This window comes from Pararge aegeria, chromosome Z, assembly GCF_905163445.1.
Source record: "Pararge aegeria chromosome Z, ilParAegt1.1, whole genome shotgun sequence".
Lineage (NCBI taxonomy): Eukaryota > Metazoa > Arthropoda > Insecta > Lepidoptera > Nymphalidae > Pararge > Pararge aegeria.
In genome coordinates, this window is record NC_053208.1 from 6,544,323 (window position 1) to 6,605,270 (window position 60,948).

General features: G+C 34.3%; 4 protein-coding genes across 10 annotated transcripts; 1 reads left to right on the plus strand and 3 right to left on the minus strand.

Moving 5' to 3' along the window:
* Positions 1-702: 702 nt before the first annotated feature.
* On the minus strand, positions 703-8,437 carry LOC120636690. The gene is made up of 3 exons (XM_039908260.1): positions 8,414-8,437; positions 2,582-2,655; positions 703-1,063 (listed from the first exon to the last, which is right to left on the minus strand). Exons 1-3 carry the CDS (start codon positions 8,435-8,437, stop codon positions 703-705), a joined length of 459 nt encoding a protein of 152 aa, XP_039764194.1.
* Positions 8,438-12,704: 4,267 nt separating this feature from the next.
* On the minus strand, positions 12,705-13,349 carry LOC120636430 (60S ribosomal protein L10a-like). The gene has a single exon (XM_039907905.1). The coding sequence runs from the start codon at positions 13,347-13,349 to the stop codon at positions 12,705-12,707; it is 645 nt and encodes a 214-aa protein (XP_039763839.1).
* Positions 13,350-21,017: 7,668 nt separating this feature from the next.
* LOC120636696 (palmitoyltransferase ZDHHC3) lies at positions 21,018-53,629 on the minus strand. 5 transcript variants are annotated; one of them, XM_039908283.1, is made up of 7 exons: positions 53,423-53,629; positions 50,072-50,222; positions 44,171-44,362; positions 43,039-43,260; positions 41,841-42,053; positions 39,836-39,867; positions 21,018-21,212 (listed from the first exon to the last, which is right to left on the minus strand). In XM_039908283.1, the coding sequence occupies exons 2-7, from the start codon at positions 50,210-50,212 to the stop codon at positions 21,137-21,139; spliced, it is 876 nt and encodes a 291-aa protein (XP_039764217.1). In that variant the 5' UTR covers positions 50,213-50,222; positions 53,423-53,629; the 3' UTR covers positions 21,018-21,136. The 5 variants fall into 5 exon arrangements, with proteins under 5 accessions (XP_039764217.1, XP_039764216.1, XP_039764215.1 ...); XM_039908282.1 differs by having other exon boundaries at positions 39,803-39,867; XM_039908281.1 differs by having other exon boundaries at positions 39,788-39,867.
* A 325-nt stretch (positions 53,630-53,954) lies between these two features.
* Positions 53,955-60,720, plus strand: LOC120636157 (transmembrane protein 208). Of its 3 annotated transcripts, none has more exons than XM_039907490.1 (5): positions 53,955-54,164; positions 55,146-55,269; positions 56,013-56,165; positions 56,875-57,011; positions 57,797-60,720. In XM_039907490.1, the coding sequence occupies exons 2-5, from the start codon at positions 55,228-55,230 to the stop codon at positions 58,020-58,022; spliced, it is 558 nt and encodes a 185-aa protein (XP_039763424.1). In that variant the 5' UTR covers positions 53,955-54,164; positions 55,146-55,227; the 3' UTR covers positions 58,023-60,720. The 3 variants fall into 3 exon arrangements, with proteins under 3 accessions (XP_039763424.1, XP_039763425.1, XP_039763426.1); XM_039907491.1 differs by having other exon boundaries at positions 55,149-55,269; XM_039907492.1 differs by lacking the exon at positions 55,146-55,269.
* The last annotated feature ends 228 nt before the right edge of the window (positions 60,721-60,948 follow it).

The following is a 60,948-nucleotide window of genomic DNA, read 5'->3' on the forward strand; positions in this document are numbered from 1 at the left end:
ACAGAGGTAGAAAAGTTGTTGCGCTTTGAAAGTAGCATGTTTAAACTATATCAGAATTACCTCGCGTTCTGTTCTGTTTGACTTTGTTATACTATTCCCCACCAAAATGACGTGTCATCCATATTATAACAATGTGACTGGTTGTTTGTGGTTAAAACGTCACTAAAACGTCAACAATGTTATGCCATAAAAGGAATTATCTGGAATGATGTAAAAAATTCGGTATTAAAACTTTTTAGGTAAATTAACTAAAGAACAGTTTCTTTAAAATAGGAATGGTTGTATGTATACCATCACATGAGCTTGCTTTATTTAAAAAATGTAAATTAAAAATCCACCATTCCACACTGAGCAGCGTATAAAGAAAAGCTTTAGTATCTCTTCTACAAGAGAGAAGGTGAACTAACAGTAGAAAATTTATGAACGTCCGTTTTCTATATTGAATCTATCTGTAATCTGTTGATAAGTTGCTTGGCAAAGTTGCTATTTGTTGAAAAGTGTATAGATTTTTTTGACAATAACTAGGTTATAAACATATAGATTAGATACACTGAATATAGAAAAACAACATAAGATGATGATACTGAAATATTAAAACAATTAAAATTACGTTTTGAGTCATCACTTAAATTTTCGTTAATGTAACCTAGCTACGTCTTTTACTTATATTATCATTGGTGTCTTACTATAGCTTATTGTGCTTTACTGTTGGGAATTTGTTTTTGGCGACTCCGCGACCTGAAGTTGTTGTGGCACGGAGTAAGTCTGAGGGTACGACTGGGCGACATAAGGGCCCGGGCCTACTTGCTCTTGTAGTTTCTCCGCCTCTTCAGGGGCCACGGGGCACATACAGGGCACGAGTTGCACATGTTGTAGGGACACTGGGGTTAAACTGGCTCCCGCAGGTACGCTTATAGGTATGGGCGCCATGTTTTGTTGGATCATCTCAGGCTGCGGGTACTGCTGTGGTATCTGGTACAGCTTTCTCGATTCGTAGGGGTACATGTATTGGTATCGGTAAGGTGAAACGGGTTGTACCCAGTTTCTTGACGAGGTTTGACTTCTGCAACAATTGATATGGTATTTAAGCATCCATGGAAATTACGAGATAATCTTAGACTTTAATGTATACAACAACAATGGATAATATAATAAAACCTTTAAAAACCGTCAATTGTATAAAGTTAACCTAACAAATAAAAATTGACCACCCTAACTAACTAATGAAACATAAACTATAAAAAACATTAGATCCCATTTAAACGTGTATGTTTGCGCGTATGGAGGTGTGTGGTCGTGAGGTTTATCGATTGAAAGCATTAAAAATTAGCAAAACATGTAATGTATAAATATGTATACAATAATAATAATAAACGTACATTACAAAAGTAGGTTACACAATTGTATTACATCTCTATAGGAAGTGTAATTACAGAATCAATGCTCACATAATTCGCATACAATTAAAACGCAAGCAAACGAAACAAACACAAAATTCGCAGTAGCATTTATACATAACAGTAAAAAAAATGTTATAAATATAAGGAAACTATTCTAATTAATATAAATGTATTTTCATATCGACCATCGTCGCGGTAAGACATGATTGAAGCAGACGTATTATTTGAAGCCCTCAATCAGTAAAATCGAACGTACGGGCCCCACTTTATTTTAGTATTTCATCATTAACAATTGCCTTTAGTCCTTTAGCCTTTAGTCTTTTAGTCCTTTTAGGCCATTAGTCTAGAAGTGGCTAGACTAAAGGCCTCTCCCAACGGAAAGGTTTGCTCATAATCACCATTCTAGGCAGGCGGGTTTGACGGCCGATTGGCGCAGTGGGCAGCGACCCTGTTTTCTGAGTCCAAAGAAGTGGGTTCGATTCCCACAACTGGACAATGTTTGTATGATGAACATGAATGTTTTTCAGTGTCTGGGTGTTTGTCTATATTTTATAAGTATTTATGTATATTATTAATAAAATTATCAGTTATACCATAACACAAGCTACGCTTACTTTGGGACTAGATGGGTGTGTATGGTCGTAGTAGGTACATTTATTTATTTATTTATTATCGCAGTAGATGGTAGTAGTACCACAGAGGAAGCTACTGCCCTTTCTCCGTTACATTCCCTTAGTCCCCTCGTACAAAACACGCGAAACGAGGAGGGGTGGTGACAACGGTATTCTGATCTGCCATCACCACAGGGCTAGTACGTTAGTATTTAATCTAAGCAATTTAATATAATAAATAATACTTTGAATTACACTGGAATAGGAGTTAGGGCTACTGTAGCCTTAGGGCACTGGGCTAACAGTACACTGGAGATAGCGAGACAGAACATTTTAATTTATAGCTAACGTAAATTCAAGAAGTAGGTTGTAGCTGATCTGCTGTGCATTTGTGACAAAGACTATTTCCCTTGGGAACGCTACACTTGTCCTTATCGTAAATAAAACTCCAGGATTCGAGCTACGCAATAACTTGAAAAACGCTAGTTGAGCCAAATAAAGGAAATAAACAAACAGGTAATTCTCAAGTAATAGTTATAAGAATTTCAAGAAAAATCTATTCATTCTTACCCGGAGTCTGAGCCCCATTTGAGGAAGAACGCCTCCGAAGGTGCGCTGACAGCAAAGCTGACGAGGATGAAAATCTGTAAAAATGTTACAAAATAAAAAATATTCTTAATTGTAACACACAAAAAGATAGAGTTTTAGAGCGTAGACCCATCGCGCTGATCCCAATGCAGGTTAGTGGTATTTAACGACTACTATCACAAGTGATTGTATCCGGGAACTGGGACCCACGCGACTGCCAGTGGCGTGCATAGAGGGTATGCACAGGGTATGTAGATGGTATAAAATAAAAAAAAACTCCAGTACTAGTTATAAATAACTTAAGAATAGGCATTGTAAGAGTTTATAAAATTGATAAAGCGAATTTTCTAACGACGCGTTGGTACCTACTGAGAATTTGTGACCCGAAAACCCTAGACTAACGGATTGATCCAGGGTTCCAGGTAAATCCAAAACTAAACACGTTAACCACTTCCCCAACACGACATTTTATATACTATTCTACATAACTAAGGGTAGTTCTGTAGAACTGTTCTGAACTGAACTGTCTGTTCTGTTAAATAAACTGTCAAGTCATGAAAATTGTGCTTCCCTTTTCCACGAAGAACATAGTGAAATGGACGTTAATTTAATAATTGATTTGCGCTCGCAGCGTTTGAAATGCCAATAACTAAAATCGAAAACGAAAGGTCGAAGTTGAGCCGAAGCAGTGTATTTCTAATCAATTCTCTCCAACACTGAAAAAGCAAAGCAACCAAGTATAAATGCTACTTTCCTTTCTCAGTGTGGGAGAATTGAAGACGTGCATACGTTACCCGCACCTATATAATGACGATGATGTGCTATCGGCAAATATATTTTTTTTTAATTCCCTTGCAATTTATTCGAATCATAGTCTTATCGTCGATTATGAAATCTTACGTTCAAGTATATCGGAAAGGAATTGTATAAGGTTACTTTTAAATGTTTCAATTTTATCCCTTACAATTAGTAACGAATATTTTCGTTACATTTAAACTAATTCCTAAACCTGGATTTGTACAGGTGTATGGAGTCTGTTTTTTACTCCATGTTAATTGATTCAATGTCAATTTTTATCTATGTGCTGCTTCAATGTTGTAAATACCGATTCTTCATACGCTTGCTGTTATTAGGTACTAAAACATACTCTTAAAAGAAGCATTGACATACTGAGAAAGGCTGGACAGTACGTGCGTGCAAAGTGCACAACATACAAGTTAAATCAATTATTTGTTGCTAGTGAGCCATGTCATAGGAGACATTTTTATTTAATTTGCTTAATTAACATGTTGTCTTAATCGTTGAAATATGCTAAAAGGTGTAATACAACCGCAACTGAGTTTAAAGTAGTGTATTTTGAATTAGCCGTATATATCCAACCTAATAATGGGTATTTATATTATTTTTTTTATTAAATTATATGTATTTTGTTATTTTCAATAATATTTACAGAACCTATAAGAATATTAATTCAAGTTCTGCAAATGACATTAATTCACCTATAAGTATATACTTATATGTTAAAGTAAATTAAAAAGAAAATGTCTTGTACCGTACCATGTCCAAGTTAATGACGTTTATTCAAGCATTTTACCCAAATTATTATTTATGTTTTAGCATTCATGAAACACTATTTTAAGATGAAAAAATATATACACAACATTGAATCAAAATGAAAATAGTAGAACGAACGCAGTACTCTGCCAGGATCGAAAAAATGTAACTTCAGTACTACTTTAGATAAAAGTACCTGTATAACATAGCATTACTAAATATATAATTGAGACTACCGTAATTAAAAGCACTTTTTTAATGATAAATATCATGCGACCCAAGAAATAAAACGGAATGTTTTTATTAAATACATATACGAATAACGAGCATTTCCCCTTTTCTCTAAATTCATAACAACTCTCCTAAAACTCTCAAAATTTGTTCTAATGTGAAATGCAAAACATTTTGACAGTTTTTAACCATAAAGCGAGTAGCATATTGTGTGCCTTTTTGTACGTTCACGAAAGCATCATTCAAACGTTCGGAAAGCCATATCTTGACATACGTATCTCTGAAAAGTAGATAAATACCGTGATTATTTACACATAACCGCAGGGTGCTGCCCCTAAAGCAATCTTTATAGTTATGCGATGATAAATGACCGCTCATAACTTAAAACATCATCATTAATGAATCGTTTCGTAATTATTCTAACAGACAAACACACTAATGCATCATGTCCATCAGGATCTCGTTAAATCTATCTCGCGGGAACACTGTTAAAAAAACCATAATGAAATACTTACTTGCACGACTATTAATGAAAAACTATCCCTATCCCTACTTCCCTACTTCCATATCCCTACTAATATTATAAATCTCAATGTAAGTTTGTTTGTTACGCTTTCACGAAAAAACTACTTAACTGATCCCCATGAAACTTTGTACACATATTCTTGGAAGTGTTAGAAGTAATATAGGATACTTTTTATCCCGACATTAAGCTCGGTTCCTTTGGGAGAGGGGATGAAAGTGTTTGACGGTTTTACACGATAACTCCGACAAATTATAACTGATTTAAATAATTATTTTTGTACTATGGAGATTATAATATGTGTTTAATTTGGCCAAAACTTTGTGCAGATCTGATGAATGTAGTTTGAGATAGAGGACAGAACTCATCAGCGGACAGCAGCAAACCCCTCATTTAAGGCTTAGCGATACTGAATACCTGAATGCCAATTAAATGCCACATCAAAATCAAAATCAATCGCAGACGAAGTCGCTGGCAACAGCTAGTCAGCAAATGAAATGAAAAGCTTTTATATATTGAAGGCTGATTGGCGCAGTTTGCAGCGACTCCGCTTTCTGAGTCCAATTGTGGGCTCATTCCCCATAAGTGGAAAATGTTTTTGTGATGAACATGAATGATTTTTAGTGTCTAGGTTTTTTTTTTGTATATTATAAGTATTTATGAATATGCTTCATAGAAATATTCATCATCATCATCAATAGGCAATAATAGTCCAATGCTGGACTAAAGGCCTTTTCCGACGGGAGGATGCATCACGCTAAACAGACGGGTTGGTGATGCAGTAGCTGATTGTAGTAGCATAGAGAAAGCTGCTGCCATCCGCCAATGTATTCCCGTAGTCGCCTCGTACGACGCCGACAGAAAGAGAAGACCTAGTGGTCTTCTCTTCTCTTCTCTTCTCTTGTTACACACCAGTGTAACACCTAGTGTGAAGGTCTAACATACAGCACACCCCATATGCCTTGAAGGTGAGTAGGTATACAACGTGTAGCAGAATTACGTAATAATATTGAAGAATGTATATGTGTATTTCATAATGAAACACCCTATGAAGATAATAAATCAAAATAAGCATATGTATTATTTCATACAAGCGAATTCAAAACATTCTACTCGTAAGTGTTTACTTACGACAACCCTATTGAAGATAAACGACCGACACGCGCAGAAAGTAACAGGAGTCACATGGTTTTAATTTTGAATGCGATGTTAGGACTGTATCGGATTTTTTTCAATAAGAACTATGGCAGTTGTGTACAAAGAAACTATTAGGTTTTCGGTGAAGTATTATTTACACGGTTTTCATTTACACGTTGTATATTATAGGCAACGGGGAAAGCGAAATCCGGAAGCTCCAGATCTTTGCGGTGTGCATTAAAAACGAGAAAGCAAAGCGTTTTGTACGTGTCAGAAGAATCAAATACGTAACCGTGTAACTGTACAATGCCTTGTGATTCAGTGGTAAGCGATTAGATGACAAACTTTGGAGTTCAAAGTATACAGTGTAGATCCACCCACTTTGCTCTAATGTATTTGCGGGCTGAGAAAGCTACGTAAGTGATAAAAAAAGACGTTATGTAGTGATTATTTAACAACTGCCTCATAGACATAGTGCGAGAAAGAAAGTATACTGCGCTACACATCATGAACACTTACAAAAACTACATAAAACGACACATTGAAGTTAAGTTGTACGATTGGCAGCATTATCGCTAAAAAGCGGCAGGCAATTAAATTGCAGAGGACATAATAAGTGGCGGGATGGTTATTATTTTGCATTATATTTTAGGTTCGAATACCGGAAACAAAATAAAGGTGTTTAATGTTGTATTTTTTCTGTTAAATAAAAGAGTATATGAGCCCGGAGTTAGAAAATTGGCGGTGCCATTCCCCATGCCTCGTTGCATTCTGGTAATGAGAATTTCTTAAAAAAATTTAAAGAGCGTGAACCGAACATAACATCTCGTGATCCGTAGTCGAAAATCCAACGACGCAATTTACAAAGTACCTACCACTAACGGTTTTATGTTAAGGTTACGCCTCTTTTTAAGCTTGTAACCTAAAGCTCTAAACTTCTCTCCTATGAATGATAATTACCGTGCTCTCCAGGGCATGGCAGAAACGTAAAGGCCCTCATCACTACAGAAAGTCTGCCAGTTAATGGTACCAAAATCGGGTTATATAAAAACTGATAACGTGTTCACTAGTTTTTTTATGTAGGCAACTATACGCAACGAATATTGGAGGTGTAAAGAAATTTGTTCCTATAAAATGTGATAGTGATCAGAATTCCATAGAAGAAATATCGCAGTGTCTCACACAGTTTTGTTAACGTATTAATAGTTCAATATCGAAAGGGACGGCGGCTGGTACAATAAAAAACTCTAGTGATGTACCTACTAGTATATGTAACGTAACTTCGACTATTGACTCGACTAGTGCAGTTTCCAACACCAGTTTTTTAGATTGCTATGATGATTTATCGAATGGTTTCTTTAGTTGCGAAGGATATTATTAAATGCAAAATTATACTATAAAGAAAATATTTAAGTACAAATAAAGACTGTAGTGTCTTGTCCTTTGTGGGAAAACAAATTATTACGTTTAGATATTTTAGTTCTTATTATTTAGTTTAGTTTAACGAATTGAAAAATGATACAACCTAACTGTTGTATCATTTTTGTTGATGACTGCAATCATGTTTTTACACATTCGTAAGTACATTGTTCATATACAAGTTTTCTCGACTTTGATAGGACATCCCTAAATTTACTTTTACAGCAACGCAATGACTTGCCTCAGCCGGCATCCCATTTAGCGGCTATAAAGCCGTGTTAATTGAAATTTTGAACAACAATGGATAATCGTTAATGGAAAAGTAAACACTGAAGATCGATAAGTCTACAATACAAGTGGGATTGATTTGTTATTCGGAGATGTTAGTCGGGTCGTGTCAATGGGATTTGATGTTTATTTAGTTTGATTTGATTAGAGATGATAAAAAGTCACGTTGGTGAACTTTGATTTTCAATGACAGTGTTCATCGGCTCGTTTTTTTATATAAATTAACAAAAAGGCTAAATTTTTTTTGGAAAATAAAAACATGTTCAGCTTTTATTTCCTTAGGCTTACTTCTAAGTAGATACCTACTTAGAAGTAAGCCTAAGCAATAAAAATATGAAAATAAAACTTCTGACTTCCATATGTTGGTTTAAATTAAAAAGAAAAGTCGGCCTACTTGATTTAAACATACTTGATTGGATTTTTTTTGAGAAATCCGAATAATATTTTTGATACACTATAAAATAATTATGAAATAAATAAAACCATAAAAATAATACATGTAGGTTTAATACATGTAGGTAGGTTAACGCAAATACAGATAATATAAAATCAAAATCCAAAAAGGTTAGTATACACAGGATAAAAATAAAATCGCAAAAAAATAAAATAATAAAGCACCATAATCCTTAAGAAACATCTTTATAAAATAAGCACCAACTCACCGCTGTGTTTCTATGTAGGAACATATTGCACTATTTTTTATAATTACTAAAAAAAAAACTAGGTCACGCGTAGCTCTAGTGACACCTATCTCGTAACTAAAGTCTACGAAAATGGGAATATTAAATAATCCAAAAAGTCTCCACTAATATCGGAACGAAGATGCGCGCACCCAAACCGACCGCAGAATGACCGATCCCAGGGGACCAACCGTTTTTTATACACGATTTCAGAAACATTCCGTCCCTAAAAATCCGGTCCCCGGCATGTAGTATTATAATAATCTTATTAAGTTATCTACACTCCTATCTTTACTTAGAACGTACCGTTATATTCGCTCGAATTTAAAAAGGAGTTTTGTAGACAGTGACCACTTAAGATAATTTCACACTTTTTTATGGGGTCAGTTAAGTGTTTGGACATAGGGTGATTCGAAATGAAGGGAAAGGTTTGACCGGCGCTCGGTCTGATGCCCTCGTAATGGCTTGGGAAGGATGCGGCGCGCAGTCGTGTCGAATCGAGACGGCTCTATTACCAGCCGCCTTGCTTCGACGGATCCGTGACTCGTCGTGTTTCCCGACGCGTGAAATCCTAAATGGGTGCAGCGTCAACATTTACAATACGACAACAAAAAGTTACTTCGTTACCGTGGCCGCTTAATTACCTCTGATTGATATTTTACTGAGGGGCTTCATTATGTTTTTTCGACCGCTTCCGCTGGATTCCGCTTGAGTGAAACCCTGGATGCCAAAATAACGAAATGTGTCTAATAACGCATTTTTTATTGAATTTCTAACGAGAAAGCTAGATATATTGCCCTTTCAACTTAACTTGACGCGTAAGTGATTGGTAGCATTTTCTCTTTCTTTCTTTTTTTAGTTTAATCTATTGCTATTTTCGCGATTTTTTCACAATATAATAAAAGTTAGCGGCAACTCACTTTTTACTTTACGCCCTATTTTGGGAAAATAGAAAGCTGAAAACTTCAGCGGTACGAAGTAATATTTTTTTTTAAGAATGTTATTTTTTAATACCTATTATCCTACTCCGGCCTAAGAGGAATCCAAAAAATCAAATATCATAAAAATTGGTCCTGCCGTTCGTGAGTTATAAATGGTGTAACTAACACAACTTTCTTATGTATATATATATATATAGATATCTACCTAAATTTTTTTGGGCATTTTTGGCTTATAACGACCTACGTGTACAATACAATAATGGCTTCAGAGTATTGTTACCGCGCTTCTGCAGTGCATCACAAATGTTTGCGGAGAATATTTCGAAAATATTAACCAATAAATGGGAAAAGCCCTTTATGGAGCACTGGGTTGGTACACACTCAAACACCAAGTGCTCAAGAGGGTACTTACCTTAGTTAGGAGATTCCTAATTATTTATTATTTATTATTTATAGGTTTGCCCAATTTCAGTTTATAATATAGTTAATAAGATAATTTATATCAATCTGAATTAAACGTTATTATTGTTATTATAAAAATTTATAAAAAAAAATCTTCCACCCCCCGCTTGCTTGTTTGCGTAGAGTGAGGAACCTCCTCACAATACGCGCCGTTTCAAGGACTACTGCCTTCTAAATGCGAATCCTACAACCAAGCGAAAGTTTCTTAAGATGTTGGTCGAACATTTCGCGAGAAGACCATTGATTGAAACGACGATCGGAAAAATAACGGTCGACTCAACATTATTATTATTATTATTAGCAATTTTATTTAGTTGAACTCACCCTGAGTTCAACTAAATAAAAGCCTTTGTTTAACCCCTCGCTACATTCAGTATTCTACATGCAATCCCACATTCAATTGAGATGTATCCCGGCGTATTATGAAGCCCCTTATCATCACCCCCTTGTTGAAGAATGAATGAATACATTTTTATCGTACACCAAAGAAAAAAGTAGAACAAAGATATAAATACAGTAGAGAGAGTACAATTTGGTCAACGATCTACCATACAACTAAACACCTATATAATTATTGTATGTACAACAAAGATAAAGGATTTTATTATAACTGTTATTATATATATATCTATAAGTAGGTCAGGTAGATTATAAAATGTAACAATGAGAACATATCTGTTTGCTCAAAATAAACTTTATTAAGAATTTCGGTTAAAGACTAAATTTGTCGGGTAGCATATTGGTATTGCAAATTTTAATGGTTTATAATACATTTGATTACCAAACGAAGCAGTTATAGTGCGTGATACATAGCTTTTAGCAAATACAATCTAAGTGCCAATGAATATTTAGGACATCTCTAAATTGAGGGCCCTTTATTTGCAATTAATAGTCCCGAATGCAACACATTATCGATTTCTAATATGAGATTCCTGGGAACAAGTACCTACTTATTTTTTATCGCCGATGAGTATATTAGCAATACCTTTTACCAATTAGTAAAATTACTATAAGACAGTATTATGATTTGATACATTTTTAATTCGGCATTATTGAGTTTCTAACAGGTACAAAGGTTTAATATTTCAGGGTTCCCTATAGGCAACCGATAAACGATTTTCTCTTACACATTTCTTGTAGTTTTTGGCATTATACCTATACATTGAAGGATTCCATATCTACCTACCGTATTCCATACTTTCCAGTTTAGATTTAAATTACTTTTGAATTATGGGATCACGATGCAAGGTTGAATTATCGGTAAAATTTGTTTGGGATTGTACCTACCTCTTACCATATCAAACTGTCGCGTCTGTTTTTTAATCATTTGAGATAAGCCTCAAATGATTAAAAAATGAAAATGGAAATGAAAATATTTTTTTTTGTTAAAAAATTCGTCGGTTTCAATAGTAGGCATTGGCAATCCTGAGGTATGTTTGAAAAAACCCTCTGAGTCCCCGCTTTCTTCGTATAAGTATAATGTATCTAACATCACAATGAAGACAAAATACTATCAAAATTCCAGTAATACTACGTCCCAGTAATTGTGTTAGGTTGAGTATGGTGCTTATTTGAGTGCACTCTTTTTTTTTGTTATTACTTGTGATAATAATCTTTAATGCCCACCAAGGGATATGTACGTATTGGAGCAGCCTGGTATTTTATTTAATAACTATCTGTCTCATCAGACTCATGCTGATGCAGTTGTTCTATATGTACATTATGGCTATATATCCCGTAGACTCGCCCGTACCCCAAACAGGGTGTTGTCTGCTCTATCGATTTCCGATATCCGCCCTCTCCCCTGCCTTCCCACGCAGGTCAGTTATGAAAGCTAGGTCGGTACCGTGATTTTCAATTAGTTATTTATGATATGATAGGTAGGTATATGATACATTACCAACTTTACTTTGCTGCTATAAATGATTACCTGTTCGACTAAATAAATAGCCTATGATATGGAGCGTCAAAATTGCATACATGCGGCACACAATAGGTGCACAGTATACGTGGCATCGGGTGGCCATCTTGTTCATTAACAAAGCTTAACAACACATTACGGAAATTGTTACCCCAGTGATATAATAACAAAAATTAATATACCAGGCTAGGACCATTGAAAACTCTTAAATTCAACCATAGTTGCAGTTAGCTGTCTTGCTACTATACTGGAAATTATATTTTTGCATTGACTTGATAACCTTTCAATTTTACGAAGTTATTTAAGTATATACATTAATACCTACATGGAACTAATGAATTTATTATGAATATGTTTATACATATGCATAAACATATAAACTTTTCAAGACTGAGTATTTATTATTTATTCTCTTAAGATCAGTGTTTAATCGAAACACTGATTTTATTAGAACAAATCTGCGTTTTGTTGTAAATAAAATGTACATATCGATTATTTTAAAGATTTATTTAAGACATATATTGATATAATGTTAGTATATAAACAGTGGGTACCTACATTACAAACAATCGCAACATCGAATGCAAAATTATACAAAAATTTTACAAAAACCTTATAATGAAACAAATATAATTTATACCTATCGCGTTGCATAAATAAATTAAAATGTACAAACAATTCTTTAATATAACTTAGTTAAAATTACAAAGTGCACAATAAAAATTTTCAAAAAATTATGACACAGCTTATGATAAAAAAAAAACATTTCTTGTAATAAACCAGACGACAATTATAATAACATTGAATTTAACACAATGAAGACAATAAAATATCGATCTAATCTATCGGATACATTCACAATACTTATATTATGATGAAGAATTAGAAGGTATGGGGGTTTTTGGGCGATTTAAATTCTTGGATGAAGATAGTATTTAAATATGAAGAATTAGTACAATTTTAAGGGTTCTCCCATTGCAGATTTAATATGCAGGGAGCGCACATTATGCCAACTTTTCTTTAAGAGAGAAACCAAGAAGTCGACAGACAAGCTCAGTTGGTTGGCAAGCTCCTCCGGAGTCATATTATCATGGCCGATTGCAATCGAGAGGCGGAAGTTCTTCCTCATCTGATTTTGTTCCCGAACCGCTTCAATCTTGTCGTTGATGGTATCCTGGTAGGAGAGCACACTGGAGAACTTTGCAGTCGTATTCGGACCGAGATCCAACAAAAGCGGGATCAGTTTCATGATTGGCTGCGAGGCGAGGAAACTGCTATACTTCTTGGCTAGGCTCTTGGCAAGCCTCCTGGTCCTGTAAATATTCTTCAGGGCTTCTAAATCCATGTTGGGCAAAGCCACGGTCTTCGCCGTGTCCCCGTTCTGCTGGTCACCAGACTCGATCGCCTGCACTTTTTGCCTCTTCACACACTTAGGCCTGGAGGAGCCACCGAAGCGACTGTCCTTGTTTGGGGCAGAGTTCTTCAGAACGACTTGGAGTTCGATTATTTCAAACATGTTACTCCTTTCGTCCTTAGATGTCACGAGGACGGCCTTCACGCATTCATTTATCGTATCACGCGATATCTTCGTCATTTTGCTTCGAATAACACTGTACCGATGGGTATATTGCTCTAGCCAACGAACGGAGACAGAATGGGCTCTAGATAGGTAGGGCATATCTTTTTTCTTGTTTTATGATTGCGCGCGCATCGTCACTAGCATTATTGATTCGAGCCCCGGCCCGGCCAAACTCCAAAGAGTACTCCCACACCTGTCTAGTCTACAATCTCTGGAATTTGAGTTAATATAGTCGACTATCTCGGGATTATAGGTAATATTATTTTTATATGGCTATGCTTAGGTATATTACATCTTCCATCAGCCCCACCAGTCGAAATTTTAGAATCAAAAATAGGATTTTTTTAATTTGGCAATATTAAATTCTTAACAGTAGTTAAAATTATAATATAATTAATATAATTCACAAACTACTTTATAAAATTTCTGTAGGCAAACATACTGCATATAATAAATCTGCTTATTAAACCCTGAATGTAACAGTCATAGTTATGTTTTTTTACAATCTGAAAATACTTTAAAGCTATACAAATACCTCTCGACAAGCAAATCCTTCAACTTACATTTGTAATTGAAAGGGGTAATCGGTTATATACCTCAGCGCCCATATTTCGAAAAGATTTTGAGGTTTTTTGTGTTCATTACTTGATCTCTGATATTCACGCATATCGCACTCGTTATTTCGGTACTTTTACTACAACTTCTGGGCCTCTATGACATTTATCTGCCAGATCTTCGAGAATGTTCAGTTCAAATACTTGAATAAAAAAATTAGTAAATAAATATACTACGACGATACACGTATCGCTATAGCCCTAAAGCTAAGCGGAGCTTGTATTATTATTGTTACAAACATGACTGATGATTGTTGAATTTTTTTATGAATAACTAGCTGTTGCCCGCGACTTCGTCTGCGTTTGATTTTGTTTTTAGATGTGACATTCAATTTAGTTGTATTTCTAAAAATTAAAATTTTCAGTATACCTAAGCCTTAAATTAGGGGCTGCTGTCCGCTGAGGAGGTTTGTCCTCGATCTCCAACGTCATTCATCAGATCTACACAAAGTTTAGGCAAAATTAAACACATATTATAACCTCTATAGTACAAAAATATTTATTTAAATCGGTTATAATTTGTCGGAGTTATAGTGTAAAATCGTCAAACACTTTCATTTCACTACAAGAAGGTAAACAGTTTATTAAATATACACTCACTTAATGCTTACCAGCTTAAAAAGACTCTAACTGAGTGGCTTGGAAAACTAACATATGAAGACACTGAGGCATTACTCGAAGCAAACAAGTAAAATCCCAATCGCAACACAAACACTCACACACACACACACACACACACACACACACACACACAAACACTCACACACACACACACACACACACACACACACACACAGAAACACACACACTCTCTCCCGGTTATTGATTTGATTTTATATATATAAGAATATATACACAGATAATACATATTATATACATTTTACGGAAGGCGGGACACCCTGGCACAAGTAAAATAATTACTTAAAAGGATGTCCCAACAACGGATAAATGTTAAATGTAAAACGTATTTTTTGAATAAAAATTTTTTCATTTTCATTTTTTTTTTCATTTTTTTCATCCCTTCTCCCAAAGGAACCGAGCTTAATGTCGAGATAAAAAGTATCCCATATTACTCCTAACACTTCCAAGAATATGTGTACAAAGTTTCATGAGGATCGGTTTAGTAGTTTTTTTTTTGAAAGCGTAACAAACAAACTTACATTGACATTTATAATATTAGTAGGGAAGTAGGGATAGGGATAGGGATACGAATAGGGATAGGGATATACATAAATAGTATAATCTTATACTACTTAATATATATGAAGCTGAAGACTTTGTTTGTTAGTTTGTTTTGTTCTTGAACGCGATGTTCTTAGGAACTATTGGTCCGATTTGAAAAATTATTTCAGTGTTGGATAGCCCATTTATCTAGGAACGCTATAGGCTATATCATTACGCCAAGACCAGTAGGAGCCCAGCACTAATGAAGAATCTTTCAAAGTCGGGGTTTTTTTTCCTTTAGAGAATTTCGATGAAATCATGTATCCCAAAGTCGTTCCCCTTTAAAAGTTCTAAAAAAAACTACGAGACAGCAAATGTCTATCATTTAAGGTTGACTTATAAGCAGACAAAGTCGCGAGGGACCGCTAATATACAGATAAACACCCAGACACTGAAAATCATTTATGTTCATGACACAAACATTTTCTGTGGCATAGCATTTTCCGAACGTATGAACCGATTTTAATTTTGTTTTTTTTTTTTCAAAGGTGAATTAGTAGGCTATGTTTTAGGAAAATCGTGCCAAGATGGCTGCCGCCATAAAATGGCGGATCACATATTTTTTCACAACTCCGATACGGGTATCAAATTAAAGGCTTGACTAGTAGAATAATGTACACAGTGTTTTGAAAGTCAGGGGTTCTTAAAATTTTTAATTTATATATTATATTAGGTATAAAAATATAGATAGTGCTTAGTATCGTAAACGTATAGGCCACTGTGCCCTTACTTCGAAATTCCTGTTAACTGACAATATAGCTAACAGATAACAAATAAGGGCCATTAACGACAGTGGCTATGATACATATCGACTATCAAAAATAACGGATGACCCCAAACTAAGAGCTAGTGACCACCACAACGTGTCATTTAGAACCTACAGGTTTAGGTTAACAACAAAAATCTAATATCCTGAAAAACTAAAATTCAAGACTATCACACTCATTCCTATTTCTTAGGCGTGTTTCGTCACCAATAAAAATTATAATTTAATCAAGGTCTAAGCGGTAATTGCCCAGTGGGTAGGAGTAACCTCTAACTTTCCTAAGTTATGTGCGTTTTAAGCAATTAATATATCACTGTGATGACCTATAACTCTGAAACATGGTCGTTAACTATGGGCCTCATAAGAGGCTCAGAGTCACTCAGCGGGCTATAAAGAGAGCTATGCTCGGAGTATCTCTATGCGATCGAATCAGTAATGTGGAGATTCGTAGAAGAACCAGAGTTACCGACATAGCTCAACGAGTCGCGAAGCTCAAGTGGCAATGGGCCAGGCACATAGTTCGGAGAAAGGATGGACGTTGGGGTCCCAAGGTGCTGGAATGGCAGCCCCGAACTGGTAACCGCAGCGTTGATCGACCCCCAACGAGGTGGACAGACGACATTAAGCGCGTCACAGGGAGCAGCTGGATCCATGCGGCACAGAACCGTGGAATTTGGAACTCCCTACAAAAGACCTATGTCCAGCAGTGGACGTCTATCGGTTGATGTAATGATGATAATGATGATGAATATATCACTTGCTTCAACGGTGAAGGAAAAAGTGTCTACTAATCTACCCTGGGCCAGTGTGGTGGAATACGGCCTTAACAAGGGGTTAGGAACTGTGCCTCGCTGCGGTGGTTTCGAGGACGTTTTAGATTCTATTTAGTTTTAAATAGTTTATTTTAAAGCACTTTATTAAATAAAAATATTACCTATAAAAAAAAAAAAATTATAAGTATTTATGTATATTATTCATACATATATTCATCAGTCATCTTAGTACCCATAGCACAAGCTACGCTTACTTTGGGACTAGATGGCAATGTGTGTATTGTTGTAGTATATTTATTATATTTATTTATATTTGCACAATCCATGGCACAGTGTAACTATGTGCCTTATTTCATAGAAATCTGTTAAGCCTTATTGGTATCTACACAGTATTGTCCGCGACTTCGTCCGTTATGTTTTTGTTTTGGTTTTTAAGTTAAAATGTGTAAGTATATTGTTGTAGAAAAAAAATCAGGTATTGTTTTTAAAAAAAACTTTCTATCTCTAAAAATAACTGCTATTATTTGCAATTTTCATAAGTATCTCAATTTTTTAAATAAATATATTAAAGCCTATGTTACTTCGTGATAGTTAAGTTTTCCTTTGGCGAAATGGTTAAAATCGGTCCAGTACTTTCGGAGCCTACTGGGTACAAAGAAACAAAAAATCTTTCTTCTTTCTACGGCCTTAACAACTCTTTTTGGGTGGAGACCTGTGCCCTATAGTGGGCCGGTAATGGGTTGATATGATGATGATGACATAGTTACTTTAGGTAAAGTACTAGTGTTATGTATATCCATTGATGGGCTAGCGACGCTACGATCTCCCGCAGTCCGCTGTAGTCATACAAGTGGGAGGTCCGGGTTCAATCAACAACGGTAGCAAAGAGGGATAATTTCTGAATGTTTTACTGGTCTGGTGGGAGGTTTTGACCAAGGTAATTTACCATACCGACAAAGCCAAGCTATTGAGTTTCCGTGCGTAACCTACCCTAACAGAATGGTCGTTCGCTATCACCTTAGGCATCATCTCTTACCACCTGGGGAGTACGCCATCAAAGTATCAAGTAGTAGACAAGTATAATCATGTATGAAGGAAAGACTTCATCCGCGGAATAATGCTTAAAATTTTCGCTTAATGTTACATTTCTAATATATTATTTAAAATAAAAACAACTATATTATGTAGGTAATATATTTACATACAACAAGTTTGGGTGCAGCCATTTTTCAAATTAAATAATTTTATGAATTTCAAAAACATAAGCAAAAACTGCGTCTATGCGTGTGTATGTTTGTTCGTGTGTATGTGTGAGTGTGTCTGTCTGTGGCATCGTAGCAGCCGAACGGATTAACCGATATTGATTTTGTTTATTATCTGTGAATGGTGAATTAGTCGGGTGTTTTCTTAGCTATTTTTATTATTAGTTTGATGAAAATCGGTCAAAGATGGCCGCGCTAAAAAGTAGTAGGTTTACATACATTTTCACAACTCCCTCAATATGGGTATTAAATGAAGGGGCTGGACTAGTGGTAGTAATACTATACATAATACACGATGACAAACTTCAAATCCAAACTTGAATGTATAGCCTCTGTTTCTTTCTGATATAAATTTTTTTATTAGTAAAGAAATTGTTAAAATCGGTCGTGTCGTTTCAGAGCCCATTCGGTACAAACAAAAAAATCTTTCTTCGATATAATAATTTAGTAATAAGATACCCCTTATTTATTTAGATCATTATCATTCTGACCGATAGATGCTCTCTGCTGAACATATCCTTTTTGTAAGGACTTTAATATTCCACGTTCCTGTTCAGCATTTATCCAGCGACTCCATGGGACTTGTTAGCTGTCGTATGTCCATCTAGTTTCCTAATAAAATAATTTTTGCTATACAAATACTGACCGGTTCTTTCACTTTGGAATATCTTTATAACCGATAAACTCGAAACTAGCCATCCGGGCACCAAAGAGCCCTTTTATTGGCCGTTTACAGTTATGATGACATTCCTTACCTTCATAATAAGACAAACAACCTAATAATCAACATATGAGCCTACTTACGCCCATACTTTACATGGGAAAACGATTAAATTTTCAACGGTTCAAACAAATGTTACAAAATTTACATTAAAAGTCGAAGCTGCATAGCTTAGCTAAGACAGCGTCGCGTCGTCGCGTCGCGTCAATAAAAATCTGTACCTTGTTGGACCACACAGAATTATATGTCCATACCAGAAGTGGGTACATATATGAATACTTTTACCTGTATGTACCTAATGGGCATGTACTTCATACATGCGCAAAGCACTGCTGGACCGTATTTTTTTATTTAACTCATATCATTATTTTGGTCTGGTGGGAAACTTCGGTTAAGCGATTTAGCGTTCGGGTACGATGCCGGATAGAAACCGACTTTTGGTCATCATCATCATATCAACCGATAGACGTCCAATGCTGGACATAGGTCTTTTGTAGGGAGTTCCAAATTCCACGGTTTTGTGCCGCTTGAATCCAGCGGCTACCTGCGACGCGCCTAATGTTGTCCGTCCACCTCTACGGGGCGACCAACGCTGCGTTTACCAGTGCGGGGCTGCCATTCCAGCACCTTGGGACCCCAACGTCCATCCCTCCTCCGAACTATGTGCCCCGCCCATTGCCACTTCAGCCTTGCGACTCGTTGAGCTATGTCGGTAAATCTGGTTCGTCTACGGATCTCCACTTTTCTGACTTTTAGTGTTATTTCAAAAATTCAAAATTCATTTATTTCAAGTACGCACAAGCACTTTTGAAACGTCAAGTCTGTTTGTGTGTAGTGACTCTACTACCGACTCGAAAGGCAGATTCTACCGCGAAGAAGCCGACAAGAAATTTAGCAATTGCTCTTTTCCAATGTCAACAATTTACATTTTACATTTTAAAATTCATTTTTCTATCTTGTGAGAGATGAAAGCGGAGCCGGATGCTTCCAAGCAACCTTGTCATTAAAAGATTCATCAATTGTATAGTAACGTCGCTAAAAATGTGTTTAAACATTTTCTTTAAACTTATGCATTGGTAGGTCCAAAATTACCTTAGGAATCATATTACAAAAGCGTATACTCTATCCCACAAATGACTTCTGTACCTTTACGCAGACGATATGCAGATGTCACTTATTTATGACCATTTCTATAGGTCGACTTTTTATATCCACTTTTTGTTTATTTAGACAAATATGTTGTCTTACAAATACTATATTGTTATAAATATATTGTGATGCTACCGTAAGTATACCTATTTCTTTAAATTTTGCACGGAGGGCTTCACGTGATTTAAGTTTATATATTGACCGAATCGGTTTCTACGCGACATCGTACCGGAACGCACGCTTAGCGGCACGTCTTTGTCGATAGGGTGGTAAACAGCCACGGCCGAAGCCTCCCACGAGACCAGATCAAATCAGAAATTATAAATTCCCAATTTTACCATGCTGGGAATCGACCCCGGTTTCTCCAGCTCACTGCTACGGCGGGGTGGTCGTCAAAAGGATGTTGCATGAAGCAGTAGCAAAGCGATCGATGATTTTTCCATTTCACGCCATCTTCTTGATAAACTTGGTGCACCTACTGCTAATAGATAAATAACTCATCATCGTCATCATCATTTCAACACATTACCGGCCCACTACAAGCCATGAGTCGTCTCCTACAATAAGGGATTAATCCCGTAGCCCACCATGCTGGCCCAGTGCGGATTGGTGGACCTCACACACCTTCAAGAACATTATGGAGTAATCTCAGGCATTCAGGTTTCCTCATGATGTTTTCCTTCACCGTTAAAGTAATTAAAATATTCGTTAAGTATATTTTAGTTCCTCGTATTAAAACAGCAGATAGCTCCTAAAAGTTTATTTTCAAAAGGATTTTTCTTTTTCTTTGGGAAGGAGCTTCAAATACATGTATTATATTTGAAGCTCCATATATAATTATATTATTTATTCTTGCAAAATTATTTTATACCAACTGTAGCTATAGAAATAGTGTATGAAACATTTAAGAAAAGAAAACTGTAAATTTGATGAAACCCTTTAAGTAAATGCCCTTCAATTGAGTGGAACTTTCTTAAGTTAATTTTAATTTCAAAAAATCTAACTAAATGGAGATTTGTATTCAATTAAACAATAAAACGTTAAAATTATTAAACCAGAATTATATTTCCGAAAAACAAACGGCTCATTCATAATCTTCGTCAAAGTTAAAACGTCTCATACCGTCGAACCTAAATCCGTAAGCTGCAGCATTTTTTACATCTACTAGCGCCGGATTACGGTGTTTATAGAAACTGCCATGCCCGTGCGCAGGTCGCGACGAACCGTTCGGCACGCCTTGCGCCTTACGCGGGTAGAAAGCCTCAAACTGACCGCTAGATGGCAGCACGTTCTTCAATTCACCATCCTCGGGATCGTACGGACACACAGATGCCGCCACAACAAACAAACACGCAACGCGCAGCCACATCTAGAACAAAACTAATCTGTAACACTTTCTAAAAAGCAAAAAAAATAACAAATAGGTACAAGAAGTAACGTACCGTGACGGTTGAAGATGCAAATGAAGTGAGCTAAGTTAATGCCTTAATGTTGATCGTTGCGTAAGAATGTGACAGGTCGATTCGTCGGTCGATCACCTTGACGGCACAACCGGCTAAATCCTAACCGCACGGTCTGACCTGCCGCGATGTTCTACTACGCAACACTTTCCCTTTACGTCACTCAATTATCAAGTAAAAACAAGCACACCATGTGAATTCTATAGCGGCAACTGGCAAACAGTTCCACAAACTCATGAGTAAACCTGGTTCCAATATGATTGCGTAATATGCAATTTTTAGTATGTATTTAAAGCGGACTAACTGCATTCTTCCTAAGATTAGTGTTATGATGTTTTGGTGAATTTATTTATCGTTACTGATGTAATAATGCCTAAAGTTTACCTTTTTATCAGTAGGTACATGAATATACTTTCAACAACGCAGATTTCAAATAACTTATAAAGGATTTTTTTTTGTCACCTCTTGTTGAGAGGTGGAAGAAATAACTATATATATTAACGTTATATATAAATAACCTCATTTAGTAAACCAATTTTGGTTAAATATCTGGGATGACGTTTACTGTAAACAATAAGCATTATACTGGACAGGTAGACCGTGAAAATCGAGTATAATAGCCCGCGACGTTTTTTTTTCAAATTTCTTGAAAACCCTTAGTTATTTTTTCGGGATTAACATCATGCGAAGTATCCAGGATGCCAGTTATTTAAATGCACAATTAAGAACGGTTTAGCTTTAAACGAGTAACATAAACTACGTTTTTAAATCTCACTGGAATGTTACACTGGTGCTTGTTAGGGACAAAAGTATAATATGTGCATCAACAGGCCGCCAACGCACGATCATTGCAGTTGTTGAGTCGAACATAGATATACAAGTCTATTAACAAACCCACCAATATTTGCGTTTGGAAAATTAGATATTCCATTTTAAACTACTAATATAAGGTCAACGAACCATTAGGCATCAACTAGCATATTCCCTTCAGTAGCCCAATATGGAACATTTAAATGATTTTAACATTTAAAGTGATTATATTCAATCGTCTTTTAGTTATTACTGCGATATATTAAAAAGAGAACGTCGGGAAATAACACCTTTATTACACAGTTTTGCACATTAAGCTCAATTACTTTAAACTTACTCACCTAGTTATCGTCTTAATAACTTTAAATTTTTAGGTAGCGATCTTATGGCATGTGTAAGGTAATGTTACATATAATAAGTGCGCGCATTTCAACCAATGTAATAAAAACAAATACAGCAGATTACACGAGTCTGAAATAATCAAATTAGAATTGTATTTATTTTTAAATCATATCAACATAAATACAACGTACAATAATAAACTAATATATAAATCTTGCATGGCATAAATTAATAATGTGTAATCAAAGCAAAGGATGATTCACCAGCCTTGACCTATAAGACCAAATTGCGTTTGTAATCCATCAATAAAAAATCAGCTTCCGTATTTTTCTGTTTGTAAAACCTAAAAATACCTAATCACCCATTAGGTGATTTAGTTTCTTTTCATTACTTCACTAGGAGAGTTTTTAATACCAGACTAAGCTTTTGTATAAGCTAGTAAAGGTTCAGCTAGTTTGATAATTTATTCGGATACACGCTAGTGAACTGCAAAAGATACTCATCCAAAAATTTACTATAAGTTAAACGAATTTCTTGTAATAGAAGTTACATCTAACCGAGACCATAATCTCATCTTGTATGTATTATTTAATTATCCTGCACCTATTTTCTTTTTTAAAAATATTATTTTTGTATTTTTTTTAATCTATTATTATTTTTATATAACGAATGAATTCTAGCATTCAATAATTAATAATTTCTCAATAATTTTAATGTTAAAACTCACTCAGCACCCCAACTGGGTTTTCATGTAAATGGAAAGTTGCTAAAATGAATAAACAAACAATAAATTAAGGGCTGGTTTATAATTCAAAGACTGATTTAATTTAAGTGTATGTATTTCTTGCTTAAGTAAGCATCCACGAAACAAAATTAAGTTATTAATAGTACTTATCGTTATACTAAATAGTACAATAGATAAAATATACATTTGCTTATAAATATTTTTTTACATAATATAAATGTCTAGATAATTTGTTGCTCAGACCAATATACTTATATCTAAACCATTGCATAAAATCAAACGCTTGTGACCAATTAATACGTTCTAACGCCTCACTGCCGATATAGAGCACAGATAAAAATAATAAATAAACCAAGAAAATGCACTGGAAAAACTCCATTAAGAATCACATAATACGCATACTTAAATTTTGTCTACGCTCAAAGACATTTCCTGAGTATAGAGATCGAGATCGTGCTAAGAAAATAATCTATGACTTCGAAATAGACCTATTATATCACTTTTATATGTATCAAATGTTACAAAGCAGATTTTTATGTCGCAAAAAGATAGTTTACATCTTGTAGACGGGCACAGTTCACCTTGTATAGCGAAAAAGCAAACTCGAACCGTTGCCGCGAAGTGAAAAAGAAATAACCTATGTTGCTTATAGACAGTTTTATAGCTAAACTGATCTTGATAAAATACGGACGTAATATAATTTTTAGCCCAGAAAAGCAAAATTTTCAAATTAAAAACAGGATTTTCAATGAAAGAACGTCACATTCAGTATGTGTAGTCTGTGGAGTACCCTTTCCTTAATTTTATGTTGTTAAGTTATCTACAAGTCGACATATTAATACTATTTTGATATTTCAAAATGGGCGTCATAAAACCCAAGATAGCTTATGGAGAAACATAAATAAAGTATATAAGTAGTTACTTGATAATATTTGGTACTCTTGTCAGGTGCTATATATTTGATTCATACCGACTCGGTCATAACGTGTTTTATACCTTCCGGATATTGGTTGGTCATTTTCACACTATAACACTATTATATTATATACTGCTTATTCAGCAAACTGATAAGGGACTGACTTATTAAATCGGTTGTAAATCAACTTACATCCCTTTCACAAGGTTATTTTTTGAAAAGGTCAAAAACTATGATTGGACCTGCCCATTAAGTTTAGTTGAGATAAACAATCGTCACAAAACGGCAGCGAGCGTACAACGAATGTCATTACAATCCTTAACTCTAATATAATGATATATAATTTAAGGTGATGCTCGATTTCATCATGGAACAACACTTACAAAACTACATTTTACGACTACGATTCTACTGGAATATAACCTACTAACAATAATCACCGTCCGCAGCTTCTTAATGTCCCAATTTTGGGCACAGATCTCCCTTCCTCGTAGGATAAACGGATTTAGAGCTTAGGATTGATGATGATCGCGACCATAATACTTAATTATGCCGAAAATTCAGGTAGATCTTAATTTTGGGGCACCATCACACTCAGCCGATACATTGTGGCTAGCGCATATGGTGAAAGGACGCCTTACAAGAATCGTCCTGACATCACATTAGGGGTTATGCTAGCGAGTCGAGGCGCATCGAAGCGTCAACCAAAAATATTTGTATGAGATTTTGACAGATATCTCTTTAACGCAATGCACAAATTTCCATCGAGGTAGGTATGAATAAGACGCTACCGTAACGACGTAACCGCACAAATGCTCGATTTCTTTAACCCCATAAAAGTGAAAGAATTTGTGCGTTTTAGAGATAGGTGTCATGAAGCCTTTTAAATATCGATGCGTTTCTTCTGTATGCGAGCATGCCCCGACACTTTATACATTTATTAAGCAACGCACCCAAAATTGTCCTGAAACCGCTTTTTTATAAAGCAACGCACATTACATGCAGTTACACGACACAATGTTATTATTTTATTGTGGAGCAACTAGCATTACAATATGGTGAAAGGTCGTCTAGGAAAAATCGTCCTGACAATATTTTAGTACATTTTGTAAGGAGCAACGCACCAAGCATCAGGCCGAAGCGCAAATAATGTTATAAAATTCAATTTTTATTTTATATAATTTTTTGCTTGTTTTGTTCATAAATTACATAAATTAAAAAAAAACTCACATAGTCGCTCTTATGTTAGAAATCTTGTAATATATGATAAATGAATTTCATTAAGATGCACTACGGCCCGCCGCGCCTCCTCGTACTCTTACATTTGCCTACTCGACAAAATTAACTGGATTAAATTAATTTCGGCCCATGTGTTAACGAAACGTAAATACTGCGCTTGATGTAGGCGAGTACTTAAGTTTTAAATGATTAAAGATCCAAATATTAATACCCGTGATAATAAACCACTATAATACAATTTATTAATATCTACCCAACACAAAAACGTTTTTTTTTTTTTTTACAAGTTCTAATATTTCCCAACTTTGCTCTAATCATTAAGGTTGGATGCTTCCAAAATTATTTTTGTTCCCAGCCTTAGCTCAGACTAAGTGAGGAGTCACAAAGTCAGTATTTATAAAGCTATTGGTGCTTAGCAAAGCATTGCTCACAAAATCGGAAAACTAAGGATAACCCAAAATAAGAGAAACTTTATTGATTTAACCTCTTACATTACAAGTGTCCTTTATAATTTAAGCGCCCTTAAAATGTAAACTTATTATTAATTTGACCCCCTCGAAGAGGTTGTATTTCGTTAGTCTAAGAAGTGTTCGCTTGATTTGTATGTACCTATATCTAATGCTACGAGACTGCAATCTTTCGTGACAGTAATAGACTTATTAAACTTCAGGTATTTTCTTTGTTATATCCTAACATGCCCGCTGCGGAAGTCCACAATACACAAGGAACAATATATCTGCATGGTCATTAAAAAGCCTCAAAAATTCAACACTTATCTATAAAAAACTCAGGTATGCGGCGCAAAAGCTGCCTAGACTCCTTTTTTTTTCAATGCGGTTTCAAAGCAAATTTGCATTTGCAAATGGTGTCTGGGAATACGGCGCGGGAAGTATATATAGATTTGATTCGAATAGTCTGTAGAGTCTTTAACTTAAGCTTTGTAAAATATTTGCAATAGTCTTTGTTTAAGCTGAATAAAAACCGTAAACTGAACTGACTATATATTACGGATTAAAGCACATCATTCCTTGTGTAATTCTAATTTAATATTCATATAAATCCTTAGGACTTCCTCAGGCCTCCAGCATTGTCTTTGCAGTGAGAAGAATTAAGAATTGTCTTAGAGTTTGTGAATAATGCCCGTTGTCACTATACCTAGGTATAGCCTAAATCGAATGCCTAATGATTTAGGAAATGTCTTTGGAAAAAAAAAGTTTCACCAACTATTAAGTTATAACTGTTGGTGAACGGTCGATGCATGCTAGGAGTTTCCTTAGATTAGACGTTACTCATTTAGACATTAGTCTGTCGTTAGTGAAAAAAGGCAAAAGACTCTTTAAAGTTACTTCTGTATTCTACAAATGAGTTTGACAGCAATTTTGACACTTATTACCAAAAGTGATAAGTATTATACTATATAAAGACAATAATTTACCGAGGCTACTCAAACATAGCTATATTATAAATGCGTCGAATTATTATTTAACAATCATTATTTATTATAACATTGTGCCTAATTAGCTACAGATATGAAAAATTATTGTTTGCAGATACCTATTTAGCAAAAATCACAAACTGCTTCTTCTATCATATACAAACGGGTCTTAATCAACTAATCTATTCTACTATTACTTAAATTTGATACGACCAGTACAATAAATCCCAACGGTTCCTGATTTGAAACTCAGCGATTGGACAATATTCAACCATATTAATAGGGTATTAGAAACTGTTTCCTTTTGAAATAAATCCAAAAGAATAAGTGGCGGACTTATGTAGGTTAAAATATTCTTTATTTTTTAATTTATATATATCGGTTATACGTGGCTTTGTTTTTTGACCACTGATATGATCCGAAAATTGATGGATCTGATTTCAGTGAGTATTTTAAAAAATCTGCTGTTTTTAGGCTTCTCTTACATTGGCATCTAAAGCTAGACAGCTCGGGAGTTGTAACTTTCAGCATTGCAAGACACCACTGACAATAATGGTAAAAGCCGATTATAGAGCAAATTAAGCCAAAAAGTCGGATAAAAGTAAGCTCGGCCAAAGTAAGCTAAGCTACACGAAGCTAAAATGACTCCACCCACTGGAGAAATGCTGAGTGAAGATGTTTTTATGTCATACCCTTTTCGATAAAGAACATAAATTATCCATATTTTGATAGTTTTAATACCCTATTGCGATCACAATTATATAAGCATCAGATCTGCTTATTAGAGCAGTATTGTTCGAGTAAAGATATGGACACGCCGATTTTTAGTGGGTACAATATCACAGTATAATGCGATGATTACATTTTCTTTTAATAGATTTAACCTTTTTTTTTCACCACAGTCACTTGCGGCCCGTGGACCGCAATGCGTTTCACAACAACTTACTTAGTAACGACTACCCTAATACATAAAACATTATTGCTCAATAATAATAATTTATTATTTATTACTTTTGATATTTTGTCAGTGACATTGGCGATGTTTGTAATGCTTTCCTATTTGGTAACATTTCTGCTCTATTGTTAATAATAGAGAGCAAAAATGTTATGTCTGTAGTTAACATGGTCATGCTAAAAGGATTTGTCGATGGTAGAAGTTCAACAAATTTTAACTTTAATTTTGATGCGTACACGCTGAAATTATGGGCACCAATGAAACCATCCGTTGGCTTCCGTTATTTTGGTTCTGTACGCTGCATAAGACACTGAGTATCTTTTTTATAACAAGTCAAGGTCAAGTTCGCGCTTTACTCAACAAAATTCGACTTTAATATGCCATAGACAATCAGGGCTCGATACGTTTACATAAACGATATCTGAATCGTACGTATAAGAACATACTGTCAAGGTCACGTCACTTATGTCATTAATAGAACGATGCTCGCCTTCGTCAGCTTCATAGCGATCACTGTGTTCATCACAATATTTTTCCGATTATAATACTCTAGAAACATTAGTTTAAATTCAATAATAACATGAACACCGTAAATCAGACCTATTGCGATAAACGCAAGGTACAAATCCTTATAACTCACGAACATCATTTAGTCTTGGTTGTGGTCAAGCATGATAAGCAAATAAGCATGTGTAAAGTTTTGCACATGTGGCTTAAGCACTTACACACTACTTTGTCTAAACGGTCTTCGTAAGATAGTTCTACGACGCTTAATAATTTTAAGTTTCACAATATAAAGGAGGTACACTGGATATGATGTAGCGCGACTTACAACGCGTACAATTCTAAGATTTCGGATCTCTTAAAATCTAAATCTAATAAAGCATTACTGTGGCAGTTACTATCAATTTTAGCAAAAGTACTTTGAGTAAGTACAGGTTATCTCTACCCTATACCAACGTTTATATTCAGCGTCAATGCAGCTTTAATACGATTATTGCATGTATAAATAGGATTGGTTTTATTGTGTTTATTTTATGATGGGATGTTCAATGTAGCATTCACATAACGGTATATAATATAAGTTATCTATTGATATTGCTATTTTGTAATGTGTAAGACACTATGAAGGTTGGTTCGGTCCTATTGTTAACCTCTATATCTATAAATAGCGCTGTATAAATTAAGGCATTTGAGAGGCTATGTTGTAGATAAATCTGCTGATTTATCAGTACGTACTATTGTGGATTTTTTAAACTTAATGTATATTTAACCTCTGCGTTTAACATACAAAGTAATAAAAACTTTGTAGGTTAAACGTACTTAACGTTTTTTAATTGTTTTGCTGCTGATCGATCAAAGATACATATCCGAATTCTTTTTGCTAGAGGTACAGTAATATATATATATCAGCCATTGCGACACCCTCGCATACTTTAAAGGGTATTTCTTAACACACCAAATTTCTCGTTCGTACGTTGTTCGTTATTTAATTATAGTTCACCAATGGGACGCCGTTGTAAGACACAAAAAAAGGTCTTGTAAACATTTCGACGATGATATAAACTACGCAATCACAATTGGTTTATATATTGTAGACACAAACTTTGTATACATAATAGAGAACACTTTCACCCAAAATTTAAGTCAAACCGATGCAAACGTTGTGAGAATAGCACTAATGCAAAGCAAGTAACTCTGCAAAATGCTGCGAATAAACTTCAATATAAATCTTCTACGCTACCTATATACGTACTTAGAACTGTCATCGGATCTTAAATTTTGGGTTGTACTGTACAGCCTATTTTAAAATCCCCTATCCTTAGACTACAGAGACACTATAATAGACGAAAAATACATAAACAAGTTATGATGGGAATTATTTAGTGCTTCTAAAATGAATCTATAAGTAACATTTCGTTGTTGGTGCCACTAAGTTTAGATGTTAATAATTTAATTACTTACGAGACACAGATCAGAAATATTGATGCCAAGGAAGTCAATTCCGTCAACCATTGTGTTTTAACCAGATGGCGATTATCGTTATTATTCGTTTCGTTATCGATTCGATTTAAGGCAACGTTACAAATCTTTGGCAACTGCCAAAATTGATGCGTCTGATATTGACAGACGCATCAACTTGTATGCAATAAAATTTATGGCGGAACATCACTGATATGTCTGGTTAAAACGACAATTATCTTATAACATTGGAACTACCCTTATTATAGTTATTGCGTCATATAACTAAATCTAAACTATAATTTTTATGCAACCTTGTACCTATATTAAATAACATTAATTAGTCTAACATGTTCTGGTCGCTAATAGATTCAGTCTCTCTTCCAACGAGTTGTCGACTTGTCGTCTTCATCCATACGCCTTATTCAATAGCGACACTTCATCCATAACGCCTTATTCAATAGCGACAGTGCCATCGCTAGTTTTGAAAGGACACTATGGGATCAGGACACTATGGATCGCTATGGGTTACCCATTAGAAAAGTTACAGAATAGGGTCTCAATTAATTCCCCAATCGCTAATCTGGTTACACGAGCACTGTAATATGCTCATAGCGAAGTAAACAAAGTAATCTTTGTGGAAGAAGTCATGCGGCATGTGTTCGTGACCGAATTGCAATTTGTATTGTGTCAAGTGTAGAGGATAGACCTATTGGCCGTATTCGATTATTTATTTTTTTCGATTTTCTGATGGACACTTTTGCCTATAACCATCTGAGGGGTTGCTACGGCGTCACCGGGGGAGTGGGCGAGCGCGAAAGCTCGCCATTAGAAGAGCTCCAGGGCTCGAGGGGGGGGGGGGGGGGGGAGACATCGACCCGAGGGTGCCTCCTGTGACCGTATTCGTGAACGAGCAGCTCATTTAATGTATTTTTATTTCCGCTAGATAGGCTTGCGTTTGACCTTGACCACTATCATGCCGGATGCAAAGCAATGATGAGGTCTGAGTTGATGCCCGCTTGCCTTGTAAATGCCGTAATGTTTTCAACTAAGTGCACTTGGTCGTTACTATATCTGTCAATTTTTATGAAATTGCAAATCCATATAATTTTTACAGATTAACGTAACAACTTCGCAACGAAACCTTACACTTTGTTTATTTTTCTTCGATTTCAACACGTGCAAGCTCGCGTAAATTTCTGCGTTTAATTAAACTTAGGCGAGTAGGTGTAATTGAAGTAAAAATAGAATTAGAAAAGATTTGCAAACTGTCATTGACATTAGTTTGTGTAGGAATGTATTTTAATTATTGTAAAAAAATATTTTTATTATTATGCAGGATAAAAACGTTAGAAAGTTTAATATTATATTCCCATATCTTTAAATTTATTATTATTATCTGTGAAAATATATGCGAGCATGCAAGGTTGTGAGGTTGATGTGCATTTCATGTACGACGATTTAATTAAGTAAGTTTAATCCCTATTTATTCCTCAAAACATGGGTCCATATTAGAATGTTCACCCTACAATGTTTTATTGAGTAATCATAGTTGTAATAAAGCTGTATAAGCTTATTAATTGGTGTTTTTATCTTTAATTGAATATTAATGCATTACATGAGAATAACTATAGGAACAATTATTCTAAATTGATATAATATTAAAAGGAAGTACTACATAACTCAATTCCATTGCCGTTATTAATATAAGCTATAATAATATACTAATGCAATACTAATATAAACTAATTAAGCTTGTATGTATCGTAACCTACTCATAATAAAATTCTACAAAATGTAGTTTAATATAATGAATCACGTGTTTCCTCGCATTTATTTTAACAAGGTGGTACGTCAGTAGGTTATTTGTCTTAACTTAATTCGACAAAACACGTCAATACAACTATCCACATATAGAGGCGAATAGTATCGACCCAAGCGTTTGACTATCTGAATCCTTTGATGCGGGCCGAAAAACCGACTGCGTGTTTGGTATTCGTCATATTTGTCAAACAGGCAAATAAAACCAATGTTTTGTATAGAATTTATCTAACATCCAAACACGCAAACCCAACCTATTGAAGTGCCACCATGAGATTATTATCTACAGAATAGAAGCCCCGTAATGCTAATTATATAATGACGTTAATGTCGGTTTGTTGTATTGTTTTGGTTTTACTAATCTTTTTTTTGTATATATTATAGTACGTTAAGTTATAGCAGGTATAATAAAATAACAATTGTAGCCAAGTGCCTACAATTGATGTTTTTTATACTTGTTATTATTAACATAGCAGAATGTATATCACATAGATACAATACAACCAATATTTTGTAACTTATCAGCTGATTATTTTGTTCTAAAACTATAAATTAAGGCTCGTTAAGTGTTTATACGTTTATATTATATCAGTTATTAGTAAACTGAAAGTAACAAGTGGTTCTTTTAATATTTAAATAATGTTTTTGGTCTTGATTCGTTAACAATTTTATCGAAAGTTATGTTAAGAATAACTAATAAAAATTCGAAACCTTCGAAAGCTTTGCTTATATTTTTATTATATCCTTATTTATCTGTATTTTTTTACCATTGCTAAGGGAATGTTCGGTTTGTATTCATGTATGGTATTTAAATAATTTATGAAATGATTTTATCCTTCTTTAATTATTATTTGTATCATCCCGATCTTCGATCAATTATGTAGATCAATAGTGAAAGTCTAGTTTTAACGCACGAGTTCGGTGCCGATTTTCGTAACCTTGTGTGTGACTCCTAACCACGTGTAATATATAGTGACGGTATCTCTTATCTAAACTAAGGACATAAATGTTAATGTGTTAATGTAAGCAATTGCATTAACGCATTCATTAATTCAGACACTTTTTATTAAAAAAGCGCAGCGGATACTTTGCCTGCTAGATTTTGTATGCATATCTAGTACATAGTTGATCGAAGTTATTGATACGCAAAAGTGAAAAAAGACAACACAAACACTTGGCTTTAACGGTAGCCCCTCATATTTCGTTCCCTATTTAATTAGGTTTGTCTACTGGAATTCATTTAATAATTAACTCTAATACATCTTACTAATAGACGTTGTAAAGCGGTTGCATAGTTATAAAATGTTTTGTCTTCTTCTTTCGAATGTCAATTTTTTAATGACATTGAAGAGTACGACATTGTATAACTAATCAATAGAACACGTCGGAACTTATACTACTGTATGTTTTGGTAAAACGCTGCCGTAAACTAATTCAAAAGGCCGCCCGTTGTACCTACTTTGTTACTACATTATTCCTAAATAACCTAGTGGTGGCGCCGAAATAAGTGGAACCAAACCGAACTAAACTCGAGTTTGAAGACTATGCTATAGCATTTTTTTGACCGTCTACCCAGCGGTAAACTAATAATTCTTGAGTAAACCACTGCCATAGTTTTTACTGAAAGAAATCACACGCAAAATTAAAATCATGTGACGTAGCGTAGGTGCTATGCGCGCGTCGGTCTTTTATGTAAAATAGGGTTGTCATAACTACACACATAGAATATATTGAATTCCTTTGTAGGGTTAAATAAATATTCTTCTTTTGATTTATTTTTTTACAGGGTGATTATACGGATACGGATAATAATACTTATGCATCCTTCAACATTATTTCGTAATTCGGTTACACGTTGTATTATAACTGAATAATAACTTAAGAATTCTTGAGATAATTACCAATTACGTAACAATTTTAACGACTGATCTTCGAATGCTACGTATTCGGCTTTATTGTAAGTGTTTTTCATATATTCTATTCTTTTTTTTATCAGTGTAAACAATATATACTCAAATTTAGTTACTGAACGTTTTGGTTCCCCCTATAAGAGCTAATAACGAATTAAGAAAACTTAATCATTAAACGCGAATGTTATTAAAGCAATGTTATTCATAATGGAGTTAAATAATTTAGAAAATATGGAAGATAGTTACAAATTTAAGATCACAATATCGAAAATCGGATACTAAAGATATATAGATAAAAAAATATACATGTCTTTATTTATAAATTACTTTTACCAGCAAAAATCAAGGAAGTGGCGTTAATTCTTTGGGACACAAAATTTTAAACAATACTGACAGTTTATACAGTCAGTTTATTCAAAACTGTGTACACCTAAATTATCACTAGTATCTGCTTAAAACGATAAAGCGTTGTTTGGAACGTCGGTATTCTTAGTAGAAAAATAAATACTTTCCGTATAGCAAGAGGAACGAAAATTAACGATTATCATAAGGAAATATTATAAGAGATCGCACCACTACAACTTACACCCTTAGACCAATGTAATAATGTTTATCTAAAAGACTTAAAGTCTGATTACGAATTTAAAGAGTGTTAAAGAATTTGAGAGTGTTGTTTTCTTAATAAATTAATACTTTTTTTTTTTTTTTAATGGACTGCGATGCGATATTTTTTATGATCCAGTCCCCTTGAGCCTTACAGTTTTTACATTTTTTAGTACGCCAGAGTAAAAGATCCGAATGTAAATTAAAAAGAAAAAGCATGAGTTTTGTTAAGTTTACAAAACTTGTACAGTCCGATTACGAAGTTACTTTTTAATCGTTTAACACACTCAACAATCGTTTCAAATATTTCTTTTTAAAAAAAGATGTCCAAATTAACTTTAGGATTTCAGGTAGTATAGAGCGTAGATAAAACATTATTATATTAGGTACCAAAATTTACAAACATCGTGCTATTAATAAAAATAATGAATCTACGGCAGAAAAATAACATCTTTTTTCCGTATATATGAACAAGTGGTTCGTTCTGATGCATTAATAGTATTCGCATTATTTATTAGCATGCGAAATCTCTTTTAAAAATAAATGTGTAATTTGCCAAATTCTGTGAATGCAATAATTCATGTGTGCATACGTCTGAGGCACACGGGTCGCCCCATGACAGTAAAACTACTTACGATCTACTAATACAAGTGATGGTTTCATGTGAAAATTCAAGTAATGTGATATCATTCTCGAGGAGAGTATGCGCATTGATCGACGAATAAAGGCACTCTAGGAGAGGTAGACGTCCTGAGGTGAACGCGATGTCTTATTATAAATTTTTCACATTTTAGTCCTGTTTTCACCTATTAGCAATTAACGTGCTATTTGTTAAGGCATAATAGCATTAACTTTTTCGCACAGATTATTTACGCACGATAATTCCGACATCCGATACATTCAGACCTACCAGAAGTTACTTCTAGTTATTACCGGTTTGCTTAAAAAAGTCAAATCGCCACTATACCTAGGTACTTTAAATAATATTCTGAGATTCTTGTACACATAAAACATTAAGATCTAACATAAAAATAGGAAAAAATTACGATTATAATAATAGTGCTGGAGTAGATTGGGGGGATTTGACGTAAGGGAGAGGGAAGGTCTCAGCAATTATTCTTGCTGAAACCTTCCCTCTCCGTAATTTATATTTCCACATGAATCTGTGTAAAATTCAAAGTTAAATTTAGTAAAACGTCTTCCTATAATAAAACATGGTTGTACAAGGTATTAGTAAAATAATATTAATCAACGATTTTTTTTTAAATAAATCCATCTCAAGATCAGATTAAAGTATTTACACTAAAATAAGCATTTAATAAACTGAAGTGAGTGAGTAAGGGGAGGAGGGTCGGATAAAATCACAAGAAACCTAACCTTGATATAAAATCTCTAGTAACGTGGAGTTTTCACCGTTAAACGCAGCATATACGAAACACATTCCGTTCGGTTTTTATATGTGAAACATATGCCCAAGTTTTTACGAAAAACCCTGCGTTTTTACTACCGCTGACTTTTACACAAACAAATTATAGCCTTCGCGCACTGAGACAACACCAAATTGTATGATGTATAAATAAAATTATTACTATTATATTTTTGTGCCAGTAAAATACGATGATTGGAAGTATTGTTGGCGACATGTAGACCGCGCCTTGTACACTTCAAACAACGCATTATGTTAGCCATATTACAATGCGTTTCCAGAATATTTAAATTTTGAAAGGTTTAATTGTTTGTTTGTACTAAGAACTCCTTACAAAGCATGTTCTAAGTTATTTATTTCTGCTTAGGATGACAGTTGCATTGAAAAGATATAATTTTGAATGAAAGCTTACAGCTTATAAGGTTTTTGTGTACAGTGACGATTTGATATTAGAGCAAACATTTTTTCGGGGTTAAACCTTAAGACTAAGTTATAAATACTTACTCAATATAATTATATGATATTACTCAAGAGATAAGTTACGCCCATGTTAGTATCAATCCATTCAACTAAGAGCAGTGATGTAGTAAAATTTTTGAGATACATATAAAAAATTACGGAATTGACGTGGAAATAAGCCGCATTTCTGTTATAGCAAAATTTCCCGTCAGTACCCAAATTCCTGATATGTAAGTATCTTTTCCCAATCTTGTCTACTTCTTTTAATCACTGGTGGCATTTATACTTCATTATTTCTTATTTATCTTATTATATCTTTAAGAGGTATGTCTAACAAATTAAAAAAAAAACAGTTTTATATATTTTTTTTAACTTTGCAATAAAAAAAATAAAAAAATGTCTACATAATAAGACAAGTCGGAAAAAAATTGTGTATACTAGCCAACCTTCCAGTAACAATCTTCATTAAACGTCCAAAGATCTTTGGGTAAATGACCTTCTTTGTCGAGAGTCGACATGATTTTAAACTTATTTTATTTATTACTGTTTAAACTTTCAATATAGTTGTAACAATGTAATAAAAAAATTGTATAAAATCAAGGAGTATAACTACTTCGAAAATTAAATCTTTAAAAACCATGTTATTGACGTACAATACTGACGATATTTAGTCTACTCCCGTTCTACTAAACAATAGTACCGGCCTGTATAAACTGTGTAACTAAAGCAATTTTTTTATCATAACATACTTAAATAGTTTTTTTTTACCAGTGCCTGCTCTTATTGAAGTTCCTATGCTTACCTATACATATATACCAATTTAATGAACATATTATTATACCCAGACTTTGAAAATCATACCTTAAAACGACCTAAAATAAAACCCAAATTACAAAATATAACAAACTCACAATATTTTGTATATGCATTAAATAAATTATAATTATTTTGTGAGATAAAGATGATGCATTCACCTTAAATGTTATCTCCAAAAGTAATATCTTTTAATAAATTTTATTTCGGAAGATTTAGGAAACAACATCAAAATATTCTTTATAAAAATTTTGTACACACTTAATTTTAAGCCAAAAATATGAACGTAGAAAATACCATATTACGAAAATTTTATTTGCCTAATTTTATTTATTTGTAATTTAAATTTCGTATTACATTAAAATTTTACTTTAATATTGTGTATATAATATTATACGCTTAATTTATTGAAACACATTATAATCAGTTTTTATTGCTACGAAAATTTTATTTGGAGCGTATATATATTTAATTGTGCTACGTTTTTATTAAAATTTATATTTAATGAGTCTGTATTATTTGTCGTATTATTTAGGGCCTCATACGTGTTCGAATTCGCTGAACCTCCCGTCATAGTGACGTTTTCGGGTCTTACCATATACACGACAATTTTGCACAAGTAAAGTTTGTAAACACGTACCTGATTCTATGTGTGGTAAGATGTATTACAAACATGACTTTGACGGGACGTACGACAATTTGGACTGTCTATTACACGCCAGCTAAAATATCACAAAATTATAGAACCAGCCATGCTAAAAATATACTATGTAAATATACACCTAAAATATTTTAAAAGAAAACCGATGGAATATATTAAATCTTCATGTTCAACATTTAAATCACTTCTAGTTAAACATTTGAATTATTTTTAATTAAATCCAATTAATCAACTTTAAAAAACTATCAATGAATCGTATAAATTAAAAAAAAATTAGGTTTGAGAGTTTAATATAAATTATAAATATATTGGTAAAACGGAATTAATTTTGATAGGATTATTTTTAAATTAATTATTCAGGTAATTTTAATGCATTTATGTGTGTGCATGCAGTCGTGATGATTCGCGCTTTGCGAATAATGGTAGTATAAATGCAAATGTGTCAGTTCCGACAAGCTTTCAAATTTCCTTTATATAAATTTAGTTTACACGATCAAATCAGAACACTTAATCGAGTACTAACTCTGTATAAATTAAATTTACACAGAGTCAATTTTCAACTTAATAATTAACAGATTTAACCGATTTTATTTTGGAAAAAGATACGGTCTAATGCTTTCTTATGTCGACTGACTTACGTGACAGAGCGCAGCGAGTGCTCTCGGTAAAATATCAAACACGTGTATGAAACACTCGTGTATTCAAAACCTGTGAATTAAACACCCGTGTATTAAACACCCGTATCTTAAACACCCGTGTATTAAAAACCGGTTTACGTACAACTCGCAAATGTTAACAGTGAATATCGTCGGCCTAATTATCAGAAATCGTAATAAAGTTTGGACAAACTTTACAAGAGCGTGAAAACATGAGTAATTTTTTTTTTATCAGTTTTCAAGTACTAGGTGCTGCGCAAATAAGCATGAGATAAAGCTTGTATCTTGCATTGGATACAAGTTACATTAAATATATAAAGCAAAAGCGTTATACGTAACGTAAGGAAAGTAACGTATGAAATGCCGAATGAAAGAATATTCTTGATAACCAAAGAATATTCCTAGGCACACATTTACCCTATTTAGTATGGATATAAAGTTATTAAAATGAAACCGAATAGTATTTTTTTCATCATTCAAGCGTCAATTTGTGAGTCCCCTAAATTTAACGATCTGCCGAATCGGTGCCGTAACTTAAGACGGCGCCTAACCAGTTCGTGAAGCCGGCGAATCACTAGGTATCCGATTAAGGCTTTTCTTAGGTTTAGTTAAAAGGGGCATTAGAGTCGCGCAAACAGTGAAACTGGTGCCTAACAGTCAGCGATACACTACAGTTAGCCCATGACTGCAATCTCACCTGATGGTAGGTGATAATGCAGTCCAGCCAGACCAAGCAGATGGCCTACCTGATGGCACGTGGTAAACCATCGCCTAATAACAGAGCAACACTTTACAGGGCAAGCAAGGAGCACGTCTTGTCTTGTCTTGTTTGCCCATCAACTTGAGGTGTAGGTTTTAAGCCTCATGTGACTGTAATTACACCGGCAACCACGCCCCTTTGACCGGAACAACAGCATCGCAACAATGCTGCTTAGAAGGCAGAAATAAACATGGTTGTATTGTAGCTTTTTGTGATAGAGCTCGTCCGGACTCTATCACAAAAAGTTCTAATACTCCTAAATTAATTATTAAGTTACCAAATCTGATATTATTATACCGACGATATGCAAACACTGTTGGAACCGCCCGCTTCCTGACTCGGTTCTTCATAACTTCCACACCGCACCGTGTAAATATGTATACATGATTTTAGCTAGTAAGAAATAAATATACGTCCGAATATACAAATAGGCGTTATTGCTTACATATAATATATGATGTCATAATAGCCGTTGTATTCGCACGAATGTCTCAAAGCGATCACAATGAAGCGCGTCTTCCGTTCGGGATATCGGACGATAATCGAACCGATATATCCGCAGTTATTTCGCAGTTGCGTATAGCAATGTAGTGATATATGAAGTACTTGGGTACTAATGGAACCTGATGTAAATAGATACTTATACCACAAGTAGTATATGTCTTAAGTGCATTTCGCCTAAATTTTGAGGGCCACTTAAATGTTTAAACATCTGAATTAAAAATTTAAGATGCCCCGATATTTTCAGTTCGTAGCTTCAAATTTGAGGGCACCTTAAATATTGTAAATACAATACAAAGGACGCGTCAATTATACATTAAGTGGCCCTCAAATTAAGGGTATTTAGAGGTTGCAGTGATAATGGGGTTATTTTGATGAACCCAGAGAGTGATTAGACACTGTACAGGTAACTTTCGAGCTTAGTTTTTGGTGATGGCTGGGTGAAGGGAGAAAACCAAAGGATTGAAAACCTTCCAAAAACTGACTGTATGCTCTTCCATCGGGATTTGCGGACCCACCTCGCTTGCTCCTTCTTCAGTTGTTCGATACCCTGTAATGTTGAATACATACTCATATTATAAACGCGTAATTCTATATACTGTCGAAGACGCAACTAAGCTTTAATTCCACGCAAACGCAAAAACGCGGATTGGTGGACTGCACACGTCTTTGGGAACATTAAGAAAAACTCTCAGGCATGCAGGTTTCCTCACGATCTTTTTCTTTGATCGTTGAAGCACGTGATATTTTAATTGGTGTTGGGATTCGAACTCGGCCCCCTGAAAATGTAACTAGTCCTAACCACTAGTCTAAATCCACCAACCTCTGAATCAATCTTGTTGAAATTTGGCTTAAATGTTGCTTCTAGATGGACAAAGGATAAATTCATGCATTTAAAAAAAGCATTTGTTATCTATGCATGGCTTGGCCGCTTCACTTATCTGAATGAAATTTTGCATTTTCAGATATATCTTGCAAACTATGGCCAATATAACAGCGAAATAAAGTTATTTTTTATCTCGGGAAAATATTAATGCATAAATTGTACAAATTAACGCACTAAAAAATTCAAATTTAGTAGTCTTATCGTACAGCAAAACTCCAAACGGTCCTATTATATTGGTAAATTCACAAAACTCCTCGCCAATAATATCTCAGCGTTTATTCAGAGACAACGTCAAAGAATGAAATGTTTTATTTAATTTTTAACATGTTTCTAGAGATATTGTATAATAGGAATAGGTATAATAGGAAAACGGGATCTATGGGTGCGTCTGTGATAGTGATCGTTATAATTATTACATAAATGTATTGATACGATTATTTCCCGATCCTATTGCAATATCAAATTTCTCAATTTAAATGTAGCAGAAATAAAATGCCATTTTAATTTTTCCTTTTTTTTTCTTCTTCTTACTCGGAATATGCCTATTTCAATCTACCAATTCTTAAAAGTCTTTGAAAGAACTCAAGATATATTTCAAGCCAACTAATAAATTCACCCGGAACTTCGGAAGGACTTCATTAAAGATCGTCCTTCAGCGGATACAGGATCTCTAGGAACGTTCACAGAATCTGATCCGGGCAGAGCATTGGATTACGTTGAACATAAAATCTTGTTATTAAAACTAAGGAAATCCATAATAAATACCTCAAAACGTTGTAATTGATTTGATTTCCTCTGATGTAACCGAAAGGCTGTAGGGTAAGCAAAAAAGGCATAGTCTCGAAGTTTATGTACCGTAATGGGTGTCTTACAGGGCGTCACTTTTGATCCCTTCCTATTTTTGTTGTATATTAGTGTTTAAAAAAGCCTAGATCCTAACTTATTTCAATCACATCTACACTCGCGTGAGCGATTTATTGTTTTAATATCATATTTTTCCCATATGTTAGCTTTAGTCTGCGTAAACGGATGTTGTAGCTCATTTAACTTGAGTGTATATCTATAGCAACACTAAAATTTCATCATCACTCACACATGGTTGTCAACGCGTAACTTTCATGTAAAACTTTATAAAGTTATTTCTCTTGTTATTATCATGAACACCTAATACGCCACCGGCAATCGTTCCATCTATTCTTCTTTATAGAAACAAATTATTAATTTATAGCAAATTGTTTTTTTTCGGATTGCGTGTAGCTGATTAACCCTAATGATTTTAACAGCATAATGCGGGCTTGTTGGCGTGCCACGCAATGGGGCTCTGCTAAGAACAGTTTGAGCCCTAGGGCTCGAACAAGCGAAGGGATCGTCGGCCTGAGGGCGCCTCATGTAAGGCCGAACCTCGGCTCAAGCAACTATTGGAGTGAAAGGGTTTCGGACGGTGCTTCGTCCGCACACCTCCGAAGCCGTGGTGTGAGCCGACGTCCGGATGAGGTCAGAAGTCGGGGACCTCGTCTTCGCCGGCGAAGACGTTGTGCAGGTGTGTCCTGATAGCGAGCATTGTCAGTAGTAATCTGATCGTCAGGGGCGTGAAGGATATGTTTAGAACTCGTCTTCTTGGATGTTTATACGCTTACCGTTTCATCATTCCATATAGCGTGCAACTGCGTCCCGAGCATCACGAGGGTGAATATCGCGAACAACAGCGCCTCGGCGATGAGGAATAGCAGCAAGACAACGGTCGCCGGCGGGGAATATGTGCTGCAATCTCGCCACTCGTGTCGGATGCATGTCACGAACTGGTACACTGACAGCGTCAGCGAGTGGATCGATATAGCTGCTATGTAGAACTGTAAAATAGCACAGTACATGTGTCATTATTGACGGCCAGCAACCCTGCTTTCTAAGTCCAATGCCGTGGGTTCGATTCCCACAACTGGAAAATGTTTGTGTGATGAACATGAGTGTTTTTCAGTGTCTGGGTGTTTATCTGTATATTATAAGTATTTATGTCTTATGTGTATTATAGTCATAAAGATATTAATCAGCTATCTAAGTACCCATAATACTACGCTTACTTTGGGGCTAGATGGCGATGTGTGTATTGTGGTAGTATATTTATTTTTATTTATTTATTTATTATTGTGTAAGGAAGTGAAATTATATGGTGGCTTCGTAGGTCTATAATAAACTAGCGGTTGGGAAACCAGTTCGGATAAGTATTTTTTTTATAAACAAACTTATTCATGACACATCGCGGTCACACGGCCTCTAACTTCGTTTTCTCGGCACAAATCTTGAACAAAGCGTTATGTTAAATAGCCTATCCAGAATTAGGCTAAAAAGTGCAAAAAGAACATTTCAAATCCATGTAATTTAACAAAATGCAAACTCTTATTTTTCGTTATTATAGGTATATGCTTAGTAATGTATAAATTATACAGTTTTAGGAACTGGATTGACATAGCTGTTATGTAAAACTGTGTCACAGTCGCATAATATCACAATAATTATAGCCGAAAATCACGCTAACCTAAATTTATACTAGCCATACTAAAAACCCTTCCCTACTTCACGATGTGAATTTTACTATCCAACCAAATAAAAGCTGTAAAGTTTATCTACATAAGATTTTATTCATAATAAACGAGTCAGTTTTTTATTTTTGTAAGAATCATTATTTAATAACATTGAAATGATACTCAAAGATCACATTTTAATTTCTGCGACTTAAAAAGCGTTATCGTTTTTTTCCCTATAAGACTTATAAAGCCATGCCATGTCAGCAAGATTAATAAAAGATTATGAAGCACAAAGAATAACGTACAAACTCACCGTAAACAGAACGAAATACTTTTGATTGTTCTCGCCGACGCAGTTGTTAACCCATGGGCAATGATGATCCATCTTTCTTATACAGCGTTGGCACACCGAGCAATGGTGGGCCCTTTCGGGTTTGATGCTGCAGCATTTAGTGCATTTGAATATCACCTGACCCTCGCGGAAACTCATCTGTTTTATCATCTCTTTGGTCGCGTTGCCTTTTGGTACAGCACCCTGATAATAGCACAAAATAGGTTATACTATAGTACAGTAGTGTTACTATATAAGTCGAAAAGCCTTGCTCGCCCTTGGTATCAAATTCAGTAATAATCATAATGTGAACCAATGGACGTCCGCAGCTGGAAATAGGTCCTTTATGCGGAGTTTCAAAACAACGTTCTTGTGCTACTCCAGCGGTTTTTTGCGAATCGTTTAATGCTATCTGTCGAGGGCCTGCCACCATTTACGGGTGCAAGGTCACTATTTAAGTAGTTTGGAAGCCCAACATTCATCGGTCCTCCGAACTATGTGTCCCGCCTTTTGCCACTCCAGCTTCGCGGCTTTTTAAGCTATGCCGGTAACTCTGGCACTTTTACGGATCTCCTTATTACTGATTTGGTCCTTGTGTGAAGAGTTTTATTACTACTACTACTATTAAACTAAAATAATCGATACAAATCAGTAATTAAAAAATTTAATTGAGAATCGGGGCTATAGTCTCTGTTGTGTAGTGTTAAGACACGTATGAGACGTTAAACCATATTATAAACCAGTTGAATTTGCAGAAAATAACATCAGAAGTGGGATCGTCTGAGAATAATTGTAATTTATAGATTTTAAACTATCCTACAGGAACCTAGAGCGAATTGGTGGACTTTACAAGCCTATGAGAAGATTTAGAAGAACTTTCAGGCATGCTGGTTCCCTCACGATGTTTTCCTTCACCGTTAGCTTTAACGGTGAAGGAAAAAATCGTTAGTGTGCTAGTTAATTGCATTAATTAAAAACGCAGGCTAACACCACTCATCTTGAATCTTCGAGATGGGCATAGGATACTTTTCATCCAAAGAAAACTAACGCTTCACGTAGGATTTAAAAAAAAATTAAGAGTAAAACCTAGCTTGTACAGCATTTAAAAACTTACGGGATCCGTAAACATAGTGCGCAGGTGCGACGCAAAAGCGAGGAAAGCAAAGCACTGGAAGATCAGTATGTTGATATAACTGTATATGGGATATGTCGACACGCCGGGAAGTAGCATGACCATCATAACGACGAACTCCGCGTAGAGTATTAGCAGCCATGTCAGTAGCGCGCATATTAACCCGCATATGTCCTGTAAATAAAGGGAGAAAAAAACACTTTATTTATGATGCCGCATAAATAAAGTGTTTTTATCAGAGTACAGTCCTCACCTCCACTGTTCTTCCCGCGGGTGTCGTACAAGGCGACTATGGGAATAAATTCAAAAATTCAAAATTCAAAATTCATTTATTTCAAGTAGGCCTAATATAAGCACTTTTGAATCGTCAAATCTGTCTGTGTGTAGTAAGTCTACCACCGGTTCGGAAGGCATATTCTACCGAGAAGAAGCCGGCAAGAAACTCAGCAGTTGCTCTTTTTCAATGTCAACAATTTACATTTTACATTTTAACATTCATTTCTCTATCTTGTGAGAGATGAAAGCGGAGCCGGATGCTTCCAAGCAACCATGTCATTAAGAAACTCATCAATTGTATGAAAACCTCGCTGTAATAATTGTGTTTTAACACATTCTTTAAACTTATGCATTGGAAGGTCCAACATTACCTTAGGAGTCATATTATAAAAGCGTATACTCAATCCCACAAATGACTTCTGCACCTTTCGCAGACGACATGCATGCGAATATATAATATAATTTACTGTGAGATGGTGATAACAAAAGAAAAATTACCCGGCTAAGTTTGTTGTGGGCTCTTCTTAGACCAGGGCGCTTTTGGAACCCTCGTAGCTTTAGTTTTAAGTTGACGAACGAAGTTATCACCATCCCCTTACGCAGTGGCGTGCATAGCCCTTGGGCCCAGGGTATGCACAAGGTGTTCAGCACAAACATAAAGTAAAATTAAAATTTAGATTTTAGATAGGTAGGTATGTCGGTTTATAGTCAAATTATTTTACGAAAGTTATATTTTTGATTGATTTAATACTATCGTCTATCTACTGCTAATTGAATAAAAGTACATACCCTGATTTACGTCACAAAATTATGACACACCATTCGGCAGCATTTTCTAAGCACACTGATGATGATAATATTTTTCCAACATATCATGTTTTTAGCGTCTTTATGAAAATTATTAAGATCACAATATCCTTTATCATTCCACACTTTACGTATATTGGACAATAAAACAAAAGGAAAGCAAAATAATAGATTGGTAACTACAAAGCCGCTTAGCCAAGAAAAGTTTTCGTAATATTTATTATTAAACATACGTGTTACTTTATCACCTTTTTTTGGGATATTTGTAACATTGGTACACTCCTTCCTTTGCGAATGATTTCTAATTTTACGACATAGGGATAGAAATTAAAGTTTTCTCTAAGTACTTTTTCCAGGCACACTGAACCCAAACAAAGACCGCACGAATATGCTTTCATTATAAAATGAATGAATAAACTATAAATTAACCCTAACACATTAAACTATCACTACTCAAACTTTTACTAAAGGTTAAAGTTACTGAATTTATGCACTTGAACCGTTTATTTATCACCAACGCCATACAGCATTGTTCGAAGGTAAACAATAATGGCGATTGAATATGCTATAGATAATATTGCAATCGAAATTAGTCAAAATAGTCTTTAATTTTTTGTAAGTATGGGTACGATCGCTATTTTATTTTGATATGTAAACAATAAATAGAAACCATATTTATTGTTAACTCTCTCACTTTCCAATGATTCCTGGAAAACCTAAATTATTCATTTTTCAAAATTTAGACAGCGTTGAAAATAATCTATGAAACCATTCATAGATTATTTTCAAAACGAAAGACTAACTCGATAATATTAGTTCCTTAATTTTCTTAAAAGACACTAAAAGGTATTTACATTTGTGAATGATGTTTTTAATTCTAAAAAAAGAATAATGACCGTTAACAACAATAACAAACCAAGCAAATCATTTTATTCATAAAAAAATCAAACACGTAATTGATTATCCACTTCCGTAAGCAGTGCTTATAGACACCCATACATAGAGAATTTATGAATGAAACTGTTCTTGTGTGAACTAATGCTAATCTTGTAAGTACAAGCGCACGATTATAACATTACACGACACACACTACTAACTTGCACGCACACATCTAGCAGAACGATTCTTTTTTTGGGCGTGCTTATTTTATTTGATATTTCTATGCAACAGTAGAGGGCGTCATATGTCGAGTGATTCTTAATAATGGATTTACCCTGCAATCGATAACATGAGATTTAAATAATAATATAGGTATTTTTACGTGTTTTAAAAGGTAAATGTTTAGCGTTTACGGTTAAAAATTAAAATACGAAGTAGATTTTATTTTGTACGCTATGCGCCTCGCGCGCGCTGGTTGCGCTGTCGCCTGTCTAGCGACAATTGACCTAGAAGTTTGGCCGCTCATTACTAGATGGCGCTTTCATACATTTTTTACTTAGTGTTTTTTTAATTACAAAACTTTAATGGTCCTATCTGAAGGCTCTTTAAGACCCTGAGGGTAGGGTATGCACTGCTTATTTGCATATATGCAATTCACGCCACTGCTCTTACGATTATGTAAACATTTGAATTTTGAACATATCAGAGAACGGGCTGTGCTACTACTGCCATATTCTGCGATCACCAACGGTAGAGGCCTTTAGATTGGACTGCCATAGGATAGATATTTAATATTAGGAACTGAAAACTTAGAACAGGTGGAAAACGTGGGATTTATCTAGAACCAACTAAATTTGTTAGAACTAAATCTATATGATGCAGACATTCAAATATCTTGAATGCCCTTACGGCTTCAGTCATTTGGATTCCATAAAATCAAGAATGAACAGGCATCTTCTGGACAAGCGCGCTCTACCTTAGGACGCTCACTTACCATCACTTGTGGGAACTGGTTTAACTATTTCAAAAAACACAATTATAACCTGTATTAAAAAAACACTAAATATAAATGGAACCTATTTCAGTTCTCCAAGATCAACAAGTTGTTCAAGAAAAGTCAAAGTAAGCAATGTAAATACATAAAAGAGCGCATGAAATAGTAAACCTCCGTCTTTTTTTTTTTAAACATATATTAAATAGTCTAAGTTTTAAAACGGCTATTACAATAATTATCATCATCATCATCATCTCAAAACAATGAAAGTAAATATGTATGAACGTTTCCGTAAAATGTATGAATAGAGATCTATTTGAACAAAAAACCACACAAATCGAGTGCGCGATGATTTATAATTGCGAGGTATGGGGCTCAGTTACAACAAACGACATATGAAAATAACTTATGGGGATTATGCCTACATTTGTGTCTTATAATCCATATTTTTTTTCCATTACGTGCCTCAAAGAGCCCTTTAAGCTGTCGGTTATTATTACACCCTACGTAGGGCTAAGTTTTTTGTGGGCTTCTTCTTAAACCAGGGCACCTTTGGTACCCTCGTAGCTTTAGTTTTAAGTTACGTACGTAGTTACCATCTTCTCACTTACATGTTACGCATCGAAAAAAGCCTTCTATGGAACATAGTAACATTTGACTAAAAGAATAATAAAAAAGCTCCACTCATAATATAATTAAAATATTGGTGTGGTTAAAAATTAACATTAAAGAACACAAATGGTAATTTCGTATGGAAAATGGCACTTCGGTTCCATTTCTACCGATAGGTGCTGATCGATTAGTATTCATTATAATCGTTTATGAATAAGTGTAAGTTTAAAAGGTGGGTGATAAAATCTTATGAATAATTGCAAGTTCAATAGGTGTCACTGGATAAATATGAGTGATGACTGATAATCTGTTATGAAAAAGTAGTTGTGCTTTCAATGGCATTCGATTAGGATGTATGATAATAGCTTTTGAATAAGTGTAGCAAAGTTCATCGGGTCATCTAAACTACTTTTGTATGTATTATGTTCTCTCCATAAACAGGAAGGTGACGTTACATTTCGTAAGGTCACCTTGGAATAAATGTACTTTGAATTCTGAATAACATAATACACAATCCATACATGCTATTATTAAAAATGCTAAAGTATTTCTGTTTTTGTCTTTATAACAAATACACGCTCCCTTATTTCTGAAGGGTCATAGCTTCTAGGGGACGAAATCTGGCACGGGGATATTTTACATCCTAGACTCAAAGATATATTACTTTATATTAAAAGAAAATAAAGTATTCCCAAGGGATTTCAAGTTCAATAATTCATCAACGTGTGAAAACGACTTTCCTTAATAATTGAGATTTCGATTTAATTCTAAATATTATAAATAATTTGCAGTAAAGGGCTAACTTAAAGTGGAATAAAAAAATAGAATTATATTAAATACGCAGCCAATTAAATACGTATAATAACCATGTATTGTACGTATTTAATTTAATTTCACAAAAAAACTATTAATAAATACTTATGTAATACAAGCGGACCCCAGCGCCATCTGTCGGGCTGATTTGTGAACCTAAACCATCCAGGGTGCCACCCAAACGCATACCAAAAAATCATTCAAATCGGTCCAGCCGTTTATTCGGTCCAGGAGTTCAGTGACATACACACGCACAAAAGAAATATATATAAAGATTTATTTAACAATAAAAAAGTGCATAAATTCCTATACCTTACTATTATTAGTTTTGACAATTGAAAGCATGAAAGGAATTATTGAATTGATGAGTTTGAATTTGGCTTAGCTATAAATAATTCGGGAACTTGGCTTGCTTTGCAACTGTCAGAAACGCCATAACCAAAATAATATAAATCAAGATTCTTATTCTGTTTAATTATAGCTCAGTAGGTACTTGATAGGTACTTACACCTAACACGACTAAACTATCAAATACTAATTTTTCTAACACAATTTCAGTTCTCGGATCTAAACTTGATGACTATCAATTTTACTTGTACTAGCATACTTTTTGTCCTGGAAATGTAGTATATAAATATAATGCTCAAAGGGTTTTTAAGAACCTAAATTCGTTCGCCGAAATTGCCGGGCCTCAGGTAAGTATAAAATAATCACTAGAGTATTGATATAAAGAACAACAGCCATCGGAAGCCTGAAACAGTTCTTAGCCCAAAGGAAATTTATGCCGAGCGAGTTTGATAACATTAGTTCTTTCAAGTTTATTTCAAAATCAAAATAGCTTACGAAAAAGGTTATGAACTTATGATGCAATTTTAAAACTATTATTAAAATATCCGAAGAATTCATCTTTGAACATTTTTATTTTTAATATTATTACCTACTACTACTATGTAGTTTAATCTCCTTTTATAAAAATACTTTTATCTGATGTGTGTGATGTTACTTAAGAATTTCAAAAAAATCTGTTAACAGTATTTTTTTATCTGGAACATCAAATTTACTTTTGCGAAGTATATTTTTGCATAAATAATTGCAATATTTTAAAAAAGCCGATGGAGCATGCCGGCGCGTCGTGCTTTTGTTATATACTACAAAATCTTTATATATATATTTGTTGTGTGCGTGTGTATGTCACTGAACTCCTCCTAACGGCTGGACCGATTTGAATGAATTTTTTGGTATGCATTTGAGTGGCACAATGGGTGGTTTAGATTCACAAATCAGCTCGACAGATGGCGCTGGGGTCCGCTAGTATCTAACCAGAGACCAGTGCCCTAAAGTGGGCTGATAATTATAATGATGATGATTGTATTGGCTCATAGAAAAAGAGTTTCAGAAATATGCATTTGTTATAATTTCAATTATGAAATAACAAACGTTTTCGTTTAAAAGTGGCAGTAATGATTTCTTGAACTTTTTAAAATCTCATAATTTTAATATACCTTTATACACCATGCTTTGCCACCGCAACATCGGTTATGCATATCGCGATCCAACCTGGTGAGGACCATACACTCCGGATCTATCTGATACTGGCTTTCCATTTCATCTTCATCGGTGCTGTCATAGAACTCTCGTATCATTTAGTTTTGCCTGGAAAAGAAAATGTTTACTCATTAGTAATTTGGGTACCCCTTTTTCATTGTCATTTGTCATTGGCCTTATCTGACTTTCATTTGATTTTCAGCGACCAAAATATTGGGGAACACCTCATTCAGTAAGTTTTAGGTTTAAACCTAAATTATCAAGGTTCAGCAAATCCAACTATCCCAAACATTAAAAATTGTCATTTGTAAACACTGATCAAGAATCAATCAGCTTTTCAGATTTATTGAAAAAAAAAATTAGAATATTTAAAAAATATATATAAATTAAGTGTTGAAAAATGTGTGTTAAGCATGAAAGCATGAACTATCAATGCACAAGTAGGCTTTGACTACATGGAAACACTTAAAAGTACCAGGTCTCTGCCAAAAGATGCAAGTGAAATATCATTGCATATCATCTGTTATTAGTTATTAACCTCCACAAGAAGGCTTAATATGTTCAGTAAAATGGTGCTGTGTTTATTTTTAATTCCACTACAAGTTAGCCCCTGAATGTCACCTGTTAGGGGTATAGTAGTTATAAGCTTGTGTAGCTTAAACTATCAGGCTGCACGTCTTTGTCAGTATAGTGGTACTTAGTCATTGCCTAACAATCTTCAACCAGACCAAACTAGAGGAATACAAAAATTGTAAATGCCCAAGTTGCCCCACAAGGGAAAGAACCTGGACCCTTCCACTTATAAGACCACAATGTGGGTGTTTATTTGTTTGTTTGTTACCTTTGAGTGGCTCACAGTGCACAAATCTGGACATTTTTTGCACATTTAAAAAAAAAACAAACAAAAGCAGATGGAATTGCATGCAAATCATGAAAATGCAATACACGTTGTCAGAGGTACAAAGCCTTAAGGACTTATGATAGGGAACATGGTTAGAAAAGGATGACCCAAATTGATCATGATAATCTAAAATAAACGCGAGCGAAAGAGCTAGTATTTAAAAATGTGAAACGCCAGATTTAATTTCCTAAGAAATAATAAGTTATTATAAAATTAGATGCATCCCTCTGAAATAACAAACCAAAAATAAAACAGTACTTCATATTTATTTCATTGTAGTGTATACTAATGCATTTGCAACTGGAAATGATACATTTATGAGGCTACATTTTACACACAGAATGTACTGAGAGACATCGCAATGATCACAAGCCTTTATGATTGGGTGATACAATTCTACATTAGCTTTAGTTCGCATTTCAAGATGTTCTTGTCAGTATGAAATATTCATTTGCATGGTGTAAAGATAAATTCAATGAGCATATATTATTATAATAAAAACTTGATTTTATCCATGACTTTCTCAGGTACTTGCCAGGATTACAAATGAGAATCTTAAAACCAAACTGCACTATTACAGTGCTAATGTGCTGTATTATTTAACTGTACGCCCCATCATAATCTGTTTTAAGATTATGAGTTCAGACTTTAGCTCTCTTCAACTAAATTTATTTTGAGTGAATTTATGTAAGGCAGAAAATATTTGAATCTTCACTGCATTGTATACATAGTTAAAGAAGGTTAAGATATACTTTGCCCAGTCAAATATTAGACAATAAGCAACCTTCATCAGATTTTTAGTTATCATTTGATTATAAAGACAGACCTGCCACTGGTTGAATACTGCCTGAGCAAGAATCAATCCTGGTAAAAATAATCAATATGTACAGATACCTCAAAGCAGTTGCATTATACATATTATATTACAGATTGCCAAAACGCATAGCAAATTGATTTATAGATTGTTAATCAGCCAGAAATCAGACTGAGCAAAATAAAAAGACAAGGCATGACCAATTTATATGGAAATTTTAGAATGAATACATCATTTAAAGACAATAAATATGATTTACCAGAAGATCTAAAGAAAACTTTTCAAGTGTGCAAATTTGAACGATTTATTAGAAAAAAATTAGGAATAGAATTATAAAGAAAATATTAGAAAAAAGTTCACATGGCATATTGCATTGAAGAAATAAAAAAAAAAAAAATTCTCACACAGCTAATTTATTAGTCTTTTGTCTTTTGCTAAACGAGACCACTTTAACTTTTCAGGTTTCCAAGTGATTGCTTGTTACTGATGACTTTAACCTTAAATTTGTAGTGAAGCTTTGCCATTCAATTGGCAACATAAGGAAAGGATAGCAATACTTTTAGATCTGTCAATTAGGTAAGAGAATTAACTGTACATTAATGTTACTACAGGCACAAACACTGCATCAGACAACTAATATATATATTGTTAGTAAATAAAATTACTGATTGATTAATGTTATGTTTTTACTCTAGAATACCTTGGAAGATACTGGAGCTAATATTGCTCTAGTATAAATAGACACTACTTTTAACACAAGCAAATAAATTCCATAATATTCGGAACAGGCAGTTTCCGAGAAAGAAGGGCTTTAGTCTTTGACCCGTTTGCCTGTTTATTTGAAAAATAAACACCTACCAAAGTATATTTCAAGACTTCAAAATAAAGTTTATAAATAGTCTACTAATGTCACAAAATTCATAAACAATCTAATCTGAAGACGTCAGATCAGTGAGTAGTTATAACAGTGAATATTAACAGGGAACATGAAGAAAAAGTAAGCGTGGATATCTTTCATTTTCAATTGAAATATATATTTAATAAATAGAGATATAACAAATGTGAAACTAGACATATTCCTAACCAATATTTTGTGAAGTTTAAAGTTCTTAAAGATATTTGCTTCCTACTATGGTGAAATGAAATCAAAGCTTCTTATGACAATATTTTGAAATGTTAAGTTTGATTATTTTTTATCGTCGAATTATTTGAGTTACGTAAAGAAACTCATGACAGAGTAATTCCAATTAAGTTGTTACTAATATCACTTTTTCTTGTAAATATTTAATCAAATTTGCATAGAAAACCGAAATAGTGAAAGAATGTATATTATTTTAATAAATCGTTATAACTTCGCTATGCAATGGAAGTTTCTCATCACGAAGTTAATAAATTGGAGTAGTATAAAGTTAAAAGTACGTTTACGTGAAACTTTGTGACACATTGTAAATTAGGGTTAGAAAACCCAAAATGACTAAAAAATAACACAACTGGTTACATTCTACTGTGACTCTTGTACCTGAGCATCAAAGAAACTCAAAAACAAAGGCTAAACAATACAATAAATCAACAATTTGCGATGAACTCACTCACCGAAAGTATTCCTATAAAAAATGTTATTAATTTGGGGGTCAAGGTTTGTACACAAAACCTTTTACAAGGTTCATATTTTGTCAGCCTTAATTTGAAAGTTATAAGAAGATTTGCTCGGGATTCTATTATTTAATTTCCACTCAGTTTTCCTTTACAGACAAATCCATTCGAAATCAATAAAATGAAACGAAATCGCAAACGCGAATCGCTCGATTACTCGACAGCCGACAATGGCAATCAGGGTTGCCATAATAATTTTCTTCCTTTTTATTAAATATAAAACTTTTTACAAAGTATTCCTTAGATATGTCCAACGAGGATATAAACACAAAGTTGTAGAAAAAAAAGCTGAGTTCCCAAGTTAAAAGTTAAGTATTATTTAATTCAATAAAAGGAAAGCTCGAATATAAATCGTATTTATTTTATTTTTTAGCCTTTAGGACATTATTAAGTGGGGGGGGAGGAATACATTATTGAGAGATGGCAGCACTGTCACGACTTTCCGAATGTCAATTGTCAATTTACCTCTGGGTCAATTGATCAATCCACTCTCCAGAGTTTTGTCAATATTTGGCACGTTCAAATGAGTTGTGAATGTGTTACTTCATTTTGAATTTAAATTTGCCTACATAAATCAATTAATTTGGTAAATAAGTAACCGTATTGTTACTGCCGGTAATTTCAAGTTGAATTACCAAATTTTAATCAATTGAGTTCGAGACGAAAACGAATTATGCCACCGGTAAGAATAAAATAACGGAGAAAATAAATCTTTTTAAATACGTATAACCTCACCACGTATACAAGGTTTTTTACATTCGCCCACATTTACAACCTAATTTATGAGTTGTTAAATTTTCTCCTGCGGTCCATTTCGCGAGCTAGGAATAAATATAAGTAGCACAGGTGCCAAATCGATAGATAATAATCATAGACATAAATTTTTACTTTGTTTTTTTTAGTGCACTAGTAACTGCAATTTACCATTTACATCAGGTACCCTTTAGACAACTTTTTAGGTACTATGTATAATTAAAATTCATAAAAAATAAACCGTACTTTATGCATTTTATTGTGGTTAGATTTGTTTCCATGAATCCTTTATAAAATCAATTCAAGGATTGTCAAGCTAAATGGGCATTTAACAATTTGCTGTAACTTTGTAGTATTGGAAGGATTATAATATATATAGTGATAAACAGCTAAGACGTCGGGAGGCATGTTTGCATTGTTCGAGTCCATGTAGGACTAGAGTGGATTGATAATACATTGGTTATTAATCAAAAATAATTTTAATTGTTTCTTGAAAACTATCTATTAACTAATTAAGGGTATTTTTAAAATCCTCATCAATTTAATAAAATATCTGGCAAATATGAATTTATAGTTATCAATAGTTTGGTTATTTATCCACTTTATAAAATTACTGTAACAATAGACTATATTATAGTAAATGCAGGGGCAGTCACTAAACATCCTCTGTTTTTAAGTCAAATAAAAAATGTTCTTTGTTTAAACAGATCTGCTAAATAAAGATGTGCATGACTTGCACAGTGATCATTTAGTCATCAGCTTCATCCGTTCTTTTTGCACTTGAATGGGTAGCCACATATTTAGTCCCACATATTAATTATGTGGCTACCCAAGAACGCTAGACTGAATTTTACACAGTTTATAACATAACTCTATAAAGTTCAGTTTCTTAATACATGTTCTGTTGTAGCAGAGCTAAATTCACATACACTGAGGATTTATAACAGTAGATGTGATCACTGCTGAATATCAAGTGTTTGAGTGTACTAACAATGTCTACATTTCTAACAATATTTAAGAAAAGGCCCAACAGGGTAGGTAATACCTTGATTAACTAACTTTGTAGATATACAATTGTAATGCATGATCATAATTGACGGCAGTCGGCAGCAATCCTGCTTTCTGAGTCCAAGGCCATGGGTTCGATTCCCACAAGTGGAAAATGTTTGTGTGGTGATCATAAGTGTTTTCCAGTGTCTGGGTGTTTATCTGTATACTAGAAGTATTTATGTATATTATTCATAAAAATATTCATCAGTCATCTTAGTTCCCATAACACAAGCTACGCTTACTTTGGGGTTAGATGGCGATGTGTGTATTGTCGTAGTATATTTATTATTATTTATACTTTATAATCAAATATTACATCACTATTTTAAAACATACTTTAACCATTTTACTGTTTATATGACTGCATTTTATAGTCAGTGTGTTTTGAGGCTATATGGTAATCTATGTTAATAGTGACGATAACATCTAGAGCATTGCGGTTTGTATAAAGCATTCAGTACAAAACAAATGTCACCTAGGATAATAATAATACCTATACAACAAAAGTATTTTGCTGAATTGTATTCTACAAAAAAACACTTATTGGAATATGATTTTGGTTGATTGAAGATATTCTAACTGGAGATATTCTAGTAGAAGTTTGGTGTGACATTATATTGTGCTGTGTTTTTCACTGAGTTCTATGACATATTCTGGACACTTTAGTTAGTGTTCTTAAATCATTTATAGCCATTTTAAAATTTTTTATATTATATTTTATCTACAGAAAGTCAAAGTCCCAACAAAGGGGGCAAAACAGATTCTGACGGAGAATGCAGCAACAGTCAGCTTCTATCGCAACATGGCCCTGGGCGCTGGAGCAGCCTACAACCTTGCTACTCTTGCATTTTACTATGATAGCATGACCACATTAGGCATAGTAAGTCATTTAGTACAGTATACACAAGCTAGCCATTAAGCCATCACATGCAGTGAGCTATCAAACTGCCAATCTGAGATTGTATCCCCGCCAAGACCCCTCACCCCTCTTTTAATAGATATTCTTCTTCTTTCCTGGGCCTGTCTCCGTACTTTTTTGCCCTTAACCGTCGGTTGTATGTGTGGCCGCAGTTAATAGATCTTGTAGACAAGTGTAGAAATGCCACCATTTGGGCATCTTCATATATACTGACTGCATTAGCAGCCTAGAACTAAATTAAATAGGGCAGGGAAAAGGTCAAGTTTTTACAATTGTAAATGAGCGCATTATTATTATTTATTAATGAGTGTTTAGTTAGTGTAATTAACACAAAATAACAATGGACACTTAATTTATAAAAATACATTAGACTGAACACAATGGGACTGTTCGAGCTCCTTTTACAAAATGAGCTGTGCAACAATGTTGCGCCCAGAACAAATAGATACGGCGCATACTTCCTAATTGACCCATGTCAATATGAGAAGAACCCCAATTAAAGCAAGTGATTTAAAAGTTAGAGGTGTGTGCCAGGGTCAAACTTGGCTCCCGTGAAAGTGAAGTCGAAGTCCCACCCACTAAGTTATCGGCGCTTATAGGCGCACCAAACTAAGTGAAAAACAAACTATTTATATTGGATTTTTATAGCAGTTTTACTATTTTGTTACAGGTCATGAATGCCTTTGTGATCGGTATCTACACATTATGCTATCAAACGATGCTGTATATAAGCAGGCCAACCTATTATGAAAATAGCCAGCTTATGGACCCTGGTGTCGATTTAAACATGGAGGGTGGTATGGGAGAGTAAGTTTTTTTTTTATTTCACTACAATTTAGTGCTTGATTGCAATCTAAACTGCTGCTCAGTGATAATGCATTCTAAGATGGTATCAGGCTAACCTGTTATCAGTGGCTTGCACTTCATACAAGTATAAAAGCACTGCCTACCCCAATCTTTTTGAAAGTCCCATAAAGGAGAAGGATTTTTCCATTTCATACCATATTAGGGACTGCAGTTAAACCTTACCGTAATTACTTAGACACACGTTTCTGTCAGTGGGTAGTAACTAGCCACGGCCGAAGCATCTCACCAGACCAGACCAGAGAAAATTCATAAATTAAAAATACCCAAATTGCTTCTGCCATAGATTGATTCCGGGACATCCTACTTAAAATTATAATGCTGCCCCTGAAAGGTCCTAAAGTTGATACAATAATTATTTTTTAATTTACATTTAATGATTCATTTACATTCAATCATCATTGTATTATCCCAAATATGCAAAGTTCATATGGTATAGATCAAAAGCCCAACTCTTTCATAAAGTTTAACAGATATTGATGTTTAGCGCTTAGGTATTTAAAATTATTAATACTCAAGATAGTTTTTATTCTAATAAACTACTTAACAATGGGTTGATATGATGACGATGACAATGAAGAATCTAGTTATTTTTTTTTATAATTCCAAAATTTTTTTACTTTGCTGTTAGATGATTGATTGACAACATTTGTGAACATAGAATACAAGTTAAGGGGGTACCAAATCATTCAATCATTCCTTAAAATGTTCATTTAATTATTTTTCAGGCACGTCAAAGACGTTATCATATTGTCATTGGTCACTCACCTGCTGGCAATTTTTTCCAACTACTTCTGGCTGTTGCTGCTCTTAATGCCACTGAGGGCAGTCTGGCTTCTGTGGACCAACATTCTCGGACCATGGTTCTTCCAATCAGAGCCGGTTGAGTATGAGCTGGATGAGAAGAAGAAGAGAAAAATGGAAAGGAAAATGAACAAACACAATTACCAGTAAATCGATATTTGGTTGTCATGCTGGTGTTAGTGTAGTATGCAATATGAAAATTGAAGTGGTGGGCGGTTGCTACATAACTTTCCCAATTGAAAACGGGATTTTATTGAAGTTTCGATTTTTCTAATTCAAAATTTTCATTATGCATACTACACAGGTTTATCGAAGCGAAGCTTCTCAACGCACATTCAGGCTGTTTGAGACTTTGGACTGAACTCAATTGGTGATCTACTCACATATAGTGAAACGAGCGAGCGGTCGTGTTATTCACATTGTGTTCACATGCGCAAGCCACATCTACCAGGTACTTGTCTTTACTATAAGATTTGCCATTAACCGACTCCAAATAAGAAGATCTAGTGACATTACCCAGTATTGTATCAACACTCAATATTGCAACTAGATGGCGCTCTTTTGATTCGATACAAATCGTTGTTAACTTTCACACATTCGAATAAGGAAACGTAAGAAATATCGCACGACAGGCTCTGAGTGCCAATGGTTTAGTAAACATTATACTCGGGTATTTGTAGGGGTAATTAGGTTAGTAAAAAGTATACTTGCAAGTAGATTGCGAACAAAATACCATTTCTTTGACTACGGATCGGTTTTTAAAATGTCTTAATACACTGTTTTGTGCTGTTTCATTCGTTATCGTTTCAAGATTCGTGCAATAGGTAGGTCAATACATAAAATTTTGGTCACATATTATGCTGTAAGCTCTTCTTGATTGGATGCAGTTATGCGATAATGTATCGAACCGCAATGGACTCTAGCCTTTCTGAGTCCAGTCCATCAGTCATTCTAGCATTAGATATTTTAAGATATAAATGTTGATAAATCCTATTATTGAACTCTATCTTATATACAATGCGTAAAAAGTTTCGCTTCAGTAGGGTGCCCAATGACATCACTTTTTTACGATGTCTAATATCTTCTTTAGGACCCACCAACATCAAATGTATTACTACTTTCTCTATTATTCCCCGCTTTTAATTATTATATTAACAAAAAGCTTCAACTTCTATCATTGGCCTGAAGATAACTGACTATTGGTGCCAATTTTGTAGTACACGTGTCACTAAATCTAAATAGACAGGTTTAAAAATAGTGCATTCCGCTTGGCGGGGAAGAACTAAAACTTGAATACAACTACAAGTTGTCAGTGCTGCAGATGTTTATGAGCGGCGGTGATCATTTAACATCAGGTGACCCACTTGCTCGTTTTCGCGCTATTAATATAAAAAAATATTAAATTAGTTTCGATTGTAAACAACAACAGAATTTGGCTTGGCCTTACTTCTCAATGTAGGAAGATAATAAACTTCTAAAACTAATGATTAACTAAGCTAACGAATTTTATAATTTCTAATGTCCAGATTTTTTTTTTCAATATTTTTATCATCGCGTATTAGACAGTTTTTTTCAAAACGTTTAATAACCAGAACTTGCTTAAGAGTTTTAGGTTTTGGGAATATGGTAGAAACATAGCAGCATTTTAAACTGGTCTACGAAAAAAAGTTTGGTTACCTCTGGTATAACAGAATCGGCACCTAAAGCTAACTTCTTTGCCCGTACCATAAGAGGCTTTCACAGTTTTCCGCATAAGGTGAATCGCATCGATTGTTTTTGGAACGATCTTGCCTAATGCAACCCTGATATAATTTCTTATAATATATTCTGTAATCTAGGAATGTTTTTACTGTCACATAGATGTTCTATAGTCGCTAAGCTCACCTTTCTGTAATATTCGATGTCCAACGGTACTAGCTCAAGCGTATTTATTCGACGAAGTATTATTTGACGTTACGTTGGCTGGTTGAGTTGTTGTTTTACACTGTCGATGACAATTTATAATTAACTCCAAGAAATTCGCAATTTAAGGTAGCCGGTATCCGAAATGCAATATCCTACAGGCATATCCTTTTATTTAATATTATTTGGTGATTTCAGTCGTTTTATCAATGGAGGCAATCAACCAAAAATATTTTTCGCATTTATATCATTATTTGCTTGGATTTTTGTGCGAGATGTTTGAAAAATTCTATAACGAAAAATTTAAATTTGTTTTTTATCTCTTATCTTATTAAAATCTATTAAACTTTAAGCGAATTTTAATATGACTATTTTTGACGAACTAATTCCCATTCCACCACCTTATTGGGTGGATTTCTTAGAAGCAATAGTTACAGTGATTTCATAGTAGTTAGTCGTCAACCAGTCAGTAAGTTAGTGAGTGGTATTCGCTTTTAAATATGTAGAAGAAGATGATTATATATTATAAAAGTACAGTCAAGAATATACTATTTTCATTATATAGTAGTAGAATAATATATACTGTTATGAGATCGCACATCATAAGTATTAATCGTCCAATAATAGATGTTTCATTTTAGTGATTATCTTATACTTACTATACTTTATTTGGACAGTCTTTAATATAAAGTAGATATTGTCATTTGTCGCATACATAAGTATGCCGTAAGTAATATTACTCTTTGATGTTCTGTCTTAGTGCTATGAAAGGATACATAAGATTTTATTTAAGTGACAATGTAATCGGGGCATATATGATTTTGAAGTGAGTACTGTTTGGTTTATATGTATATACGAAGTTTTAGTCATGATTCGTTTGGCTCTGATTATATTCCTCTACTTATTTTACGTATGCGGTTTATCCAGACACAGATGTCATGGTTAAGCGTCCATATATAATGTTATAGTCCGCGAAAAGTCCACTCAGCAACTTGAACAGAACAATCTAGAACAGTTTTAGTAACAACCATATTAGTGAGTTGGAATCGATAAACTTGTATGATAAATGATGCGCTCGACCGTAGCAATAGGAAGATCTTCCTGAAGATCTGGTGTTGTGCTCGGGTACCGAGGTTCGGCCATTTAACTTTGAAAATTTTATACATCAATATAG

Bases quoted from the DNA above. Each gene is read 5' to 3' on its own strand.
- LOC120636690 (XM_039908260.1), bottom strand. From the start codon at position 8,437: ATGTTCCTACATAGAAACACAGCG. The intron at 2,656-8,413 runs GTGAGTTGGTGC...ACATTTTTACAG, and splicing joins TCCTACATAGAAACACAGCG to ATTTTCATCCTCGTCAGCTT. The intron at 1,064-2,581 runs GTAAGAATGAAT...CAATTGTTGCAG, and splicing joins AAATGGGGCTCAGACTCCGG to AAGTCAAACCTCGTCAAGAA.
- LOC120636157 (XM_039907490.1), top strand. From the start codon at position 55,228: ATGTCTACATTTCTAACAATATTTAAGAAAAGGCCCAACAGG. The intron at 55,270-56,012 runs GTAGGTAATACC...TTTTATCTACAG, and splicing joins TTAAGAAAAGGCCCAACAGG to AAAGTCAAAGTCCCAACAAA. The intron at 57,012-57,796 runs GTAAGTTTTTTT...ATTATTTTTCAG, and splicing joins ATGGAGGGTGGTATGGGAGA to GCACGTCAAAGACGTTATCA.
- LOC120636430 (XM_039907905.1), bottom strand. From the start codon at position 13,349: ATGACGAAGATATCGCGTGATACGATAAATGAATGCGTGAAGGCCGTC.
- LOC120636696 (XM_039908280.1), bottom strand. From the start codon at position 50,212: ATGATACGAGAGTTCTATGACAGCACCGATGAAGATGAAATGGAAAGC. The intron at 43,261-44,170 runs GTAAGTTTTTAA...TGCTATTATCAG, and splicing joins GCACTATGTTTACGGATCCC to GGTGCTGTACCAAAAGGCAA. The intron at 39,868-41,840 runs GTAAGCGTATAA...TCAACATTACAG, and splicing joins CTATATGGAATGATGAAACG to GGTATCGAACAACTGAAGAA.